We start from the raw sequence: 72,089 nt of genomic DNA, 5'->3' as shown, positions 1-72,089 counted from the left end.
GTTGAAAATTGCAGGTTCCAACCAGGTCATCCACAAGACAATCCTTGAAATGATAAAGCGCTTCACCCTTCCTAGAATTACAAAACCCTAATCTATTCCAGGCTTCGCACTTTAGGGGGCAATCTGTTACACTAAAAAATGTCACCATGACTATTTACAGTTAGTATGGCTCAATCAACAGTCATGCTACCCTCTTAGGCAAGTCTTATGCCTCTGCTATCCATCTCAAACTCAAAAAAGAGAGAAAGTCTTGTAAAAAATGTGTTTATCTCTGGGGACGCAGGTTCTCTCAAGCCTTACCTGCGGGGACGCTCACAATGTTCACAAAGACTGCGTCCTTGGACGCTCTGTATGTTAAGGGACAGGTGCGTCCTTCTGTAAAAGGCAAAATGCGCAAGTTTCATCTTAAAAAAGTTACTTGTGGTTACTTCTAGAACTTTCTAGAGGTCAGTTTGATGAAATGGATGCGCCTCCAGTTGGTTCATGTATCCCTATTAAGGAGGAACTTATCCCATCAATAAGGGAGCTATCCCACCCAAAGAGGGGGATTATCCCATTGATGGTGGACCTGAATAACCTCTTTACAGCACTATAAATAAAGGCATTGAGCCAGAAGGAGAGGAGGTTGAAGCTATACATTTTCTTTGGGTAAATGCTGCAGGAATTAGGACTCCCATTTAGAACCTTGTGAGGAGAGATTGTCTTTGCTTGATTCTACTTGGAAGTGGGTGAGCTTTGTCAAAGTAGAGGAAAACCCTTGATGGACCCTGGGAGGAACTTGCACAACACCAAGGCCAGGTTGTAAGAGTTTCTTTGTTTCGTTATTAATACAAACTGGTTCATTTTTCTCAATAGCTTGTGTTAATGAGTTATTTCATGTGTTCCTTGGTCTGCATGTTGAATATATGTTTTATTATATGAGATGCAAGTGCTTGGTAATTGTTTGATTGTTTGTGGTTGCAGGAATTGATGTGAAGGAGGAGCTCATCCGGATCGGCAAGGACGGACTACAACAACAGCGTTTTGGAATAAGGTAAGCCTAAACACTTGTAGTTTTCATGTTTTAAAAGGTGTATTTAGAGAAAGATCGCTCCATTTTGTCTTGTTTGTCGCTAGAGAGTTTAGACTCCTAGGGAGGTCAGTTGTGTCCGCACAAACGACTTTTTCCGCCACGACAGCACTCATGCCAAGTATCCTGTGAGGACAACGGTTCTGCACATAAACTACTGTATTGCATGCTTCCGGCCACAAGTGAAGGGGTAGGCCCTGATCATGCAACATCGCCCGTGCAGCACCCACGATCGTTTTGTTCTTCTGCTCAGCAACCTCATTCTGCTATGGGTTATGGGGAACTATGAGCTCTCTTTGAATCCCTTCTGCACTTCAAAAGTCCTTGAACTCGCCAGAGATGTATTCACCACCATTATCGCTCCTAAGAGCCTTCACCTTCTTCCCCGACTCCTTCTCGACCAGTGCTTTGAACTCACAGAACTTTGAGTATGTCTCGCTCTTCTTCTGCATGAAGAAGATCCAGCACTTACGAGAGAAATCATCAACAAAAATCACATAATACCTGTGTTTTGCTGTCAAAGCTACTGAGAAAGGTCCACACACGTCTATGTGAATTCTCTCAAGGATCGTCGTGGCACGACTATCCTTCTCGTGAAAGGTGGCTTTCACAAACTTTCCCAAAGAACACCCCTTGCACTGATTTGAATGCGCAAGAGTGCCTTTAGGAAGCCCTGTAGTGATCTGCTGCAGTATCTTCAAGGCTCCATGGTGAAGGTGACCCAATCTCCTGTGCCACAGCTCGCCATCATCTCGGCTCACCAATCCTTCTGCCTTGCATGCCATTGCTGCACATCCATCTACATGCAACTGATAAAGGTTCCTCACTCGAACCCCTATCTTCCGGGTTTCTCCAGTTGTCTTGCTGCGTAGGAAGCCTTTCCCTCGCTAAAAACAACATCATATCCCTTGTCTTCTAACATCGCCACAGAGATAAGATTCTTCTTCAATCCTGGAACATGCATCACTTCCTTCAATATGAAGGGTTTGTCGGACTCCCTCTCAAAGGAAATGGTACCGATACCAGTCACACTGTATCTACCATCATCGCCCATCTCGATGTGCACTCCAAGATCTTTGTCCTCCAGATCAAAAAACAAATCTCGATCTCCTGTCATGTGAAAAGACGCACCACTGTCCAAGAACCACACCGATCCCATCACACTTGAAACCAAGCATGCGATCAATGAAAAATCAAGCTCAAAATGCGAGGCTAGAGCCTCTCCTGCTACAGATCCAACAGCTTGCTTGTTCTTCTCCTTCTGCGGACAATTAGTGGCATAGTGTCCGTGCTGGTGACAGTGAAAACACTTCACCTTGGACATGTCCTGCTTCTTGCCTTTCGCACCGGACTGAGAAGCTTTCTTGTTCTTCGCATTCTTTGCTTTGGCAGCGAAAGCGCAATTTTCTTCATCAGGTCCCTTTGATGAAGATTCGTCCTTGGTATTCCGCCTGATCTCCTCGTGCACAAGATCTGACCAAAGTCTCTCCCATCCTGGCAATTTCTCCCGACCATTGACAGAGTCCCGATAGGAATGCCAACTCTTCAAGACCAAGGAGAGCCAAGCTCACCAAGTCCTCATCATCGACAGTCACCCCCACACTTCCCAGCTCATCCCCGCACTGAGTGAACTTCGTGAGATACTTGGGCATATTGTCTCCCTTCTCACATTTGATGTTTCTGAGTTTATCTTTGAGCGCCAGCTTCCTCTGATCGCTCTTGCTTTGGAATAGATCTGTCAACGCTTTCCACATCAAATATGGAGAAGCCTTTCCATGCAGGCTAGACACAATGTGATCCTTCACGCCCTCCAACAGAATCCTTCAACACTTTGCTGTCTTCTTTTGCCAAGCATCAACCTGCGTAGCATCAATAGGCTTTGGGACATCAGCCTCTATGAAATCCTTCAACCCATTATCATCCAACACTGCCTCCATCTTGTCCTTCCATGCAATATAGTTTGAGCTACCCTCAAGAGCATACTCCAATCGCAATCCGTTGAAAGACATTGCGACGTTGATACCAAGAAAACACTGCTGCAAATTCGAATTCCACCAGCTCCAAACCCAACCACCTCTGATCTAGAATTCGTGAGAACAAAGTATTTCTCGTACAGAGATTGACTGTATGGGCTTTTATCGGATATCTCACCTTCCAAAGGAAGGATGAATCCAGAGGCTACCTGGCCCGATTACAGACTCTGCCTGAAGAAATAAGATGTAAACACTTTCTGAATAATAGGTCTGATGATCAACAACTCCGATACCATGTAGAAATTTTGAATAATAAACACTTATTCATAGAGATTATCCCGATTATACACTATTGCAGAATACATGCACAATACATAATCTCCCCTACGTTGATCATCAATTTAGCAGCATCAAAAACAATGAAACATCAATCGCATGCACACATTAACACAGTATGTAACCCGGGGAAAGCTTACAGTTGAAAACCCCTCACTATCTGTATATTAATGATTGAGAACATGTAACAATACATAGTACAATACTCCTCACAAGTATCCAGCACTATCTCCACCTGTTACACACAAAACTAGCTCAGATCCGAACAAGTCACAGGTTCAAATCTTCTCCACTCCTTTGCCTGCCTCTATTGCACAATACCAAGTGAAAATCACTCACCTTGAAAATCACGTGAGCATAGGCTATTTCACTGGGCATATACTGCGCAATCCTCATGGTCATACTCAATCCATTGATTGTGCAAGATCTCATGCACAACTATAGTCACAACTGATAGCAATCTCAACCTCTAACACCTGTCTCCGCTAAACTGTACATGCATTGAGTTAACTGATGCTGATGTATTCTTCAGTTGCATTATGAGTTAATAATTAGTGAATTAATTTAATCAATTAATTCACATCACTCATCACTAGTCTATTTGCAGTTATACTAATTACAACTAGTTTAACCAAGTCAAACTGAACACAACTCCATCAACTCCACATCCAACTCCACAGAACTCACATGCATGAGTTCTAACTGATGTCCTGCATGCAATAGCTCAACTGACCCACAAGAAAAGCGTATTTCCTTTTGACAGCTGTATGTGCCACATCTGTAGCTCAAACTGAAGTGCTCCAAGAGGATAAGATAAAGTTTATAGTCTAAATATTATTATGAGACAATAATATTTGACTTTTCTATTTTTAGCCTGGCAGTCTAAAAATAGACTCTGATCACTCCACTGTGAACCAGAAATAGAAGTCCATCTATTTTTCCCAACATGACCAATCATCCATAAACAACATCCTGCAACTCATAGACCATGATCCATATGTCTAAAAATAGACTTTGCGCCAAAAATACCCTGCGGGCCCACTTAGTGAAGGCGACTCCTTTCCACTAAGCTCTATCATCTTGTTGTATTCTCAACAGACTGGTTCCTTTGTTGAAGCCTGACAGATTTCGAATCTCAGGCAGAAGCGATGGTGAACCAAGCGCTTTCCAAGCAATTGAGGAAAGGATACTCACAGAAGCCCCTTCATCTATGATAGTACCAACCATGATCATTCTATAAGCTTGCACTATGATTCAGAATGGTACATTAGATGGTAGGCGGGTCTCCCTAGTAGATTCCAATCGAAGGAAATGACTAGATTGCTTGGAGGAGGGACCAAATAAACGGCCGGATGAATCTCTGACGAACTTCCTTCCTGCGGTAAAGGAACGGGTAGATTGCCCCCATGTTCATCGGATTCTGTGTTAACAAAAAGAATTTGAATGGTGTCATTCTCATTCTCTTTGGTGATTGTATCATCTGAAGGTGGACCTTCTAAAGACAAGACTGGGTCGATTGTCGTCTTGACCTGTTGACTTTGGTTCAGTGTGGACTCAGAGGGTTTATCTTCAATGATAGGTGCTTCGACCGACAACAAAGGTGTGTCAGTCAGATTTTCAACTAGCGATGGACTTGGCAAGAGTTTCTTGTATCCAGGAGGAAGTCGCTGCAGTGAAGCAGGACAGTTATCCAAGACTCTTTTAGCTTCGTTTAGAAAAGGACAACGGTGGAGGGCATGATCGCCTTCACACAGTCTACAAGGAAATTTAGATCTTCCTTTATGTCCATTGGCTTCGTTTCCACTAGTTGATGGTGTGCTCTCAACATGTTCGTTAGAGGTTGAAGACACCGGATTGTGCAAGCGGGGAGACTAGTCGCTTAAGATCCGCGGGATGCAAGGACAATCTCGATGATAGTGGTCTCCTTTGCAAATGACACATGGAGATTTAGGTTTGGATGGTGTAGTATGCAGATTTTCGCCAGGCGATGCGTGGTTTCCCCCTTTCACCGTTGGCTTCTTCTTCTTCTTCTCCTTCCCTTTCTTCTTCTTCTCAGTTACTTGGTTTTTAGCATTATTGGCTTCACCAAGCGAAGAGGAAGAAGGAGAGGGAGAAACAACAAAGTAGAAGGTGGGGGAGCAACTTCAATATCATCTGGTTGCTGATTTGATTGCTGAGGATTTACGGTGTTTTGAACGATAGAGGTCGAGAAAAGCCATACTGGCAGGCCAATTGTGAGTCCTAGAAGGGACAATGTAGCCATGTGTGGAGCACCAACATCTCCCTAAGAAAAGAAAGGACTAGGATTCCCCCCCAAGGGGAAATCCTTGAATAGTGGACTCCATTTTCTCAACCTAAGACCAACGAGGGAATAATGGCGTTATTCCGTTTGAAATAAATTTTATGACGCTTTGACACAACTTGCTTTTTCAATTTTTAAGAGTCGAGAAAAATCTAAAGATGACTCTAGTCGCCTTCAATTTTTAATGAGCCTGAAGTGACAAGTGCTCAGATGGACCTTTTCTTTTAAGGAGTCTGAAAAGGAATGAAAGTGACTACTCTGGAAATCTAGACAAAGGGATTATCAAACCAATCACAAAACTGCAGAATACTTTTTAAGGTACGACAATCAATCTTCCCGAATGCTGTGTTCAGTGCATTGCGATCGATAGGGCGACAGACACGGCTTCCTAAGGATAAAGGATATCAACCTATTGTGGTCTCCCAATATATACTCGACGGTACGTGGGAGCACAAGTTCGTACTTGCAATTGTTGTATCAAAGAGGAGGAATCACCCAACCTACGATGAAAATGATAGTTACTAGGCTTTACGATGCCGAAATACGTCTCTAGCCTAGACTTTTAAATGTTGTGCATTAGGTTCTAAAGCGTTTTTATGTTCATTGAGGTTTATTTTATAGTTGATCTTTCTTAAGAAGTTTTCCTTTAAGGTTCACAGCGTGATGTAGATATACAATTCCTAAACATGCAATCTAAGATGATAAACAACCGTTTACTTTCTTTTAGCAATGAAAATCCTAGCTACTAAGGAAAGAGAAATGAAATTCTTTCAACATAGAGCAGAGAGCACACACTAGATGCACTTTTCCTAAATCAATTACCGCATGCAGTCTAAATGCAAATGCACATGCATGTATTTGTTTTTCAGTTTCCTTAATGTGAGAATGACAAAAAGAAAACTAAGTATAGATCTGAACTATTTTCTTTCAAAGCAACAGTACTAACAATTTTCTCTTTTCGAAATGAAATGAAGACTAAGATGACACTTTGCGATTTCGAATTTAAAATTGCTTTTGACACTTGAAATACTAATATTTTTCAAAATCAAGTACAATGGAAAAAGTGTAATCGACTATCTAAAAGAGGAAGACTTTACGACACTATTTTCCTTGACTGAAAACGATAGTTGCGACACTTTCAAATCAAAAGACGATAGTTCGATTAAGCTACTTTTTGCAAAGGAGAACTATAAATGATGAAAAATACACAAAAAACATTCACAATTCTTTATCAATGGAGGCTGAAAAATGTAAAGGAAGAAGGTTTCAATGGTGATATACTGATCATAGACAACAAAACTACTAAATAAAGCTGAAGACAAAGAAGAAGAAACCAAAATCTAGAGGCAAAAACAGTCTTAATCATCGCACTTGTAACACAGGGAAACAGGGATGCATCTCACCTACAACACACGGGAGGTGTGATGCATCCAGATTTCCAATGAGAGACAGTGTGATGGTCGAGGGACGAGACTGAGCTTGGTTTTCACTCACAGTTTGCAGCTAAGTTCAGGGATTTAGGCTGAGCTAATGATAGATAGTAAGCACAAAATATAGGGGTTGATCTAATGAGGTTATTGAGCTACCACCAGGGCACTTAGGATGTTTGCAAGTCAGATGTTCAGTTCATAAACCAACCCGGAGATTGACTGAAGCAGCGTTGATCTACTTTGTAGTTGCATAGCAAAAGCGGTTCGAAGGCTAGCTGGCTTAACTTCAGGTTCCGTCTATAGTTTATAAAGCAAACAACAGTAACAAAACAAACAAACTATTCGCTCCCTAATGGAGTCACCATTTTGTTATCGAGAAAACTAGTGTCCATTCAGAGCTATTAGTGCCACTAAGATGGGTAGCTATCTTAGAAACAAACAAACCAAAGTTATTTTTGTTTTCCTTTATGGGAGATAGATGAGAGGAAAGCTGAGAGTACCAACCTCAGTCTTTTGCTAGTCTCCTTGCTTGTTTCCTCTCTCCCTTGATAGAGCTTTCACCACTCCTTTCTCACTTGTCTTGGTTCGAAGAACACCTGTAGAGTCAAAGCAGCAAATACCATCAAAACATAGAGATCTATAACCATAAACAATGTAGGATCAGATGTACATTAACCATACAAATGCATATACAAATACAAGATTCAGAGATATACAAGTATATGGAGGAAAACTCAAATAGCTTTATTGATAGAAGTAGTAGAAGAGAGGATTACAACCAAGTTGTCTGATCCAGCATCATCCTCCCAGCATGAAAGCCCTCTTCACCTCATAAAAAGAAAGATCACCCAACAATACAATGTCTCAAAGAGAAACCAACAACACTTCCTTACAAATTACAAAATTCCAGCCTTTGGATCTCTAGGATGAGGGATCCATATATAGATGTTTGCAGGAGAGTGAGTTAGCTTCTGGGATTTTGATTAGTGTCATTTCACTGATAGTTCTTGGTTCCACTTGGAGATTTCATGATCTCTTACTCATCCCTGGGCGAATTCAGAGAGGCAAGTGTCATATGAGCAGTTTCTAGAAGATTCTTTGAGTTTCCACCTAGCAAACTGCTTCTGCCATTTGTCTTCTCTCGCTCATCGCACCCTACAGAAGGGCTTTTCAGTATGCATCGCACCCTTTGTGTGTAGCAGGTGAGATGCATCGCACCCTTAGCATGGAGCAATCTGTATGGTCCAGTTTTGACTAGTTATGAGCAGTTTTTCAGGGAGAACTTCTGGGAAATGATTTAATCAGTTGACCTTGATACTTTAGGGTATGAAACAACACTTTTAGGGGTTTGAAAGCCCTTGGTTTATTGACATATGTGATTGGGGTTGCAGTGCCCAAATATGTCTATAACACCTGGATAATTTTAAGATTAAATGTACCTTTCTACCCACGGCATATGGAAAGCTTGGAAGGTTATAAAGCCAAACTCCATATAATTCACCTTGGCATCCCCACAATAAATAACTTTTGATAAATGACTTAAGCTGTGAACACATATATTCTGGTTATACCAATTCCCCAACTCCGCTTGGCAATAGGTATTGACATGTTGTAGTTACTTACTTCACATTTCCATCCCGTAAAAGGAATCCCTTCCTTGGAGATTAATTACCGTAAACTGTGGACTTCCACACAATTTGGCTTATGTGAATTGAAAACTTTTTATTCATTTAGTAAAACAAGAAATAATATATTTTTTAATCAAACTCTGGTCATTAGTGACTTTTGTTGGGTTGCAGATCATTGTCTATACCTAGAATCACCATAGGTGGCCTCATCCTCTAGCCCAACCTCCAAATGATCAGCTAAACAAAGCTCCATCGATAATTTCGAAGGGTGAGAAGCGACAAGAAATTAATCACATCAGGGTCTTTAATTTTGGACTTTCCTTGATTTTGGTTTTGGCATGTCACATGGCACTTTACTAGCTATATTAAGGGTGGGTTTGAAACTTATATGGTTTTCTTCCAAACCAGTTTTGTAGCCCTTAGTAGCACCATTTTTCGGTTGAAAAGCACCATATATGTCTTGTCATCATTAATAATAAAAAGAAGCATTACCCAACAAAAGCAAAAACAAAAAGAGTTCTCAAGCTTCCATTCCTAAACTTGAGCTCAACTTTTTACCAAATAAACACAAGTCTTCAATAACACAGAGAATAATTAACAAGTCCAAAAGGGTTCCTTCACTTGGGGAGAAAACAAATCAAATAAAAAAATATCACCAAAAACTCGCTCGAACTCAGGTAAAAGTCAAAGACTCCCACATAACTCCCAAAATTTTTGGAACTCAACAAAAATTTGGTTGCAAATAAAAAATGCTAAAGAAGCAATAAAAATTTGGTTGCAAATAAAAAATGCTACATAAGCAATAAGTTCCAATTGACTCAAGGGGCACTCATAACAAGACATTTTCACACCAAAATGTGAGTACTGGAAAATAAATTTCGTCAATTTTTGCATAAGTTTCACTCAGAAAGAAGTAGTCTCAGTCAATCCCTACTACTACACAAATAATTGTCATGTTTTTTTATTTTTTAACACAATCAAATCCAGGTAATTTATTTATTTTATCTTTCCATGTCAAAAATTCGATCCACGACCAATTTCATTTTGGAATGTGATGCTTTCAGAAACATTAGGACAATTATGGCAATATGTTCGTATTAGTCTCTTCGCATTGTCTTTTCAGCGAGGGGACTGTTAGAAGGTTGGGTCAGTTCATCATCAATTTGAATGAATAAGAAAAGGGTTGAATTACAAAAATCGAAAAGCATGGAAGTTGGTGATCCCATAAGACTATTTTTAGTGTCATGGACATTAAAATATCATTCATTCATTCATTAAAACAATGAACCATAATCAAATAAATTTAAAAATAACTCCATTACCATCCCCAACTAGAAAAAAAAATCGATCATATGGACCCAATAATTAATGAAAATGACATTGTATCTCGATCGCACGCCTCAAAATTATATATTGATAGAAAGCATATAACATCAACATTATCATTGGTTTTTTATGTCACTATATTTTCCATTGCATCACCGCTGGACACTACGTGTTGTGCAATTGTTTTCAAAACATTATCTATAAACTGAAGGGAATATCCTTTTTTGTGGGTCATTTGGTGGAGAAGTAATCATCAGTTCAGTGGTTCTACCACAGACTTTACTAGTGGATTGTCGAACCTGCAAACTCTTTTATTTGTTTAACAAGATGGTTGAAGGAAGATGCCACAGCAACAGGTGGAAAGGATTTTCCCCATTAGAAAATAGTGACTAGTTTCTCTTCGTGGGATGAAGATAAAAATGAAAAAATATCCCAATTGGTCAATGAATTTAAATTATCTGAGTTGCAACAACTGGTGAATGAAGTTGTCTAGTAGCACCCAGATTCAATTCCAAAGCTCAAGGTAACATGATATTGTCACAAACAACAAAATGAAGTAATGCAGGAGAAGGTAGATAGTGTGAGTTGTTTGCCTGAAATCCAAAGTTCAGGAGTTTTGTTCTGCATCACTCCTTTACCGAGAATTCGACAAGGCACAATGTTGCACTAGCAGCAGATCCAATCCAATATCCTATAGTAGATCCTCAGGATGCAGAGGCAAAGTTCAATGAAAGAAATGGGAAAAAGGTAAATGGAATATCTTGATCCTGAGATCAAATCTCTCTTCCAAGATCTCTCCTTCAAATTAGGCTTTGAACAGTGGCCCTTTACATGCTTCGTTCTCCATTTGTCTTACAACCCTCTCTACAAGGAAAACGCTCATTATAGAGAATTCCATTCCAGAGAATAGGTAGCTAAATGGTACATACAATACCAATGCCAACTTTCATTGAAAGCAAGGCATGTAATATAGATGCAGAAATTCAAACGATCCATAGGATATCTACAATGATAATGCGACCTTTTTGTTTCTTGGAGTTGAAAGTTTGAATCCAAATCACATAACCTTTTTTTCAGAAGAAAAAAACAGGCTTTCATTCCATTAAATAGAGAAATTTACATTATCACAGGTCTTTATCAGATCATGATCATCTGAAAAAAACACAATTGTACTCATGATAGAGCAGTCAGATAGGAGGAACAAAAAAACAAGGGAGTTGCGGGGATCCCCACCCAAACAGGATTCAACAAAAAAACAGTGACCAAAAACCCGCAACAAAGATGGTAGTTAAAATTCAAAGAAACCCAGACCACAACCCCGGTCAGCGGAGAATTTTTCAAAGAACATTAGCCCGGGCAGATGCAAAGGCTAGCTTTGGATAGCGCATCAGCTTCCATGTTTTTCTCCCTAAAAACATGGTGGAAGGAGACATCAGAGAAAGAGGGGAGGATGTTTTGAATCGACTCAATCCAATTGCAAAGTGCAAGAACCTCAAGTGAACAATGACCGCGAATCCAGTTGATTAAGACAAGGGAGTCCTCGGATGTAAGTTTCTCTATCAATGACCAGCCAAGAAGAGCACTTGAGAGACCCCCACAACGCAATCAACTCAGCTCTGCAATTGTCCCCCCAACCACCATACCATGAGAAATGATATCAGACAACAAGGTCTAAATGAAGCGAGACGTCGCATCCATGAGTCCCTTCCAAGGAGGCACCATCAAAGAAGTAGATAGGGTATAATTTAGTCAGATCGACATATGAGACAGTCCGAAGAGAGTGATTCGGAGTCCAGGGACCAATTTCCATGAAATAAGCAGCAATGTCCATGGCAATGTTCAAATTCATTGGCTAAAAGCCTTCGAAAACCAGAGCATTCCTAGCATGTCAGATCCCCCAAAATACGTATAGGGGAAGGGTTCTATAAGCTTTGGCTCTGAAGTTCCATAATCAGAAACATTCGAGAATAGAGGGTGCATCGTTGATCTGTGGGACACCCAAAATTGTGGCAACCCCAACCCAAATGTCAATAGCAAGGGGCAGTGAATAAGCAGGTGGAGGCAGTCCTTAGAGCATTGTCTACACATGCAACACCATCCTGGACCAATGAAGCCTCTTCTAAGAGGATTGTCCCAAGTTAGTATGTGGTTGTGAATGGCAAACCACGAGAAGCACTTTGTCTTAAGGGGGCATCCCACTTCCACTTCCAAAACATAGAGGTAATGTCAGAGAAGAGTAGTGTTTAGGAAGTGGAGGTAGTATGTTCATATGCTTCCTTGACCAAAATCCGGTCATTCCCGTGGTGTCTGCCGCACACCAGTACATTAACTAGTTGTGATATGTTTATGCCTACCCTGCAGAGCATGCTACGATACCTTTCCCATTCATCCATCAATTCTTCTGAAAGTCCAATCTGCCATGCATGTGGCTGAATGGGCATCCACACGCAACCACGGCCATGACCACTCCCAAATTTTGGCAAGAGTGTCTAGCCGCTTTGTGTTAAGGTCGTGATGATTATGAAAGGGAGAAGGTGGAAGCCGTTGAAGCCTTTGATGGCGTCTAATTCCGCCTTTACACAGATTCCATTACCCACCCTCCAACTCAAATTGCTGCAAAACTAGGGGATGGCGAGTTGGAGGCTACTCCAGATTTTTTTGAATGGCTGCGTGCCAAAGGGACCCCCATAGCAATCCACTCCTCCAAGCTTGCCTGCTTGATATATTTCCTGAACATGATTTTTTGCTAAGTGTAGGAAGGCCAGATGCATACGCTAAGTCATATGTTTTAGTCTCCAGTGTTTAATGAAATAGGGGACTTGGTTATGGAAGACTATTATATCTATGCACTATGTGCATCACCTTCATGGTGATTGTCATTTTAATTAAACAAATAGAGAGGAAACACTTAAAAAAAAAACAAAAAAACAAAAACAAAAATATCTCAACAAAAAAATGCAATCTGAATAATGCAGCAACAAAGTTCATCCAGCGCAGCAACAACTTAAAATTAACGGATATCAAATTCAAAAAGGTATGTAACTCCATATTGAACCCTAACAAATGTGGATGGGCTCAAAAATTTTCTCACCTGGAGAAATTGTCGCTGGCTAGGGGCTTAGGTGATGAAAATTATGTTAACCAATTTTTGCCCTATGGTTGACGACGTGCTTCCCATACTTGAGGACTTTTGCCCCGTGCATCGATTGCCAGGTCCATGAAATTCCACTAACGAATGCATCTGGGCATTATTATTATTATTGCTATGATGAGTATTATTACTACTAGCCCCTACTGCCACTGCCCTCCTCCCATAAGACCACGTTTCACTGGATACCTCAAACTATATGAGGCCTCGAGCTTAGCTGCTAGGAACTGTGGATTATTATTAAACCTACTAATTTGTTGGTGTCTATGTAACCTCTCCAGCTTTAAAAGCCTAGTAGTACCTCAGTATCAGAGGAAAATATACCTTGTAGAAAACTTGACGCCAAGGCTTTAACGGTGAACTTGTGGCCAAATCCTACAGAATGAAATCCATGAATAATGGAGGAGGAGGCAAGCTCAAAGCTGTGAATGGATCCAAATCGCTTGAACGGATACCCATAGCAATGAAGCTTTGAAGTCCCTGAATGAAAGTTGAGTAATGATTTAAGAGGCCCATGAGTTTGTTTAGTTGGTTTGTTTAACTTTTTGCAATTTTACCTGATTGAAAATATTTTAACAGGCAAGGCGGAATTAATAATCTCTTTGTTCAAATTTCACGTGAAAAATTAATTTAATTTATGGGTATTTTAATACTATTGAAAATGTCCCCATCACTTATTAGATGATTATGGTGATATTTCCACCGAGGTACTTATTAGATGATTGTGGTGATATTTCTACCGAGACTCAATTCACTTTAAGGTTTGTTTTGTTTTGTTTTTTTGTTTTTTTTTTTATTATTAATTAAATAGTGTTGTTGATGATTTAGTGATTTGTTATGAAGGAGACATATAATAATTGCTTGATTTATGCAATGCCCTACTTAATCTTACCATGCTAATTTTTATTAGTGTTTAATTTACCTGAAAATATTGACTTATAATTATCAAGAAATATTGGTATATACCTACATTTGTGAAACTGCAATTTTATTTTACTGATATAAATTTTATTATTGTTATTATTCAATTCCCAACTTGTCTTTTCAAATTTAATTTTGGATAGGATATGGTCTCCTCCAATTTATTCCAAATTAAATATCCATATCCCAAGGTGTCTTCTCAAATCTACTTGGGAGAAGATATGGTCTTCTCCAATTAATTTCCAAATTAAATATCCATATCCCAAGGTGTCTTTTCAAAATTAGTTTTGAGAAGATATGGTCTCTCCAATTAATTTCCAAACTAAAGATCCATATCCCAAGGTGTCTTCTCAAATCTACTTGGGAGAAAATATGGTCTTCTTTAATTAATTTCCAAATTAAATATCCATATCCCAAGGTGTCTTTTCAAAACTAGTTTTGAAAAGATATGGTCTCTCCAAATAATTTCCAAATTAAATATCCATATTCCAAGGTGTCTTTTCAAATCTAGTTTTGAGAAGATATGGTCTCTCCAATTAATTTCCAAATTAAATATCCATATCCCAAGGTGTCTTCTCAAATCTACTTGGGAGAAGATATGGTCTTCTCTAATTTAATTCTAAATTAAATATCCATATTTTATTTCCAAAATGTCTTCTCAAATCTACTTTGAACAAGATATGGTAAGAAAAGTCAAGGGTACTAAATGAAATGATGAGGGGTTAATCATGACATTAATGATAGGTGGTTGAGGTGGATGGGAGGAAGAGACATACAAGGGGAAGGATGATGAGAGGAGAGGGAGAATCCTTGGTCTTGGTTTTTCTTTTGGAGGATTTGGTTTTGGGAGGAACATGGAGAAAGAGAAAGGAGAGTGTTGGTTTAACTTGGACACACTACAACTGGTTGGATTTGGGCTCGGAGGGCTAGGGAACCTGTGGAGGTTCCATGGGTTAGGAAACCATTCCTAGTTCGCTGGGAGGTAAATTCAGTTGGGTAGTCGAGAAGAGCATCCCAACAGAGTTAGGAGCATATCAACCAAGCTATTGGAACATATATTCTTCCATTTATTGATTACTTATGTAAATGGTTGCAATGAAATTCTTACTTGTTTAATATGTTGTAAATAAATTTTAATTGTATATTATCATAAAATAAATGTTGAGTTATAAAAAAGTTGTTTCCCTTCTTATTATGTTTAAAATAAATAAATTTAGTTTGTAGTTAGAGGACCCTAGGATGGATCCTCACAACTTAGGTTCAGATGAGAAGAGATTTCGATGTTTTACGAGAATCACATCTTTGTGATTGTTCCAAGTTTGAATCATGTCAAGATAAAGGAGGTAAGTGCATGGTGGTGGCTTGAATCACAAGGGTTCCTTAGATGACCATAAGTAGGATGCCAAGAAGGAGAAGACATTGGAACCCGCAACACCACAATCGGTAGTGGCTTGAATCACAAGGGCTCCCCAGACGACCATAAGTAGGATGCCAAGAAGGACAAGGCATTGGAACCCGTGCACCACAATCAGTGGTGGCTTGAATCACAATGGCTCCCCAGACGACCATAAATAGGGCGCCAAGAAGGAGAAGACATTGGAACCCGTGACACCACAATCTCATGTGGGTTGCCTTGAGGCGACCGAGAGGAGCTCAAAGGTTTCCAGTTTTCAAAGCACTGGGTTTGGTGTCACCACCTCTGGTTAGATTATTGGTAGTGGTACCAAGGTGGATCAATATCGTGCAGTGGAATATGGGCGTTGGTGGCCATTGTCTTTTAAGGCCTGAAACTACAGTTCATTAAACGATTTTTTTAAAGATCATTGGTCTCGACCATGGCCTAAGGCATTGGATTGAGTTGGTCGCTCGGGGTATGGGAGCTACTACAATGTAGTTGTCCAATCTACCCAGTTGCTTCCCAAATCTGCAAGTTCTTTGGTTGCTCGCAAAGTGTTTGAAGAAACACTTGAATGAGCTAAGTGGGGCAGCGCTTGGGGCATTTGGGATATGTTTTTCAAAATGTTTCACCATGATGAAGAGGGTAGGCATGAATCTGTCCCTCACTTCCCCTGGGAAAAACTAGTAAAGCATGGATCTTCAAATTCATAACAACCCCTTTCATAATATTTTTAAAACCTCTCTCACAAGGGACTATCTATATCACGATGTCAACAACTAACTTGGTAGCCATGCTTGCTACCAAACTCCAGGAACGTACAAGAATTCCAGTTGCACTTTCGAGACTTATGTACAAAGGCATGGTGCTACAAGAGGAATTATGTCTAAGCGACTACGACATTCAAAATGAGGCTTTAATATCCCTCATTGCAGATCTGAAAGGGGGAGCTAAGGGAGAGGGGCTCCTTCTACCACCAAGTCAAGAAGCCTGCAAGCCTAGTACCAACTCTTCAAATTTTAAGGATTATTCAGGCTTGGGCTTTATGGTTGAGCACTCTCTAGCCACTCCTAACTTGGAACTAACAGAGGTTGGCATCAATTTGAGGGTTGTATAGTATCTCAATCAAGCAATCATATGTCGTTTCAATGGTTTTTTACCCTCATCATCTGCCCTCGGGGACTGGATCTATCAAAACTAGGTTCATAACCTAGAATTGATATTTTGCTCAAAGTTTTTTTTGTGGTGATCTTCAAATGTCTTGAGGATAAGAAAAAAAATCCTTGACCAAGGTCCATGGTTTTGGGGATGATTTGGTCTTCTAGTGAATCCATGGTTTCCCAACTTCAATCCTCTCACTATGTCGCCAATGACTACTCCAGTATGGGTAAGATTGCCCAGTTTTCCCATTCACTTTACCCATCCAGATCTCTTAGAAAAAGTGGGCAATTTAATTGGAAGATTCATCAAAGTAGATAGGGAAAGACTTTTGAAAGGAATTTTCACATGTGTCTGCATATGTGTTTACGTATATCTCAATGAAGGTCTTCCAGATAAAATAGAGCTCAAGTGGATGGGCATTGTGTATTCCCAACCCCTGGACTACGAAAATACAACTTTTCGATGTAGGAATTACCAACAAGCTAGATACCTTCAAAGTATATGTCCCTTTCCGAAAGGGGCTTCCTCCTTATAGTCATCTAAGAACTCTAAAAATTCAACTAGATAGAGAAGAGACAACCCACAACATCCTAATGCATTGAACAATAAATCTTAATGCATTCAGAGCATATTGTTTTGGAATAAAGATTCATCTACACTTTTCACTATAGAAGTAGATATGTCCCTCTAAAGTTGATTGAGTGTCTATTAAAAGAGGACCCAAAGTTGATCATAATTCATGGAATAAGGTACTAATCAACCTTAAGCACAATGCTTAAGGTCAAATGTTAGGAACCACCTTAGACAATATAGCCTAAGTAATTACTTGAATCTCCTTAACCTATAAAGAAAAGACTTAATTTATAAATTGAAATGTATATGAAGTATTTAACAAGTACATAAAATACATACAAAGTTATCATTATTCAAGTCCTCACTCCTTGCTCTAAAATACATACCATTTCTAAATGTATCTCAAATGATCCCTTCACAGGCTTCTTCCCACACTTGTACTTTTTTCTACTATGAATAAAATCTTCTCTTCTACTTTTCTGGGGGGATTTCTTTGATCTTCCATATTCTGTTGTCTCTTTAATTTCCACCATGTTTTGACTTCTTCAAAATTGTATACCTAAAATAAATAATAGCTTTAACAACTCCTAAGCCAGAGTATGTAAATAATAGATCCAAGATCTTCCTTCTATATGGCATCCAATTGGGAGTGGTCTTTGGTGTATGAGAACTATTATGGTGAGATAATATATCTTGGAATTGTATATGGTAGAAAAGTTATTTTTAGAGAAGTTAAGTCTTCTTCCATAATGGTGTAACCAAAAAAAGATGAGAATAAGATAGTTATTTAGCTACTACCCAACATTAAGAAAATTGTACCATAATTTAACATGGTGTTCATGATGGACCTAATGAGGAGGAGGGATCGAATTCGAAGGGGAGGAAGGAAATATACCTTAAACATTACATAGGTACTCTTGAGAAATAAGGAAACTAGACATGTGTAAATATAGTTCATTTGATAGTAGATGCATATTCTCTTTATTATCTGTCATTAACGATCCGAACTGTGAAAGAGGAAATGCATATGGAAGAAAAGGAGTCCTAGAGATTAGTTGTGGATGAGTAGATGGATGCACATAGAGAGAATGATACATGAAACTAGGTATCATTTATTGATAGAAACTCATTGGATGTAAATGGGTGTTCAAAAGTAAGATTGTTGTAAATGGAAATGTTGAACAATATAAGGAAAGTTTAGTTGCTAGAGGATATTACCAAGTTGAGAGGATAGACTTTGGCGAGATTCTTTGCCTAGTTTCTAAATGAAAGTTTAATGGGTTCTTGTAATCTTTAATTTAATGATATAATAAATGGATGTGAAAACGACATTGATACATCGTGACATGAAAGAGGAATTTTATATGACATGGTTGAAGGACCATGTTTAAAAGGGTAAAGATTCATTAATTTCATAAAAAAAAAATTTATATGATTTCAAAGATTTAACTAGAATGTAGTACTAAAATTTTGGTTTTTTGATGTTGGGATTGGGATTTTTGAGATCCACATCAAATCATTGTTTGTATTACAAATAGGATCATGTTAATTTCCTTGTTATCACTTTGTATGTAACAGATATGTCATTTTTAAGTAATAGTAAGGATGTGATTCATGATTAGAATTATCAAATTTTAGCACAAAAGACATGTAAGACTTGGGGCTACAAAATACATTTTAATAATGGAGATCAAGAGAGATAGAGTGAACATAAAATTTTAGTTGAGCAAGAGTAAGCATGTGAACTTTGTGCTATAATGTTTTTATATGTATGGTTGTACACCATTGACTATTTTGATTTTTATCAGAAATAAGTTTTCAATTGAGCAATTGTTTATGCATGCAAAGAGTGTGACTCTAAAGAATGAGCTAGTAGTTGGGTCTGCCTCAAAATTGGTCATCGGTCAATTGTAGGGAAGTCAGCTATCAGTTTTATTGGTAGTCTCACCTAGTAACACATGAGTAGTATGTTGGATCAAGCACACAATGATGGGACGAACTTTGAATGAAAAAATCGTTTGAGGGAACAATGTGACTCTGATCTAGGTGGCTATTGGTGGCCACTTGCCTATTCCACTTGGACTCCCACCATTGTTTCTTTCAGTTTTTCAGTTTCCTTATTTGTAGCACAATTTACTATTTTTTGCAGTTTTCCGGGTCCTGAACTTCCAGAGTCGTTTTGAGGCCCTAAACGATGTTTTTTGGGAAAATTGGGACCAACATGGGCCAGTGATTGATGCTGGTTATTCAAATACTTGTAGTCCTCAAATAGATGTTTCTAATGATGTATTGTGCACATCAAACAAAGATCATATGCCAAAGTTACGACCCCGGGAAGTTGGTGTAGCAATTTACCCAAACGGGGCCCATAGTTTGGCGCTTCATCTCCTAGGGTTAGGTTTTTGGATGTTTAGGGTTTTCCATTGTTTCTCAATAATAAATAGGCCTTTGAGCCTCATTGTAACACAATTCAGAGGCATGTAGCCGCCACATCTCTTCTCATAGATAAGCTACTATCGCCCAAGCTAGTCTTATTTCCATTCTATTTGTAAGCATATTTCAGTATTTTACATTAATGAAATGAAGTATTATTTTTGTTGCATCTCCATATTTATGGTTATCTCTATAATTTGTTGCGTTCCTATTTAAATCTGGATCAGTGGTATCAAAGTGGTCTGTTATTTCTTTGTTTTTCTTTGCATGTCCCCAACGAGGTCGGGATATAAGGAGTTAGGTCTTGAACTGGTCGAACCTTTGCAAGACCAGCCTCACAAATCCCGACGGCCTCCCATGGTAGATGAAAAAAAAGATTAGGGGGTAGGAGATCCTATCAAAATCTTGCTCGAAGAAGCCCTCGAGCGACAAAGGAACGCGATGATGGACAACTTTGCCCAGATCCTTCAGCGACTACCCAGGGGCGACGTATCTACTTCCAGTAGCTACTCTGGAAGCGCTACACCCTTTAAGGTACAAATTAATTTTGATATTCCAATATTTGAGGGTGAGATAGATGCGGATGCCGTAGATAAATGGTTAAATCGGCTAGAAGGATATTTTTTTGTTCATGATTTTTCCAGTCGAGAAAAGATCACTTTTGCACTTCTCAAAGTCACCCCCCACGTCAAGGACTAGTGGGAAACCTACTGCGAGCAGAAGGATGAAAGTACAGCCTCACTGTTTTCAGCCGCACCCACTTGGAACTCATTCCGGGATGCCATCAAGGAGCAGTACTACCCTGTCGGAAGCTATGAGGATAAATACATAAAGTGGACCACGGTGCGGCAGGGAAAGGACCAAGATGTGCTAAAATTTACCAATGTTTTTCATACCCTTCGCACGAAGTTGGGTATCAAGGATTCTGAGTGGCATTTGGTACTCAAATACCGCAACTACCTACACAGGTACATCCAGGACAAGATGGAGTTCCTGGACATCTCCTCGCTTGGAACGACGTACTGATACGTTGTCAAGATCGAGCAGAAGTTTAAACAGAAGAAGCGAGACTTTGGATCTGTGAATTTGAAGCAAGGGAAAGGCCTCCCCAAACCGCAGAACCAAGGACAAAGCCAAGGCAGGGTGACCTAAGACAACCTGTTGGAGCTGCAAGAAAAGAACACCACCTCGAAGTTAAAGGACATAGGAAAGTGGTGTGAGTTCCATAAGAGCCCCACTCACAACACAAGTGAGTGTCGGGCCAAGCAGTCACTAGTGGCCGAGTTGAAGGATTCAGAATCATATGCATGCTCCGACCTTGAGTCAGAACCCGACAAGAGGAATGACAAAGGGAAGCAAATTATTGATGCGGAGCCCAGCGCCACTGTTGCCACTGCCAAGATCCAGAAGAATGAGCCCGAAGATCCAGAGGAGAGGGAGCGTCTCTTCCACTCATAGATGTGGGTGAAGCATTTGTTGCTGCAATTCATTGTCGATAGTGGAGCCAAAGAACCTCATTTCAACAGAGGTCGTGAAGCGACTGGGCCTGCCAACCATACCACACCCATAGTCATACAACATTGGGTGGCTTCACCAAGGACGAGATCTTCGAGTCTGCCAGAAGTGCCACCTTCCCTACAGCATCAAGTCCTTCACAGATGAGGTATTGTGTGATGTTGCACCTCTTGACATTTGTGCTGTATTATTAGGACAACCATACTTATGGAAGTGACATGCTGTAAATGAGTCTAGACCTCGCACTATGATTATTTCTTTGGGTAATTCGTTATACAAGATACCGGAGGTAGCCCCACTTATCACCAACTCTTTGACCTTTGCTAAGAAATGTAGCAAGATCATCTCCCAGACTAGGAAATTTATTTTATTTCTGGTTCGCTCTCAAAAGTAAGGGGAAGATCGTAGCCACATCCATGGCCCTCGGGAAGGGCTCCTACATGCAACAGAATCAGGTGCGTACAGTCATGAAATAATTCATGGACATCTTCTCCTCACCCGTAGGGTACCGTTGCACTATCAGGTCAAGCATTCGTTTGATTTGACTCTTAAAGCACCTCTACCCAAAAGGCTGATATATCGCCACTCCATTCTGGAAAATGCCAAGTACAAGAAGCGACATGATCAACATCGGGTGCCACACAAGTTTCAAGTGGGCGACAAAGTCTGGTTGCATATGCAGAAAGAATGCCTTACAAGAGCCCATCGAAAGCTCAGACCACTTCGATATGGTCCTTATACCATTACCAAGGCTGTGGGAAACCATGCTTTGGAGCACATCATTCTCCCATTCCTTGTCTTGCATCGAATTCTCAATGTGGACTACCCTCGACCATGCTTCCCACCATTACTAGACACACCAGAGATTGCAGAACAACTCACTAGGGACCAAGTTCAGCAGAAGTTTCCCCATCTCATGGAGGAACTCAACGCAATAGGGACCATTGTTTCCTGGGGGGGAGGAATGATCCAGGTGGATATTGGTGGCCACCCGCCTATTCCACTTGGACCCCCACCGTTGTTTCTTTCAGTTTCCTTATTTGTAGCACAATTTACTATTTTTGGCAGTTTTTTCGGGTCCTCGACTTTCGGAGCCGTTTTGAGGCCCTAAACAATGTTTTTTGGGAAAACTGGGACCAACATGGGTTTTTAAATGATATTGGTCATTCAAAAGTTGTAGTCCTCGGATAGATATTTCTAATGAGGTATAGTGTGTTTCAAATGAAGATCATATGCCAAAGTTATGACCCTGGGAAGTTGGTGTACCAATTTACCCAAAACGGGGCCCATAGTTTGGCACTTCATCTCCTAGGGTTGGGTTTTTGGATGTTTAGGGTTTTCCATTGTTTCTCAATAGTAAATAGGCCTTTGAGCCTCATTGTAACACAGTTCAGAGGCATGTAGTCGCCACATCTCTTCTCAGAGATAAGCTACCATCGCCCGAGCTAGTCTTATTTCCATTCTGTTTGTAAGCTTATTTTAGTGTTTTACATTAATGAAGTGAAGTATTATTTATGCTGCATCTCTGTATTTATGGTTATCTCTATAATTTGTTATGTTCCTGCTTAAATCCGGACATACTCCCTCACAGGGGCTTCACCTTTGTGTGGTTTCAAAGATGTTGGATCCATGGTGGATGGGTGGAATTGTCAGTTCATGTGAAGGCTGATGTGGTATAAAATTTGTTTGTCATGTCCATTTGAATATTGTTCGAGAGCCATTTGTAGGGTGGTTGAATCTCATTTTGTCTGAACCGGACCCAAGACCCTTTGAAGGGGGTACCTGGGAGGGTGATAGCTCCACCAAGCCAAGATTGTGTCGCATCACAAGGCATTGTCAACAAGTCAGGTTGTTTGAGAATACAACCCTAATTGGGTGATAAATTTTGTCCAAAGCTAAATATGGACAAGATATCGATCATGAACAAGTATTGTGATGGAAAGATGAAAAGGGCTTTGAAAAGAGAGTTAAAGAGTGCTTGAACTTGCTTGAGAGGGAAGTGGATGGAGGTTGACGATGCATCTCGATAGAATGCATCTTGGTTTGATGGATGCCGACATAGTTACTTAGGTTATATTGTCCAAGGTAATTCCTAACAATTGACCTTAAGCATTTGTGCTTAAGGTTGATTGCTACCTTGTTCCATGAATTAGGATAAACTTTGGGTCCTCTTTTAGTAGACACTCAAGCAACTTTGAAGGGACATATCTGCTTCTATAATGAAATGCAAAGAGAAATCCTTAATCCCAAACAATATAATCCCAATGCATTAGGATTTATTGCTTAATGCATTTATCTATGCTCAATACAATCTTTCTATTCATCGTGGTACTCACAACTTTGAGCCCAAGAACTAGCATGAGGATAGGGGATATCAATTGAGCCATATATAGGGGATATTGACCCACAACGTGGTTAGCATAGGAGGAAGATACCTAGCGATTAGGTCAATTTTGAATAATGGTTTTGACTTGTGACCATTATTAGCTTAGTGAGAATAAATTAGATGATGTGGGAAATGTGTGGGTTAACCCAATGCATTGTGGGCACTAATAAGTCTTGATTATGGTGTGATGATTTGTCATCATGGTTAAGTAGAGATCTATGCTTAAACACAATTGTGGAGCTCAATGCTAGTGTATGAATTATGGTGCATGTACTAAAATAACTCTGGATAGAGAGATATAAAGAGGGAGTGAGAGGGATAAGGATATGTATAGAGGGAGGGAGAGAGATAAAGATAGAAAGAGAGACCGAGCATGAAAGAGTAGGAGATAAAGAGAGAAGCAAAGGAAGAGATAGAGAGGGAGGAAGGGAGAAGGAGAGAGGGAGGAAGGGAGAAGGAGAGAGGGAGAGGGAGAGCTAGAGAGTGGGAAAGAGTGGGAGAGAGGGGGAGAGTAAGAAGGTTAGGGTTCTTAGATATATTTGAGGTCATTAGGTCATATTAGATCTAACATATTCTTTAGGCTACTCACATAAGTGTACCTTCCATCTTTGTTTGGCCACTTTCCATGTTTCTCTCTCTTCATATTTGCCTTTTTTAACAATCCTTGTTGAGATTTTTATTTTGTAGTATGTACTATTCATTCAATTTTATTTTTTATTAATGTAAAGTTATTATTGAAAGAAATTTTTTGTCATAATTTAATACTTTTGTTGCTTTATTTCACAAGTAAAGTATATTTTGTAGGCAAACCCAATAAATTGTGCACACTAGTTGTCTAGATTTATTTGAACTCATGTTTGATATATTTATCGAGGACAAAGAGAAAGGAAGCCCTAGTTTTGGGGGATGAAATAGTTATGGTAAAAAAGAATCTTTTGAATGAAACACAATTTTTTCATGTTATAAAATGCCACCCATGTAACCAAACAACAGATGATGTTCAAACCAAGTTGTAAAATCGAGCATCTATATTTGATGTAAAATCACATTTTTGTTGAGAACTATATAGGCTAGGAATAAAACTCAATCTATATATTGTGTTAAGTCTTTTCTCTGTAGCTTAACGATTTGTTTCACATAGTTACTTAGGGTACCTTGTCCAAGGTGATTCTTAACAATTGAGGTTAAGCATTATGATTAAGGTTGATTACAACTTTATTCCATGAATTAGGATCAACTTTGGAGGGACATATCTACTTATATAGTGAAACATGTAGAGGAATTTTTAATGCGACAATACACTCTGAATGCTCTAGGATTTATTTCTTAGTGCATTTGTCTAGGCTCATTATCATCTTTCTATTTGTCATGGTACTTACAACTTCAATCCCATGAACTAGAATGAGGTTGGGGAATATCGACGCAACCATATAATAGGGGATATTGGCCCATGCATCAACTAGCATAGGAGGAAGACACCTAGCAATCAAGTCAATTTTGAATAACGATTTTGGATTAGGACCATTATTAACTTAGTGAGAATAAATCAGATGATGTGGCACATGTGTGGGTTAACCCAATGCATTCTGGGCACTAATAAGTCTTGATTGTTGGCATGATGATTTGTCATCGTGGTCAAGTAGAGACCTATGATTAAACACAAGTGTGGAGCTCAACTCTAGCATATGAATTATGGTGCATGCACTAAAACAACTTAGGTGTTAATACATATAATTCTTTTTATCTTTTTTTATTATTATAGTTGTTTCTTTAACTATTAATATATATAATATATACACATAGTAAATGGGCCTCGATCATTGGAGAAGTGAGGGTGGTGATATTCTCTCACCAATATTCTATTCCCACTAGTACAAGTTAGTCCTTGTCGCTCGTCATGGATGCACAAAGTTGACATATATAATGATGTACAAAGTTCTTAGCTTGAGTGACAACAAATTTATGCTTTGGTGTTGATTAGGAAACAACATATTACACACACACACACATAGATAAGAAAAATGAGCCATATTGATAAACATCAATACAAAGTTTTATAACTATTTAATAACTTTAATAAAGATTAGAGTGTAAAAAAACAAGCACTATATAAACACACACAACATTGAGTAGTAGAATCATACAATCAAACAATTATGTAATAACATGGATCAAAACAAATGCAAGTGGTAGATATTCTTTATCATTTTTCAATGGCCCACTCCACCTCTCATTCTATAGCTCGATGTTCAGTGCAACGACTTTCCAACCACCATTCTCTAATTGCTTCTTTTCTTTTGAAATGTCAAGTTGAAAAACCAATAACTTATTAGGATTACACGACATCATGGTGAACTTGCTGTGCTCTCCCATAATCCCTTTCTCAAACTTTATCCACTTAAACAAACCATATCCCTTTCAATACAATGTATTGTTTCTTGTCTTGCTCATATTAAAATTGATTCAATACACATATAAAAAGACTATAAAACCTTATTAAAAATAACATGCACATGGTGAGATATACCCTCCTTCGAGATTTGTGAAATATTCCAAACTTTTATTTATTTATTTTTTAATTTTTAATTTTCATATTACTTAATCAATTATATATATATATATATAATACCTGCAACACACAACAATACCTTTTTTCGATCTTCCTTTTCCAAAAGATCGGAGAGAAAATGACCATGAGTAAAAATATCACCATAATCATCCAACCCATGAAGGGTAGATTTTTAATAATATTAAACTATAAAAATAAATAAATAAAAATCAATTGCTCAGATAAACTTTAAACCAAAGCCTTATTAATTCCAGCACAATACCCTTTTCCAAAAGGCCCGAGAGAGAATGACCCTAGGTATAAATATCACCATAGTCATCCAACCCGTGAAGGATAGATTTTTAATAACATTAAACTATAAAAAAATTAAATTAATTGCTCGGATGAACTTTGAACGAAAGCGTTATAATTGCAGCAGGTGAACGCTTAATATCTTTTCATCTGCGAAAATTACAAAATCTTAAAGAAACCACGAAAATAAAATCAAAGGCCTCTATAGATCGCTTACTCGACTTTTCTCAATCGGGTACATTGAAGCTTCATTACTATGGAAATTTGTTCAAGTCTTTGGGATTCGGCCATAGCTTTGAGCTAGCCTCCTTCTCCTCTATCTGTCGATCTTTATTTAGCGGGATTTGTCCACAATTTCACTGTCAAACTCTAGGCGTTAGGGTTTTTACTAAATATATTTTCTTTCAATCCTGAGCTTTACCTGGCTTGTTAAGCTGGAGTGGGTATGCAAAGACCAACAAATTATTAGATTTAGTCGTAAGCCGTTGTTCCCGGGACCCCGTCTAGTTCGAAGTATCCAGTGATGTTTTTTCCTATGGGAGGAGGAGGGCAACCGCAACAGGGGGCTAGTAGCAAATACTCATCGCAGTAATAGAAATCACAATGCGCAGGTGCATTAGTCCTGGGGATTTCATGGACCTGGCTATTGGTCCATCGGGCAGACATCCTCAAATATGGGGAGTGAGTGCATGGCTTAGAATAGGGCAAAAATGGGACAACAACAAATTTTCGGGAATGGGAGGTACTGGAAGCGGCCATAATTTTCATCCCTCACCAAGCGACAGTCTCCAGGTAAGAAAAATTTACAGCCCATTTCAATATCTATTTATTTTCGGTTGTTACTGAATGAATGAAATTTGTTGCCCAATTATTCAGGTTTTGCTATATTGAAAGTTATTTTGATTGCTATATCAGCGAGCATAAGATATCAATTTATACAAAGGCGAGAATCAGTGTAAAACCCCTGAGAGCCAACCGATAGAAGAAGCATAACAGATAGAAGAGACCCAAAAGACGATCTGAACTATGGCTAACCTAAATATTGACCCTGGCCCAGCAAAAGATCTAAACAATAACTGGCCTAGTTTCTAGCGGCCGCATACTGTCAATGCAGCAAACAAGAAATTGTAATAGCGCTCTTTTACATCCCCGCTGACAAGCAAATGTTGTTTATCATTTAATAGGTAATAAATCATCAAGTGGCATCCATCGGTGGAGAATTGCCATCACATGGTAAAACAGTTTCTGTCGCCACATACTGCACATATCTTCAATTATAACATTATTTGCGCACGTTTCTAGTAGCAGCATGGTTTAGATGAAACATAGCTTGGTAAGAAGCTCAAGAGGGAAAAAGCCAAGGGACTTGAGAGGTGCAGGCAAAGGCCACTAAACAGTAAAACTAAACAATTATTATTGCAAAAATCAGTGCATTGCACCTTAACATTACTGTCCAAAGATTAAAAGTTGCAACACTATTGGTAACCGCAAGAAACTTAAGTACACACCAAATTTCAATACTGTCAAACAAGGAAATACCTAACCCAAAAAAACATATGCCAAGAAAACTCAAGCTTGCCGACCAAAACACTATACATCAAAGGGAGAGAAACTAGAATGCAAGGGATCACAACAAGAAGTAGATGCTTAATGTTACCATATCACTTTCCAATCAACTATATCTTGTTATTGGCTTGCATATGATGTTCCATTTTTATATAGCTTGAGTGGGCTTAAAGGTTAAGAGCTTGTGTTTCCTCCTAAGAGCTCCCAAGTTCAAATCCAGGGGTAGAGAATGTGCTGTCCTGTAGACTTTAGTGGTCAAATCGCTGGGGGAGGTGGATCCCTTGTCTCACAAATAGGGGGTCTCATACATCCATTTGTTGGTGTTTACTTTGGTTGTGTCGTACACCAATTTGATGTCTGGCTTGGCCATGACCTTAAAATTAGATAATTATTATTATTATTATTATAAATAATAGCTAATGTAACAGAATTCTCAAATAAATTGATTTTCCTTAACACTCTATGTCAGAAAAAAAAGTAAATCACAAATATCAAGGTTTGATTTCCAAACCTGGTTTCAAACGTTCTTGCATAATCTTAAACCAAAACTCAAAGAAACATGGAAATGAAGGGAGTTGTTTTAAAATTACATAAAAATATGGGGATGATGTATACCAAAAATGCCAACTTCGAGAGCAAAGAACGAAGAAATATTCTTTTCTATGCCCAATCCAAACATTTTGTTCCAATGATCAGGAATAATGGGCGTTCATGTAAAATGAAGGCGACACTCAAGGACAAAATAAAGAAAAGAAATAATGGTATACTAATTCATCTGAATTCTCAAATGTACAATTTTTTTAATAAGATATGGAAATTTTATTGTTGTAGCTAGGTCGATATGCTTCCATACACCATTGTCCTGGTGTGCAATTTCTGTACAATGGCCACTAATAGAAAATGCTTCATAGCCAACTTGTTCCAAAGGACATGAATCCACAACCTCGTTTGTAAGTTGTTATCATTACCAAGGCTATAGAAGTACCTTCATCAACTTCTAGAGCCTTGGATAACTCTTAAAAGGATTAAGAACATCTTGGCCATAGCTTTCTAGTCATGGTTTACATGAAGTTTACCTCTACCTCTTCCCTCATCTGAGGGACAACTCATTATCCACAATTCTAACAAGGCAATAGGATTTTTCAGTACTTATCCTGTCCTCAACATTGTTTCTTTACCACGCCATTTCAATTAGGTCTAGTTCTCAAGTCACGCAGAATGATTTTGAAGTATAATCAAGCTTCCATTTTTTAACAATCTGCTATTCTGGAAAAGAATATGGTAACAATGAATGTAATATTTTTGTATAGATAACTTTATAATGCCAATGGTTCACTTCCCAGAGAACATTGAGATGAGAAAAATCGTTGGAAACCATTTTCCACCAGGTGTTGGATGGAGTTCCAGTGGGATGATTTTAAAAAAGATATCAAGCAACCTATATGTTTAACACACATGAAAGTTATTCAAGGCCTGCACTTTATTGCCAACCATTTTGGTTTAAATGCAAGAAGCTGACCAGCGGAACTTTCCTTCCACAAATACCATTGCTGTTTGAAAAAATAAAATGCAAGAAGTTGACGAGAGGAACTTTCTTTCCACAAATAACACCATTGCTGTTTGGTAAAAACAAAAATCGTTTGTAAGAGGAACACAAATGAAATAAAAAGGAGAAGAAAAATTTAGAATCTTTACATGATCCTTGACTCTTTCTTAAGAAGTGCCTTCTGTGAAATCTGTCGTTGTTTTCTGAGTCTTGTATGGAATCGTTCTGGCATCATGATGTGTTTTTAGTATGATCTGGAAAAGGGAAGAATAATGTAGATGTGCTTTGGTCATCAAAGATTTGTGATTAGAATTTCGAAGTTCAGGCAGGAAGGATGTTATAGATTCTCATGGTATGGATTCATAAGAATTTTCCTTAGCGAAAAGCTTCTGCTATATTCTTGTACTGTGTCATCACATGTATAGGCTTCTTGTATCACACTGTTTGGATTTGTCAAACTGTTAAGGTCTTAAAACATCTAAATGCATGTTCAAAAAGTTTGGTTTGTAAATACTTGTAAATTATTCCATATGTAGCCAATATCGCCAAAATGGTGGGCTAGAGAACAAATTATCCTGCTTATTGTGAAAGAGGAATTATATTGTATTATTTCCCTCTCTTATATCGTCCACTCCTTAGAATGCCCTCGAACAGAAGAGATTTTCTATGGTCTATCAGGTGGAACAATTATGAATGTCAGTTGAAATGTAGCGTCAGTTATTCTATCACTTTTGGAAACACAGGAAGACACTGTTTATTGCAACCGTTACTTGTATGACATTTAAATGGAACCCCTTCCTTGGTGGCATTCAATGCTGGACATTTTGGTGGTAATGATTCATCTAAATTGTTTTATATATTATATTCTGACCGTTATTTTTTCAGATTCGAGGAACAAATTCTGATCTCATTTTCGTTACCTATTTACATTTTGTAAAAAGTCTTCCAACATTGATCTGAAATTTTTAACAATATGTGCATATGTAGTATTTAAAAAAGGGAAGAAAATTACTATTGCCACTGCTATGTGCAAAAAGAATAAAACAGCTCTGGCTAAAACCAAATATCTCATTTAAAATTAGATGGAATATTAAAATAAAATTTTCACTAAAATTAAGAAATTGTCCCACTTTGAAAACCAAGTATCTCATTTAAAATTAGATAGAACATTAAAATAAAAGCAACTGTCCCTCACTTTTTTTCCTAAAATTCACCTCACGTCATTATCAGACAAAAGTGGGTTATATTAATGAAATTATTCTTATTTCTTATTTCTATTTTGTTCTCTACCATATCAATCTTCTTGTCATGCTCCCAACAATCCAGGATCACAAAAGAAAAGTTATATTAACAAGATGAGTTGCAAGCAACAAGTCCCGGTAGATCTAGTTTATCGAATTTCAGTGACGCAGATCTAGTTTATCGAATTTCAGTGAATGTGCCGGTCGTAGCTTTCATGGGAAACTGATAATGTGCCAGTCGTAGACTTCATGGGAAACTGATACAAGTAACAAACAAATTTTACTGGTTGAGTTCTTTTGACTTTACATTTGCTGCCTGTCCAGGAAAATGCATCAGGGCTTTCCATTTGCTGTCTGTCCGGGCAAATGCATCAGCGGAAAAAAGCGTACAAGGTATTCATTTTCGCTGCTTTCTCAAGACCAATTCTGCAAATACAAACACAGTGAAAGGGTGCTTAGTATATAAACAAAACGAAGCATTTCCCAACATTATTAATTTATCATATATGATTGGATTTATAAGGTTCAACTTAACTGAACTTCAGTATTGAAACTATGTATAATTATGTATGTATTTTCAACAACAGTGCAAGACGTGCAACAACAGTATTTCCCGTGGAATACGGAAAAGCATAAGCCTGGATATGGAAACACATAACCAACATTGCAGGATGCTGGTACCCGCTGCTATAAAGTGGAACCGTCGAAGTGAATAGGCTAGTTATCTTTTCAGGTGTTTTTTGCATAATGATGGCATTTATTATATATAATGGTGATTCTTAATAGGAGTGTAGTGGTGCCAGGTGGGAAAACAGTTTGACATAGTTTCCCGTTTTGTTTCTATTTTGCAGACAAGGGGTGCGTTGTTGAATCACTTTAGGTCTCTTGAAGCGGAGTCGGTGTTGACGGGGATAGTGAGAGAGAGGCAGCGCATCCGTTGGGATTTGTTCCTACGCAACCTACGGTAAGGATTTTCGTTGCTCCGGAGAAATAAGTAGTACGGGGAATTTAGGCAGCTTCCATATTTTACCATTATTGGTTATTCTCGTTCAATGGTTAAATTAAATTTGACAACCCGTATTTTGTTTTTTTAAACCGTCGAATACTTGCAACTTTAAAATTTACAGGTCATCATTGATCTTTACTTATATATTGAGTATGTAAAGTGTTCTTTACTTGTATTTTAAAATAGAAAATTTGACAGGTAAAATGAAAAGTTATCTGTATATATTTGTGGGCATGTATATTATACACGCAACCAATATCTGATTGCCGTTTATCCCATGCAGTGTTCGTTGATAGTGAGGTGGAAGTTTCAGTCTCGGTGACCACGTGAAGCTTCACATCAAGCGACACGGGACTGAAAAGTATCATCACGACCATAAGGTTCTTGCCAGTAAAGTCACCACCTGTCACTCTGTCGACACACAAAATACAAAACCCGCACCGATATGGTAGAACACACTACCACAAACCAGCAGACATCTGATGGAAAACAATGAGACAAGTGGCACTCATAAATAAAACGTGTAGTCCATGCAGGTTCGTTTTTAAATTCGTAACTAGTGTATAACTTCCAGTTACTATGAATCTGGATCTGCCTGAACTTCTGCGACTAAAGCTGTCTTGGCCTGCTGCTATGCCTTGTCCTTCCCTGTCATGTGTTTACAGATAAGATGGATATATAGGGGTTCACTCTTTCTTACATTCGCGGTTAAACCTTCTCGGAAGTGCATTAGTCATCTCCTGTAGCCGGTCTTCATTTGCTGTGCGAACAAAAAGCTATGGGTCATAGGCCACAAAGCTGGGCAGGTTTATGGTGCTCTCCGGTCATTGTATGAGCGAAATCCATCAGTAGTTGGAAAAGCAACAGAGTCAACATCCTTTCGATTAGTTACAGCGACACAATTCGCAGTTAGAGGGAGATCATGCTAACCGTTCATATGGCATATACAAGTTATTAAATATTTATGCAGTGAGTCAGGCCGGGATTCTAGCTGCTGCGTCTTCTGCAAGGAGACGCATGGAAGGGAGTCTATTCGTGCTGTCTGGGCTTGTGAGCATAGTAATTATTGCCGTTATCCTACTCAAATTCTCTCAACAGTTCAGAGAACTGCCAAAGGAAGAATACCGCACTTGGATTGCACAAAAGGAAGAATACCGCACTTGGATTGTATCAAACTATTGCATATACTCCATTTTCTGCCAAAACTAAAACGCAGAAAGGGCAGAAACTGCAAGCACTGGCAGTCGAGAAGGATACTCTCGGAACTCCGAGCTTCCTCGCAGTTTTCTGTGGAAAGGAGACAACCCCGTCTGAGATAATACATGTAACTGGAGGAACGTCTGGTTGAGAATGTTTCAACTTAGCAAGCAGAGGCTAAGAAAGGGCAAAGCAGAGCACAATGTTAGCAACATCGCAGTATTTGCAGTTGTTGGTCACCTGGACAAGCACCCCGGGGGCAAGGCTTTTCTTGCAAAACCCAGATCAGGCAGACCGCAGGCCACCTTAACATTGACGAGGGATTACAGAGGAAAAACAAGAAGGTGCAATTCCAAATCCAATTGGAAGAGAAAGGTGCAAAAGGTACAATTTTCTCCTAATATTCTTTTTTTTAATATGTGCAAAACAAGAGGCATTATTTAAACAATTATTTCAGCTTGCCTTAAAAAAAAAATTAAGGGTGTGTGCCTGCATAGAATAATTAAGGGAGTGCGCCTGCATAGAATCACTAGATAGCCAGCCTGCGCATAGAATCACTAGATAGCTACTGATTCCTTAATTCCTTGATAAATTTGTACAATTGCTAAGTATTAATAGAGATCAACACATTTTTGCTCCTAATAACCTTTCTTAAATATTTGTGTTTTAATATTAAACATTGATAAATGAATTTTCGTTTTCTTCCACCTCTGTCATTTTTATGAAACGAATGCCGTGACTGCATGATAAACGAATTCTAGTAACTTCATAGCATGATAAACGAAGTCGTATCATTTTTGAATTTGATGCAAAGCACACTCATTCTATTCATCCCAGATTTTCTGTGCGGAAAAATTAATTCTATGAACCTGGTAAAATTCAACGACACCGATAAGTTTTATACCTTGTCTTCTGTGGTGCAGGGGCAGATGAAAGGAGCCGCACAACTTCATTCTCTAAAACATGGTATAGGAACCAGCGCTCTCTCCATTTCTGCCACTCCTCCGTTGCTCCCACTCCTGCAATTGCATGCTTCGTTTTCTAAAGGTCAGAACTTCAATGGATCAGGACACTTGGAAAAAGCCATAGCAGTTGTCGAAGCCATAGCAGTTGTCGACGAAGCCGTGGCAGCTGTACATGCAGAGACAGCGAGATGCTTGTTCTCTAGTATACTAAAGAAATATACTATGATTGACATTTGATTTTTTGATTTAATGCTAGCATTACTTGCAAGCTAAATTTTTAAATTTCTAAATGTGAAGCGCAAATATGATATAACCGTATGTTTTTAGCCTCCCCGCCTCGGGAAGAGGCTAAATAAGACGATCAAATGGATTGTTGTTCAAAAAGTTTGGTTATTCGTCATAGTAGCTACTTATTCGGGATGATAAGCAGCTTAATTTAATGCTAAAAACAACATTTCGATTGCTATAGTCCCTGGCCATTGCCAGATGGCAGGGACTAATAATGAAAACCATTTATTAATAAAGATGTTGAATTGACAAAGATATTTCAAGAATATCTTATCGGGGAATTAAAGCAACTTGGTTAACGCATCACGCTGGCATTTGGTCTCAATTGTATATGGCTATGACCACCAAACATAATTTATTCCTTTAATGCCATGCCAGTTACACTTATCCTTTCAAATAAGCTTTGACCAGTTAGTGTGGTGACGCTTGTACTTTGTCTCAAACAACCCAGAATTCCCAAAGTACTTGGACTTTAAAAATATCAATTTCGTGAATCACCCGAATCATTCTGTTTGGTTCCTCTTCCTCGCCCCTCACTCGCTCATATCACAATGATCAGCTCATATCACAATGATCAACAACAATGGTTGGATTTTAGTTCCCTCATCACCATTGATCATTCTGTGTCCATGAAGATTGGAATGTGGCCATGTATCATGGGCGCAATTTGAGGACCAAGTAGAAGAAAGTGAACCCTACAAATTCATTAATGTGAGTTAACAACTCTGTTTGTTAGATCTCTACAACGAATTTTATAAGAGATCAGGAGAAAAAATTCTTCTAATGGCTTGGAAGGCCATTAACCATGCCTTTCTTCTCATAGGTAGATCACTGATTTGGAAAATTGGGAATGGCTCTCGAGTTTTCATAGGTAATGACTCTTGGATTGGGTGTCATAACTGACATCTTCTCCCTCCTGTTCTTATTTAGAGACTTAATAAAGATGGATTCTTCTTTCTAAATCAAGTTATGAGACATGATTGTGTTTCATGACACACACTCTGGCTCCAAAATAGGAACTTAAAGCTAAATCATGACTTTGTGCATGTTTGGGATTTTTCTATCAAACCCCTTCAAATTCTTTTATCTTCCCATTGGATCATGCAAACCAGTTTATATGGTCCCCTATCCTCTCTAGTGGTTATGCTCCAAAAGTTGGATACATTACTTTTGCATAATATTTGATCCCTAAACTAGCTCCATGGTGGGGCAAAAAGTTGTGGAAATTGAGTTTCCCTACCAAATAATTCGTACTAGTAAGCTCAATGTTGAAAAACCTAGTGTAAAACCTCCATCAACAACATAATCAATACATGATGAAAATGGAGAAGCATCCAAGGTTCTTAAGCAATGATGTAATGAATGAGGTGGAGAAGCATCCAAATTTATTGAGCGATGATGTAATGAATGAGGTAGCGGAAGTAATATATGTTAGCTATACGAGGAAACATGCAATGTCATCTTCCTCTCATTTTCATGGATATAGCGTAGTATAACTTCCCTATGTAGAAAACATGGCTTATCATAGGCTTAACCAGGCATATAAAATACCACCTATCACCTTCATTGAAAAAAATTGGTGTCTCTGTTCATAAATATCAGTGATTAATTGTAGGAATGGCTATCGTTCTCTATCAAACAAAATAAAGGACTAAGTAATGAAGATCTTGGTCGACAACAGAACTTATGATTATTAACTTCACATTAAAATTCACTTCATCTCTGCCACCTTCAAGGAAATCTTTGTTATCCATGACCATATTGATGTTGTGACTTGGTCCTTGAAAAACATTTAGCATGTCTGATTCATGGAAACCTTCAAGTCAGACAGTATATGTCATGCTAACCTGTAAGAGATTGGTGTGAGGCACACTGAGGTTTGCAGGGCCTGCCTTGCAGTTTTCCCTCATGAAAGCATAGAAGTGGTTTATAACCAATTTCTTAAGAAACCATGAATCCTTTCTAGCCTTGACATCTACCTGACCAACAAGATATACAACTCCTGATTCTTTAGCTTTGCGCAGATATGAAAGATCATACTCAAGACTTGGATCTTCATCTGCAGACATAACACTTTTGGGTAGTCCTAATGATGTGCTAGCTCCAGATAGACGCCTTGATGGGGCACAATATTGTGTGTGTCTTTGGTCTTTCATCAGGGGTGTCCTAAGGGAGTCAGCGAAACCATTTGAAGGTCCTGCTCCTTTAGAATCGACTGATTCATCGTTCGAGTCTATGTTGATTCTCTCATTCTCAAGGGCAAGCTCTAAAGCCTCCTTTCGAAGAAACTTATCAAGGCTTTCAATAGGTAATTGTTCAAAGGCCTCATAATGTTCCTTGCGAATGTATTTGTACCCATATCTAGCCACACATCGAAACATGTTATAGTCCCTTAGACAAATTCTCCTAGAGAGAAATATCTCATCTTGTGGCACAATAGGAATTGGTATATACTTTATACAAACAAATATGATGATCGAATGTATCGCTAGAAGGCTTGTAAAAACTGCCCAAAAACTGCAGGTACTCCACGAACAAGTTCACTATAAACTAACCCAATTCCTGGGACTCTGAGTGTCCCAAGTTTGGATCCTAATTCTAACATCAAATCCATTGACACCTTTTTCCTCACTTCACTTTGATACTTTAGAACACTTCCATAGTTCCAAATGTACATCACAAGAAGGAAGGAGGTGGGAAAAAACATTGGAAGCCAACCATTTTCCCCCACTTTCATCAAAACTGCAGAAAAATAAGTTAGTTCAATTGATCCAAATAGAACAGGAAAGCCAATCGCAAGGAATATATTTTTTGCCCATATAAGAACCATGACAAGAGTCACTAGGCTTGTAGTCACCATCATCATCCCTACCTCTGCAATGCGATATGCATTTGATATCTCGGTGGTGCTCCTAAAACAAGCACATACCAAGACACACATTATCATTAAGAACCGGTTGATGACAAGAATGTAGATATGACCCATGAACCGTCAGGATGTGTGAATAATTTTCAATCTGGGAAAGCATCCTAGGGCCATGGACGTTTTAATACATGAAAATGTTGCCGAGATCATTGCGTGGCTTGCAATCACGTCAACAACAGTAACTGTCACGAAGACTGGCCAAAAAAGACCATTTGGAATTGAAGCATAGAATACCTTCTCCACCACAGAGGGATGCTTCATAAGATATGCAACTTGACCCATGTAAGCCAATAGTAGGCATGGGAATACTACACATGTGAAGCTATCTGGATGGATCTTACTGAGAAGCGATCCAAATCAACAAACATAGCTTCAGCTCCTGTTATGCACAACATGCAACCTCCTAGGGACATCCATGCTTTGATGGTGTTCCTCTTGAAAAAATAATAGATATAAACCAGATTGAATGCCCTTAAAACTGTCACGTCATGTGAAATAATATTGTAAGGTCTAATAGAACCAAGATAGAAAAACCATATCACGAGTGCCAGAGAAAATGTCATGCCTACTTTGCTTGTACCAAACTGTTGTATGCTGAACAAGATCACCAGGAATATGATTGAGACAATGACCACTGTGTCTTCCGTAAAGCTAGATATTTCATCTTGCATGCCACTCACTGTAGACATGACTGATATTGCAGGTGTAAATATGCCATCCTCAATTACCATGGAAGTACTCATGAGAACCAAGAGTAGTAGGGTCTTCAATTTTGTACTTATCTGAAGGATTTCTTTGATTCTTAATGATCTTTCCAGTTTCGGGGTGGGAAACTTGAGCTTGAAACCAGAAATTTTTTCATTCGATGGTTGTTGGTTGGGGAGAAGATTGACCTTTGCATATCTGCAAATCAAAGAGTACAAGGAAAATGTCCCCCCTTCACCATTGTTCATTGGATTTGAGCACAATGAACACATATTTAGCCAAAGGGATGAGGGCTATTGTGTACGTCACTAAAGATAATGCACCCAAAACATCTTCATCTCCTTTGATACGAGCTTGGATGAATACACTGGTGAAAACATACAAGGAGTTGGTACCCATATCACCATAGACCACTCCAAGTGTTTGGAATGCCAAGCCGAGCGTCTGTCCTAATGAAAGGTCCTTATCATGGCCCTTGTGAACACGAGGCACCTCAATGGCCTCCACATTAAAGGAATCCACTCTCTTGGTCTTCCGAACGAGCCTGCGCCTCATTTTGTGTCCAGTCTGATCATCGTCAACAAACCACCTTGGGGATTCCTCTTCCATTTCATTGCCATCAACCCACCCAGATTCTGATGACAACAAAGACAGTGGGCCCTCACTGATCCCATCCCTATCTTGCTCATCCATCCCAAACATTGATATGATAATGGGGTTGACAATGATAAGAATGATATGCAAAAGAGCAATCAATAAAAACTTAGGAGAATCCCCACAACTTTTTATAAAAAACACAAGTTTATCATCCATAGAAGCAATTTCTTGTAGATTTTAACCTTGTACATAAATTACCTGCATACGAATTTTAAAACACAGAAAATAAACAATGCGAGAGCATAACACATAAAACACATATATACAGAGATTTTCCCCTGGATCCCAAAACCGGGACTACCAGCTTGATTTTTCATTATATTCATTTCAATGTTATAATACATATTTATACATGCCGAAGCATCCAATACCATGGCCCGAAAACCATCGTGTCCAAAACTATGGATCGAAAACCATCGCGTCTAAAATCATGTGCGAAAAACATGCACAAAACCATAGGTGGGTCCGCCCAACCTAACATAGGGTCCAAAACCAAAATTTTCTGGAGTGCTGCCCCAGACCCCATAAAGTGGGGTTACGGGTACCCCTCAAACCCCCTGAGACCTCCCTCCTTCTAACCCCTGGTTAACTACGTGGGTTAGTCGCGGAAAGAATATAACACAACCCAACATTCTCCCACTTCTTGTTTTCTTTCCACAGGGGGCCACATGAGAGCTTAGTCATTTATCCAGCCCTACAACGCCCATTGTTTCTCTACACCAAGAGAATCTCTCAGAGCTCACAGATTTTGTCAATGCATCTGTAGTATTCTTCAAAATGTCCACCTTTACCAGCAACACCTTTTTGTCTTCTATCATATCCCTCACAAAGTGATACTGAACATCAATGTGCTTTGTCTTTGAATGATATGTGGGGTTCTTTGCCAAGAAAATTGCACTTTGGCTGTCACAGTCTATCCTTATAGCTTCTTGTACTAACCCCATACTTGAACACAATCTCTGCAACCAAACTGCTTCCTTACTTGCATGAGTGGCTGCCATGTATTCTGCCTCTGTAGTTGATAGTGCCACTACAGATTGTTTCTTACTCATCCAACTGTCTACCCCTCCAAATAGGTTAAACACATACCCATTTGTAGATTTTCTCTGATCCAAATCTCCAGCCCAATCTGCATCAACAAAGCCACGAATATCCAACACTCTGTCCAATCCTGGTCTTTTTTGGTAGCACAAACCATAATCACTAGTGCCACACAAATACCTGAAAACCCGCTTCACTGCTGTCCAATGCTCCTTTCCTGGTTTTGACATAAACTTGCTCAATACTCCCACTGCATGTGCAATGTCTGGTCTAGTACAGACCATTGCATACATCAGGCTACCGACTTCACTTGCATATGGAACACGGGACATGTCCTCTTCCTCTTCTTGTGTCTTGGGACACTGTTCAGCAGATAACCTCACACCTACAGAAATAGGAACCCTTGCCGGTTTACTATTCTGCATATTAAACCTCTGCAGTGTTGTCTCGACATACTTCCTCTAGTTTAACCAGAGCTTCCTCTTTGCCCGATTTCTTTTAATTTCCATGCTTAAAATATAGTTTGCAGCACCAAGATCTTTTATTTCGAATTTGGAGGACAATTGGGTCTTCAAATCCTGCATAATTTCTTTGTCATTTCCAACCAGCAACATATCATCCACATACAAGACCAGATAAATAACACGGTCACCGATTAATTTAAAATACACACAGTGATCTGCTTTGCTTCTGGTGAAGTTAAGTCTCGGTATAAATGTATCAAATTTATGATACCACATCCTTGGTGACTGTTTTAACCCATAGAGAGACTTTTTCAACATGCATACAAGTTCTTTCTTACCCTTCACCGCAAAGCCTTCAGGTTGCTTTATGTAGATTTCCTCTTCCAGATCCCCATGAAGAAATGTTGTCCTCACATTTATTTGTTCTACCTCAAAATCAGAAGCAACAGCAACAGATAAAAGTAATTTAATAGAAGTTAACTCGGCAATAGGAGAAAAAATATCACCAAAATCAATTCCTGGCACCTGGGAATAACCTTTTGCTACCAACCGAGCTTTGTATTTCTCCATTTTTCCTTCTGCATTTGTCTTTTTTTTGAACACCCATTTGCTGCCAATGGGTTTCCTTCCAGCCGGCAACTCCACTAGATCCCAAGCCTCATTTTTGTGCAAAGACGCCATTTTATCAACCATGGCCTCTTTCTAGAGTTTTCCATCCTCTGAATCCACTGCTTCCTTCACAGTTCTGGGATCATCATCAGTAACAGACAAAGCAAAATTTGAACAAAAAGCAGATGGACTATACCTTTCTGGTTGCCTTCTTTTTCGAACTGATCTTCTCACAGCTGGAGTTTGTGGCTCTTCATCTTCTGATTCCTCCTCTGCTGTAGAGTATGATTCTTCCTTCTTTAGCTCAAACTTTATCTTCTCAAGTTCTTTTAGTAGGATTTCATGTTTAATAACATCTTTCACCTCTTTGAACACCACATTTCGGCTGTGCACAACCTTCTTTGTTACTGGGTTCCAAAGCTTATAACCCTTTAAACCATCCTTATACCCAATAAAGATACACTTTTCAGATTTACAATTCAACTTGGTTCATTTCTATTTTGGAACATGTACATATGCATCACATCCAAATACCCTCAGATGTGAAAGAGAGGGTTTCTTACCAGTCCATACCTCTTGTGGAGTCTTATCCTCCAACGCTGATGAAGGTGACCTGTTGACCAAGTAACATGCAATATTCACCGCCTCTGCCCAGAATTCCTGTGCTAACCCGGCACCACTGAGCATACTTCTTGCCCTTTCCACCCTTTAAACCATCCTTATACCCAATAAAGATACACTTTTCAGATTTACAATTCAACTTGGTTCATTTCTATTTTGGAACATGTACATATGCATCACATCCAAATACCCTCAGATGTGAAAGAGAGGGTTTCTTACCAGTCCATACCTCTTGTGGAGTCTTATCCTCCAACGCTGATGAAGGTGACCTGTTGACCAAGTAACATGCAATATTCACCGCCTCTGCCCAGAATTCCTGTGCTAACCCGGCACCACTGAGCATACTTCTTGCCCTTTCCATCAACGTCTTATTTATTCTTTTTGCAACTCCATTTTGCTGAGGTGTATATGGAGTAGTCTTTTGTGGTGCTATACCACACTTCTTACAGAATTCTTCAAATTCCTTGCTGCAAAACTCTCCACCATTATTTGTCCTCAGCACCTTTATCTTCTTCTTTGTCTGATTTTCCATGAGACCCTTAAATTCTTTAAACCTGTCAAAGGCTTCAGATTTATTCTTAAGGAAATATATCCATGTATTCCTTGAGAAGTCATATATAAATGATACATAGTACACAGACTTACTCAATGATGGAACCTTCACAGGTCCAAACACATCACTGTGCACAAGTTCTAATATTTGTTTTGCCCTCTTACCACCAGAGGGGAAACTCACTCAATTCTGCTTCCCATATACACAATTTTCACAGAAATCAAAATCCAGAGAGCTATTAGTCATACCTTTACCATGAAGTATTCGAAGGCCCTTCTCTTCAGTATGTCCAAGCCTTTGATGCCACAACATGGTCTTCTCTTCAGAGACCACTAGATTTTCTGCTCCACTTTCAGGAACCATAGAACTGTTGCACCCATCAATAACACTGCTACCTTGTAGCTTGTACAGAGTTCCAATTCGAACTACCCGCATCAATACCTGTGCTCCTTGAACCATTTTGTAGGTATCTTTCTTGAACACTGGTTTTACACCTGCATCATCCAGCTTGCTTACAAAAATCAGATTTCTGGCCAATGCAGGAATATGCAGAACACGCGGAAGTGTTCTAACCCTTCCACCTTGCAACTTCAACTTTACTTTTCCGCGACCAATGATTCTAGCCTTCCTATCATCCCCTAAGAAGACATTACCACCATTGTATTTCTCATACTAACAGAACCACTCTCTATGGGGAGTGAAGTGAAAGGATGCACCTGAGTCAATCAACCATGCCTCATGATCTACATGTGTACTTGAAAAAGCCAAGTACACATCCCCACCTTCATCTGAGGTGGTTTTTGCTTCTGTAGAAGGAGCATCATCAGATCCCTTTCCTTTATCAGGAGCTTTAGATTTACAGTCCCTTTTGTAGTGCCCTTCCTTTTCGCATTTCCAGCACACCACCTTCACAGGTTTTCCTGGAAATTTAGATATCCCTCTAGATTTAGATCTCCCACTCGATGACTTATTTTTGTTTCTGTTCTGGGACCGTCCTCGCACAGACAATGCATCACCATTCAGGCTCTCCATATTTTTCCGTTTCATCTCCTCCGTCAGCAAGGATGAGACTATTTCATCAAACTGCAAGGCAGTTGCATTGCTACTTATTGCAATAACCAGAGTATCCCACGAATCTGGTAGAGAACACAACAAACTGATGCACTTATCTTCATCTGAAATTTTAATATCAACAGATGCTAACTGACTTACGACAGTGTTAAATGCGTTCAGATGCTCTGTCACTGAGTCTCCATCTTTCATCCTCAGATTATACAGTTTTTTTCCGCAGGAACAGTTTATTCACCAGAAACTTAGATTGGTACAAAGTCCCTAACTTGTCCCACAAAGCCTTCGCCATAGCTTCCCCTGATACATTCAGCGATACTGAATTTGAGACACACAATCGTATTGTGCTCTTTGCCTTCTGATCCAACTTCTTCCATTCTTCATCGGACACTCCCGTTGGTTTATTTCTCGGATCTACTGCGATCCACTAATCTTTATCCACCAACAGATCCTCTATCTTGAGTTTCCATAACTCAAAACTCTGACCATTAAATTTTTCGATCTCTATCTTTCCACTGCTCGCCATCTTCTTTCACCACCAGAATCGATCCCGCAGATCTCCCACTGAATAGGGTCTACCATAGGCCCGAGTGAAACCCCTCAGCGACAAAGGCGTCCCCTTTAAGCCAAAACTTGGCTTTGATACCAAATGTAGGTTTTAACCTCGTACAGAACTTCCCTGCATACGAATTCTGAAACACAGAAAATAAACAATGCGAGAGCATAACACATAAAACGCATATACATAGAGATTTTTCTCTGGATCCCAAATCCGGGACTACCAGCTTGATTTTTCATTATATTCATTTCAATGTTATAATACATATTTATACATGCCGAAGCGTCCAATACCATGGACCGAAAACCATCGCGGCCAAAACCATGTGCGAAAAACATGCACAAAACCATAGGTGGGTCCGCCCAACCTAACATAGGGTCCAAAACCAAAATTTTCCGGGTCGCTGCCCTGGACTCCATAAAGTGGGGTTACAGGGACCCCTGAAACTCCCTGTGACCTCCCTCCCTCTAACCCTCAGTTAACTACGTGGGCTAGTCGTGGAAAGAATATAACACAACCCAACATTTCTGCATTCAAAGACCATAATCCAGCAAAAGCAGGGGCTCAATCTCATAATTTTATCATCCACAAAAATAACTCCTGCATTCAAATACCACAATCCAGCAAAAGAAAGAGCTCAATCTCTTCGACCCACTTCGTAACAATTTATCCAACATCCAGATTTCCATTGAAATCTTGAAAATCCTTATACCCAAATGATTTTTTCCAATGGTTTCTATGAATATGTTACCATCCTTTGATCAGAGCGGTTTTCCCATTCTTCCATCAAAAAAATTCTCTGAGATCACGTTAATACGAATACAATTATACAAAGCGATAACGAGTAGTTATGAAACAAAATCGACACACTTGAATCTTAGCAGGAGCAATATATGTTATAAAGATGATAAACTTGTGGAAGATGTTCATTGTAGTTTTGTTGGATTATTGAATATTATATCATAAATAGTTTAAATTGATTTAGGTGATAATGGCTTCATCGTAGACCATCTTAAAACATTAATGCTAAATCATAGATAAAAGTTTAGCCCTTTTTATATAACATTAATTGTGTTAATTGTGTAGCAATTTACAAGTTAAAGTGTTACTTGTTTATCTATTTATAAATTAATAAAATATAAGTGATGGCTTTAGAGACTAGGAAATATCTGCAAAGAAATTAGCCATTCCTCTTGGAGTGTTTTTATTTTTTTTCTAGTTAAATTACAAATAAAAATCTAAAAGTATATAACATTTGCATTATGAATTTTTCCCACAAATTTTGTCAATCATATAACATTTGTTTTATGTTTTTTTCTCACAAATTTTGTTAATATTTTCATTTATATTCTCGACATTTAGTTTTTTTTTCTAACAATTTTTTCAATACTCTAATTTATGTTCTCTGTGATTTTTTCTCACTAGTTAACAAACATGGTATTAAAAACTCACAATGATGGGATAGCGTGTGCTACCATATCTCAAACTATTCCCTTGCCTTTTAGATTTAAACACTCTTAAAATTATCATTTTGAAATTTCCTATAAATATGAACCTTTTTTAACTATATGAATAAACCATTAACATGTTATGAATAAGATTATATATGAAATAAAATTTCTTAGTTTTTTATTATGCAAAGCCAAATTATGTTGAATTGTCAAAATTAGACTTTAAAATTGTTGAGATTTTTTTTTAAAGCTAACCTCTCCCAACCCAAAACATCACTTAAATCAATCTCCTATATCATAGAATATGTTGGGCATGGGATCCCCCAATGAATGTTTTGGGGCTTAAAGCTCAGATTTTGACTAAATCCGATGTAAAGACTCCACATTTTGTGGGCGCGGAGCGCGAACTTGTAAATGAGTTATAGGGTTGTCCGCCCTCATTCTTGCAATATAATGTCGGCTTTAGAGATCTACCCATGGTTCGCGGACCATGGGATTGTATAAATAGAGGGAGGCTCTAAGTTGTAAGTGAGTAATAGAAATAGAAAAAAAAATGATGAAGAACTGAGTCTTGGCTGAAGTGTAGAGTCGAGTTTTTGGGTCGTAGAGTAGGGGAAGGCTCTGTAACTGAGTGCGCAGAGGTCTAGTAGTCCGCAGTTGAGTGCGCAGAACCCTGCAACTGAGTGCACAGGGCATGATGAGTCTGTAACCGATTGAAGTATTAATAAAGAGAAGTTTTATACCATCCCTGTGTATTTATTTGCTGTTTTTTGCATTGTGTATATTGGGTATAAATTACATTCCTACTGTTTATATGATGCGCGAACATATATGATTGTGTTGATTAAGTGAATATAAGATAAAGTATCTGTTTATGCGAAATTAACTAACAGTTATAAGAAGATAAGTAAGATCCGTGGTATAACTTAGGGAAATAGCGCAGATCGCTGCCTTAGCAATGCGAAAGCTTCTTAGCCCCTGGTTAGGGTTGCGCGAAGGTGATTATAACAGATCGCGAAGGCCTCGGAGGTCAGGGTAATGCGCGAAGCGACCTGTGCAAAGCCATTCACATTTGGACTAAATCGACCCCTCAAAGATCTCAAGAGTGCGGAAACCTGGTTCCAACATCCCCCCATATTGCTCCGGGTGAGACTTCAATCCGCGCTCTGCAGGCTGTTTCCAAAAGTGCCAGTAGTGTAGGGATTTGTTTATCTAATTAACTCCGAACTTGGGTCAGGTCCCCTCAAGCCAACAAATGGTTCTGTTGCCGGGACCAGAATCTGCATAGAGATGTCTGATGTCGTATCATTGGAATCCAACTAAGAAGGAAATTGAAGGTTGGTTGGACAAGAGGATTCACGAGTTCTCGACGCAAGAGAACATAGATCCGCCATTGACAAAAGAAGAGTGGTTAGATTGCTACCTGTACACAGAAATCCACGAGATCTTTTTTGCATATTTCCCTACTGAGTTGTACGAGTGGATCGCGAAGCTAGCAAATAACCAAGGAAGGTGGAAGCTCAACGATTTTATTGTGTGGACCTCAGAGTTGGTGCGTAGATTGGAAGCATTGGAGGATAAGATTGCGCGCGCTGTTGATCACTGATTCGATAAGATTATAGGAGGATTCATTATTGAGTTCGCGGTAGATACTTCAGTCATCTATAGCGAGGCAGAGCTATGCTTTCTCAAATGACCGCGAGGTAAGTACGTAAAGTCTCTGAATACTTGGATTAAAATGCTACTGTGTGAAAAGAGGGTTATGCAATTACCTTGATGTTCGGAGCTACGTGAAGTGAAAAAACCTACAGAAACAAAGGAAGTAAGGGACCAGAGAATAACCCTTTGATTTTACCTCCGCGAGGGGACGAGGACGAGCTCGCAAAGGTCTCTCCATGAAGTGCGATCGGCGGGGTACGGGGCTATATATATAAAAGCGCACCTGTCTTCTGGACCCGAAACTTTATCAACTGCAATATATATATTATCGGGTTTGGAACCCAATTGCATATCGCAATCGATGGAACCCAAGAGCTATGTATATAGCGATTTGCGATACGGCGGACCCGTCGATAATTATGGGCCCGGGTATATAATATTTCAAGTCCGGCTGTACGGCCGAACGCGGGTTTTCCTGTATATCCTTGTGTTTTTCGAAAAACATTGAAGTCAGGGTTTTTCAAATAGAAGGCTTATGTTGCAGATCCGAAAGGATTATTAACCATAGCTCATATGCATATCGGGTCTGCCTCCCCGATCGCTTATCGCAATTGGCAAAGTTTGTTGTTTATACATATAGCGATTAGCGATACGGCGGACCCGCCGATAATTATGGGCTCTGGTATATAATTTTTTACGTCCGGCTGTACGGCCCGACTGTGGGTTTTCACGTATAATCCTGTGTATTCGATAAAATGCTGTGGTCGTGATTTTTAGTGGAAAATCCTAATCGATGGACCCGATAAGGCATAGGTTCCCATCTATAATTTTTCAAGTTCGAATTTCGGATCCAGTTCGGTGTTATGCAATGATTTTCAGTGTAAGTCGGATTTTCGCCTGCGGGACTTGATCAATGCATGGGTTAAAAACCAGGGGGCGATTCTTTCACGCTTATCCCTTTAGATGTTATAAACGCTTCTTGAAGGCAAGATTAGTGTTTTTAAGCATTTTTATCATATTTGTATGAACATGACTGACGTCGTTTATCTCTACAGGCGAATACCGAGAGAAGGCAAGCGAGGTCGAAGGACAGGTGCTTAGGCATCAAGTATGGCTCCAGATGAAAGATGCATGAGCGGATGCGTTCCATTTAAAGAGGCAGCCTTTGGCATTCTTAGTCGGTTTATGCGCGTTTCCTGTATATTCCGAAAGAGAGGTTGTCTTAGTTTTCATCATGAAGAGATGATACACAGTCATCCTCTTCTGATCAACATCTATTCATTTCCCCAGGAAATGAAGCGCTCCAATGACAGGAAACGCCTTCTACGTGTTAGCAGTGACAACGATGGCTCTACATCTGTGTATTCGGATCGATATATTGAAAAGAACAGGGGAAGACGAAGGGTCATGGCCTGAGGCATAAATATTACTTCCAGATAGGAGAGGAGGGCTTTTTGTTTGGCAGGAAACAACTTTGATTTATTATGAATAAAGGAGACTATTTGGTTCAATGAGGAGCCTTTTGGTTCAATTTTAAGATCCTTTGCTTTTATGTGTTTTGAGACAGGGTGTTGTTGCTGGCATAAGTACAAATGTGTTTTGTTTTTGTGCATATTGATAACGATACAACTTATAATTAACCTTGGTTGTTTGAATGTAATTCTTCATCATAGTTAATTCATAAGTAGTCCATGATTTGAAACTATGTTAGACGTCAGTTGCAAGCTTTACTTCTATAAAGGGAATGTGTATTCCTGTATGAATGATTGGATTGCAATTAAGAATTGATGCAGCCTTGTTCTTATGTGAACCAGTAATTGATTCATTTAGACTTGGAATTCATATATGATGTTTAACCTCGCTTTTGTACATAGGCTAGAGTAGTTAGAAGAAGTGTAAATAGGATTCAATACATAGTGGTTAGCTATTTTATTTTGTTGATGTAATTGAAGCGTTTTTCCCAGAAACAATCTTTCAATTCATTTAACAGTTTACGGGGTCCCTTAAAACCCGTTGGAACTAGCCATTCCAAACGAAAGCAGGTCTAATTGGGGCTTGCGATCGGGTTAGTTCCCTTTGTTGGTATAGCAAAATTTTGCCATGTCAACACTTGGGCCGCCCCACCTTGGCTTTGTCCTTTGTTCTGCAGTTTGGGGGCACTTTCCCTTGCTTTGGATTCACAGATCCAAAGTCTCACTTCTTCTGTTTAAACTTCTACTCGATCTTGATGGCGTATTGATACGTCGTGCTAAGCGAGGAGATGTCTAGGAACTCCATCTCGTCCTGGATGTACCTGTGTAGGCAGCTGTTGTACTTGAGTACTAAATGTTTCTCAGAATCCTTGATACCCAACTTCGTGCGAAGGGTATGAAAAACATTGGTAAACTCTGGCACATCTTGGTCCCTTCCCTGCCGCAGTGTTGTCCACTTTATGAATTTATCCTCATAGCTCTCGACAGGGTAGTACTGCTCCTTGATGACATCCTGGAACAAATTCCAAATGGGTGTGGCTAAAAAAAGTGAGGTCGTACTTTCATCCTTCTACTCACAGTAGGTTTCCCACCAATCCTTGACGTGGTGGGCGGCTTTCAGAAGAGAAAAAGTAATATTTTCTCAGCTGAAAAAATCTTGAACAAAAAAATGTCCTTGTAGCTGATTTAACCATTTATCTACGGCGTCTGCATTTATTTGGCCCTAAAATATGGGAATGTCAAAGTTTACTTGTACCTTAAAAGGAGTGGAGCCTCCATAGTAGTTGTTGGATGTGGATGCGTTGCTGGTGGGCAACTGTTGAAGGATCTGGGCAAAGTTATCCATGATCGTGTTCCTTTGTTTCTCGAGGGCCGCCTCGAGTAATATTTTGATAGGATCTCCTGCCACCTCATCTTTATTTTCTTCCCCCATGGGTGGTCGTCGGGGTTTGCGAGCCTGATCTTGCAAAGGTTCAGCCAGATCGAGCCCTAACTCCTTATATCTAGAACTCGTTGGGGACATGCAAAGGAAAATAGAGAAAGAGCAGACTGCTTTGAGACCACTAATCCGGATTTAAACAGCAACGAAACAAATTAAAAATATAACCATCAATACAAAGATGAAGTAGAAATAACACTTTATTAATATCAAACACTAAAATATGCTTATAAACATAATGGAAATAAGAATAGCTCGGGCGATAGTAGCTTATCTCTGAGAAGAGATGTGGCGGATAGATGCCTTTGAACTGTGTTAAAATGAGGTTGAAAGGCCTACTTATTATTGAGAAACAATGGAAAACCGTTAACATCCAAAAACCTAACCCTAGGAGATGAAGCACCAAACTATGGGCCCCGTTTAGGTAAATTGGTACATCAAATTCTCAGGGCCGTAACTTTGGCATATGATCTTTGTTTGATGCACACAATATCTCGTTAGAAAGATCTATCCGAGGACTACAACTCTATAATGAATAACATAGGTCAACGTCCCATTTTGGTCCCATGTTTCTCAAAAAATGGTGTTTAAGGCCTCAAAACGGCTCCAAAAGTTCAGGACCCGAAAAACTGCCAAAAATAGTAAATTGTGTTACAAATAAGGAAATTAAAAAAATGAAAGAAACAATGGTGGGGGTCCAAGTGAAATAGGTAGGTGGCCACCAATATCCACTTGGATAGAAACAATGGTGGGGGTTCAAGTGGAATAGGTAGGTGGCCACCAATATCCACTTGGATAGAAACAATGTTGGGGGTCCAAGTGGAATAGGCGGGGGGCCACCAATATCCACCTGGATGAATTTGACTATTTCATCAATAGCCTAAAGCAATGTCAGTTTAACATCAAAATCTTGACCAATGGTTGTTAGGCACAAAGAAATGATTGTGGAAACCCATTATACAAATGGGTCTTGGACTTGGATGATAATCAATCCTCTGGAATTTTTTCCTGACTCTTCACTAGTGAGTTGTGTAAGCCAAGTAGTGCCATCTATTGTGGTTAGTACTTTTTCCCCTTTGTATTGGAGGCCTATTACTAAGTGAATGGAAGTTGAAAAAATAGATTATGGTTGTGCAAGCCAGAGCTTGCATGTGTGGTATATACTAATTAAATACTTCACGGCCTCCTCCTTCATTCCCTACAGGTCTGCAACTAGCGATGCACCAAGGATGTCATGAATTCCTACTTTCTATAGCAATTCATTCTGCAGGTTCCATTCATCTCCTTCTTTGGCCCATTTCAAGAAATATTCATAGTGTTTTTCCCAGGATGGTTCCTCAATTTTCGATTGCTAAATGTTTTTCATGCACCTCTCTAACTCTATTTTTCCAGAAAGATTGAATCTTACCTTGGTGCGTGGTTCTACCATAATTTCTTCATCTTCCAAATGAGCTTTTAGTTTATCCATAGCGAAGTCATCCTGAAATTCTTCAATTCACAAGCAGGCTAGGAGCTCAGAGTTAGAAATTATTGGGTTTGGTATATCTGGAATGTATTTATGGTCATGGGGAATGTTAGTTGATACTTTTTATAGTATTTTGATCGTTCAGATCCTTAATTGATTTTTATAGAGGGAGAAATAATTATACCATAATTATCGCTTGGTTGCACATCAATGAAATGTCTCGTCAAATTTTGATTTGATCCTCGATCATCACTTGGCACATGCATGCCCTCTGATCGCCACCTTCTTTATGTGGTGGTCAATAATTGCAAAGTACTTTGAGATGATTTATTCTGTATAATTGTTGTTGATGGGATGTATGGAGCTTGTGACTTGTCAAGAAAAGACAATCGTACTCAAGTGCTTTGGTTTTTTAATTCTATTTTTTTTCTTTTATGTGGTATTATGTCAAGGTCGCATGTCGGACATTTATTGCTAGTTGGCTTCCTAGAATTGCTTTCAAATGGGTGGTTGGAGGTCCTTTCTTGGATCATTGGTCTATTGAATCTCACCTGAGGACCTGCCTTGGATCATTATTCTATTGAATCTCACCTTATGGGTTGGTTCCATCAGGTGTTTCCTTTTCGTTTCAGATCCACTTTTTTCTCTGTGCTTTTTTGTCATTCTTTTGTACGCTGATGTCGTTCCATGCTTTTCTTTGCTCGAAACAAATTACGGAGGTCGAGTTCTCTTTCCTTTTCATTTTACCTGCTTAATTCATTATTTTTCTAGCTTTATTTAGGTAACTAACTGTTATGTCGATTATTATTTTGTTACTTAATTTATAACTACTTTTTTAAATATCTTGCTAAATAGGGAATAAGAAGAAAATATAATAATTAATAATTTTAATAATTTAATTTAGAAAGTTAATGTTTTTACATCTAGTGAGTTAGCCTGTTTACTACCAATCCTATGGCTAACCTATGCTAAATATTACTAAGAAATGTATCTTTTAAGTCGGACACCATTAACAAGTGATTTGAAAAGGTGTCCCTATAAAGTCTTCAGTTGTATAGCTCCATAAGGTCGGATGTCTTCAATAATGAATGGTCCTAGACATGCAATTTTGAGTTTCTTCTACTTTCATTTTACTTTATTGTCATATAATAAGACTAAAATACTGTCTTGGAAATGTTTAGCTTGCAAGTTCATGTCGTGCCATGTTTTTTCTTGTTGTTTGTTGATTTTTTGATGATACAGGGCATGAAGTCGATCTTCCTCTAATTGATGTAGTTTTCTGAATCATTGCGCTTGTAACTTTGTATTGTATTGTAATACATTCAACATAGTTTGTGAGTTCACTGAATAATAGAAAAAAAACCCGCTTCTTGTTCATAAACAAGTTTAAATGGAGTTGATGTCGTCGATTGCTTATACGTTGTACGATATGCATAGAAAATTTTAGGGGTGAATCTTAGCCCAATGGAAAAATTTAAGGGGTTTTATATTTTGGAGGAAGAATTTTTTATATTACGCCCATTTTCTATAGTTAGCCAAAAATTTAGTCAAAAAAAATATTTATTACATTTTAGCCGAAAAAAACAAGGCGGATAAACAATGCAAAGCTTGATTCGCTTGGTTTGGGAGGTTGGATTTGCTTGCTATCGCCTGATTTCTTGGGTTGGAGGTTGGATTTGGTTACAATCGCCCTGATTTCTTGGTTTACAAATCTAGGGCAAGGTTAAATTAAGAAGAGTCACCTGAATAAATTACACAGTCTCCATTCATGCAGGTTGTGACTCGTTTTCGAGAAAGAGACTCAATCTCCATTCATTCAGTTCGGAACTAATTTTCGAGCAAGAGACTCAGTGTCCATTCGTGCAGGTCATGGCTTGTTTTCGAGCAAGAGACTTTGGTTTATAGAAAATATGTTAGAGAATAGAAACGAATTCGTGAGTTTTACACAGGTCATGACTCGTTTTCAAGCAAGACTTTATTTTATTACAATATATTAGAGTAGAGCAGCACCAAGGAGACCATACAAGAAATCCATATAAACCTCACCCCTATATTCAATCAAATTCATCTTCATTGTTGTGTTATGCTATGCAGGTCCTCTTAGTGATAAAATTCCTTCAGTGGGAAGGGGGTGTATTTTCTTTGTAATTCGCACCCAATACTTCATGGAAGGGGTGTCTGTAATTTCATGAGAATGTTATTGTTATATCTCACAGAAACATATAAATTTACACGTGGAGAGAACTCTAAGAGCGGTGAACACCCGGAAGTGTTCTAACCCTTCCACCTTGCAACTTCAACTTTACTTTTCCGCGACCAATGATTCTAGCCTTCCTATCATCCCCTAAGAAGACATCACCACCATTGTATTTCTCATACTAACAGAACCACTCTCTATGGGGAGTGAAGTGAAAGGATGCACCTGAGTCAATCAACCATGCCTCATGATCTACATGTGTACTTGAAAAAGCCAAGTACACATCCCCACCTTCATCTGAGGTGGTTTTTGCTTCTGTAGAAGGAGCATCATTAGATCCCTTTCCTTTATCAGGAGCTTTAGATTTACAGTCCCTTTTGTAGTGCCCTTCCTTTTCGCATTTCCAGCACACCACCTTTACAGGTTTTCCTGGAAATTTAGATATCCCTCTAGATTTAGATCTCCCACTCGATGACTTATTTTTGTTTCTGTTCTGGGACCGTCCTCGCACAGACAATGCATCACCATTCAGGCTCTCCATATTTTTCCGTTTCATCTCCTCCGTCAGCAAGGATGAGACTATTTCATCAAACTGCAAGGCAGTTGCATTGCTACTTATTGCAATAACCAGACTATCCCACGAATCTGGTAGAGAACACAACAAACTGATGCACTTATCTTCATCTGAAATTTTAATATCAACAGATGCTAACTGACTTACCACAGTGTTAAATGCGTTCAGATGCTCTGTCACTGAGTCTCCATCTTTCATCCTCAGATTATACAGTTTTTTTTCCGCAGGAACAGTTTATTCACCAGAAACTTAGATTGGTACAAAGTCCCTAACTTGTCTCACAAAGCCTTCGCCATAGCTTCCCCTGATACATTCAACAATACTGAATTTGAGACACACAATCGTATTGTGCTCTTTGCCTTCTGATCCAACTTCTTCCATTCTTCATCGGACACTCCCGTAGGTTTATTTCCTGGATCTACCGCGATCCACTAATCTTTATCCACCAACAGATCCTCTATCTTGAGTTTCCATAACTCAAAACTCTGACCATTAAATTTTTCGATCTCTATCTTTCCACTGCTCGCCATCTTCTTTCACCACCAGAATCGATCCCGCAGATCTCCCACTGAATAGGGTCTACCATAGGCCCGAGTGAAACCCCTCAGCGACAAAGGCGTCCCCTTTAAGCCAAAACTTGGCTTTGATACCAAATGTAGGTTTTAACCTCGTATAGAACTTCCCTGCATACGAATTCTGAAACACAGAAAATAAACAATGCGAGAGCATAACACATAAAACACATATACATAGAGATTTTTCTCTGGATCCCAAATCCGGGACTACCAGCTTGATTTTTCATTATATTCATTTCAATGTTATAATACATATTTATACATGCCGAAGCATCCAATACCATGGACCGAAAACCATCGCGTCCAAAACCATGTGCGAAAAACATGCACAAAACCATAGGTGGGTCCGCCCAACCTAACATAGGGTCCAAAACCAAAATTTTCCGGGTCGCTGCCCTGGACTCCATAAAGTGGGGTTACAGGGACCCCTGAAACCCCCTGTGACCTTCCTCCCTCTAACCCTCAATTAACTACGTGGGCTAGTCGTGGAAAGAATATAACACAACCCAACATTTCTGCATTCAAAGACCACAATCCAGCAAAAGGAGGAGCTCAATCTCATAATTTTATCATCCACAAAAATAACTCCTGCATTCAAATACCACAATCCAGCAAAAGAAAGAGCTCAATCTCTTCGACCCACTTCGTAACAATTTATCAAACATCCAGATTTCCATTGAAATCTTGAAAATCCTTATACCCAAATGATTTTTTCCAATGGTTTCTATGAATATGTTACCATCCTTTGATCAGAGCGGTTTTCCCATTCCTCCAACAAAAAATTCTCTGAGATCACGTTAATACGAATACAATTATACAAAGCGATAACGAGTAGTTATGAAACAAAATCGACACACTTGAATCTTAGCAGGAGCAATATATGTTATAAAGATGATAAACTTGTGGAAGATGTTCATTGTAGTTTTGTTGGATTATTGAATATTATATCATAAATAGTTTAAATTGATTTAGGTGATAATGGCTTCATCGTAGACCATCTTAAAACATTAATGCTAAATCATAGATAAAAGTTTAGCCCTTTTTATATAACATTAATTGTGTTAATTGTGTAGCAATTTACAAGTTAAAGTGTTACTTGTTTATCTATTTATAAATTAATAAAATATAAGTGATGGCTTTAGAGACTAGGAAATATCTGCAAAGAAATTAGCCATTCCTCTTGGAGTGTTTTTATTTTTTTTCTAGTTAAATTACGAATACAAAATCTAAAAGTATATAACATTTGCATTATGAATTTTTCCCACAAATTTTGTCAATCATATAACATTTGTTTTATGTTTTTTTCTCACAAATTTTGTTAATATTTTCATTTATATTCTCTACATTTAGTTTTTTTTCTAACAATTTTTTCAATACTCTAATTTATGTTCTCTCCATGTGATTTTTTCTCACTAGTTAACAAACATGGTATTAAAAACTCACAATGATGGGATAGCGTGTGCTACCATATCTCAAACTATTCCCTTGCCTTTTAGATTTAAACACTCTTAAAATTATCATTTTGAAATTTCCTATAAATATGAACCTTTTTTAACTATATGAATAAACCATTAACATGTTATGAATAAGATTATATATGAAATAAAATTTCTTAAATTTTTTTTTTTTTTTATTATGCAAAGCCAAATTATGTTGAATTGTCAAAATTAGACTTTAAAATTGTTAAGATTTTTTTTTAAAGCTAACCTCTCCCAACCCAAAACATCACTTAAATCGATCTCCTATATCATAGAATACGTTGGGCATGGGATCCCCCAATGAATGTTTTGGGGCTTAAAGCTCAGATTTTGACTAAATCCGATGTAAAGACTCCACATTTTGTGGGCGCGGAGCGCGAACTTGTAAATGAGTTATAGGGTTGTCCGCCCTCATTCTTGCAATATAATGTCGGCTTTAGAGATCTACCCATGGTTCGCGGACCATGGGATTGTATAATTAGAGCGAGGCTCTAAGTTGTAAGTGAGCAATAGAAATAGAAAAAAAAATGATGAAGAACTGAGTCTTGGCTGAAGTGTAGAGTCGAGTTTTTGGGTCGTAGAGTAGGGGAAGGCTCTGTAGCTGAGTGCGCAGAGGTCTAGTAGTCCGCAGTTGAGTGCGCAGAACCCTGCAACTGGGTGCACAGGGCATGATGAGTCTGTAACCGATTGAAGTATTAATAAAGAGAAGTTTTATACCATCCCTGTGTATTTATTTGCTGTTTTTTGCATTGTGTATATTGGGTATAAATTTCATTCCTACTGTTTATATGATGCGCGAACATATATGATTGTGTTGATTAAGTGAATATAAGATAAAGTATCTGTTTATGCGAAATTAACTAACAGTTATAAGAAGATAAGTAAGATCCGTGGTATAACTTAGGGAAATAGCGCAGATCGCTGCCTTAGCAATGCGAAAGCTTCTTAGCCCCTGGTTAGGGTTGCGCGAAGGTGATTATAACAGATCGCGAAGGCCTCGGAGGTCAGGGTAATGCGCGAAGTGACCTGTGCAAAGCCATTCACATTTGGACTAAATCGACCCGTCAGAGATCTCAAGAGTGCGGAAACCTGGTTCCAACATCCCCCCATATTGCTCCGGGTGAGACTTCAATCCGCGCTCTGCAGGCTGTTTCCAAAAGTGCCAGTAGTGTAGGGATTTGTTTATCTAATTAACTCCGAACTTGGGTCAGGTCCCCTCAAGCCAACAAATGGTTCTGTTGCCGAGACCAGAATCTGCATAGAGATGTCTGATGTCGTATCATTGGAATCCAACTAAGAAGGAAATTGAAGGTTGGTTGGACAAGAGGATTCACGAGTTCTCGGCGCAAGAGAACATAGATCCGCCATTGACAAAAGAAGAGTGGTTAGATTGCTACCTGTACACAGAAATCCACGAGATCTTTTTTGCATATTTCCCTACTGAGTTGTACGAGTGGATCGCGAAGCTAGCAAATAACCAAGGAAGGTGGAAGCTCAACGATTTTATTGTGTGGACCTCAGAGTTGGTGCGTAGATTGGAAGCATTGGAGGATAAGATTGCGCGCGCTGTTGATCACTGGTTCGATCAGATTATAGGAGGATTCATTATTGAGTTCGCGGTAGATACTTCATTCATCTATAGCGAGGCAGAGCGATGCTTTCTCAAAAGACCGCGAGGTAAGTACGTAAAGTCTCTGAATACTTGGATTAAAATGCTATTGTGTGAAAAGAGGGTTATGCAATTACCTTTATGTTCGGAGCTACGTGAAGTGAAAAAACCTACAGAAACAAAGGAAGTAAGGGACCAGAGAATAACCCTTTGATTTTACCTCCGCGAGGGGACGAGGACGAGCTCGCAAAGGTCTCTCCATGAAGTGCGATCGGCGGGGTCCGGGGCTATATATATAAAAGCGCACCTGTCTTCTGGACCCGAAACTTTATCAACTGCAATATATATATTATCGGGTTTGGAACCCAATTGCATATCGCAATCGATGGAACCCAAGAGCTATGTATATAGCGATTTGCGATACGGCGGACCCGCCGATAATTATGGGCCCGGGTATATAATATTTCAAGTCCGGATGTATGGCCGAACGCGGGTTTTCTTGTATATCCTTGTGTTTTTCGAAAAACATCGAAGTCAGGGTTTTTCAAATAGAAGGCTTATGTTGCAGATCCGAAAGGATTATTAACCATAGCTCATATACATATCGGGTCCGCCTCCCCGATCGCTTATCGCAATTGGCAAAGTTTGTTGTTTACACATATAGCGATTAGCGATACGGCGGACCCGCCGATAATTATGGGCTCTGGTATATAATTTTTTACGTCCGACTGTACGGCCCGACTGTGGGTTTTCACGTATAATCCTGTGTATTCGATAAAACGCTGTGGTCGTGATTTTTAGTGGAAAATCCCAATCGACGGACCCGATAAGGCATAGGTTCCCATCTATAATTTTTCAAGTTCGAATTTCGGATCCAGTTCGTCGTGTTATGCAATGATTTTCAGTGTAAGTCGGATTTTCGCCTGCGGGACTTGATCAATGCATGGGTTAAAAACCAGGGGGCGATTCTTTCACGCTTATCCCTTTTGATGTTATAAACGCTTCATGAAGGCAAGATTGGTGTTTTTAAGCATTTTTATCATATTTGTATGAACATGACTGATGTCGTTTATCTCTACAGGCGAATACCGAGAGAAGGCAAGCGAGGTCGAAGGACAGGTGCTTAGGCATCAAGTTTGGCTCCAGATGAAAGATGCATGAGCGGATGCGTTCCATTTAAAGAGGCAGCCTTTGGCATTCTCAGTCGGTTTATGCGCGTTTCCTGTATATTCCGAAAGAGAGGTTGTCTTAGGTTTCATCATGAAGAGATGATACACAGTCATCCTCTTCTGATCAACATCTATTCATTTCCCCAGGAAATGAAGCGCTCCAGTGACAGGAAACGCCTTCTACGTGTTAGCAGTAACAACGATGGCTCTACATCTGTGTATTCGGATCGATATATTGAAAAGAACAGGGGAAGACGAAGGGTCATGGCCTGAGGCATAAATATTACTTCCAGATAGGAGAGGAGGGCTTTTTGTTTGGCAGGAAACAACTTTGATTTATTATGAATAAAGGAGACTATTTGGTTCAATGAGGAGCCTTTTGGTTCAATTTTAAGATCCTTTGCTTTTATGTGTTTTGAGACAGGGTGTTGTTGCTGGCATAAGTACAAATGTGTTTTGTTTTTGTGCATATTGATAACGATACAACTTATAATTAACATTGGTTGTTTGAATGTAATTCTTCATCATAGTTAATTCATAAGTAGTCCATGATTTGAAACTATGTTAGACGTCAGTTGCAAGCTTTACTTCTATAAAGGGAATGTGTATCCCTGTATGAATGATTGGATTGCAATTAAGAATTGATGCAGCCTTGTTCTTATGTGAACCAGTAATTGATTCATTTAGACTTGGAATTCAGATATGATGTTTAACCTCGCTTTTGTACATAGGCTAGAGTAGTTAGAAGAAGTGTAAATAGGATTCAATACATAGTGGTTAGCTATTTTATTTTGTTGATGTAATTGAAGCGTTTTTCCCAGAAACAATCTTTCAATTCATTTAACAGTTTACGGGGTCCCTTAAAACACGTTGGAACTAGCCATTCCAAACGAAAGCAGGTCTAATTGGGGCTTGTGATCGGGTTAGTTCCCTTTGTTGGTATAGCAAAATTTTGCCATGTCAACACTTGGGCCGCCCCACCTTGGCTTTGTCCTTTGTTCTGCAGTTTGGGGGCACTTTCCCTTGCTTTGGATTCACAGATCCAAAGTCTCACTTCTTCTGTTTAAACTTCTACTCGATCTTGATGGCGTATTGATACGTCGTGCTAAGCGAGGAGATGTCTAGGAACTCCATCTCGTCCTAGATGTACCTGTGTAGGCAGCTGTTGTACTTGAGTACTAAATGTTTCTCAGAATCCTTGATACCCAACTTCGTGCGAAGGGTATGAAAAACATTGGTAAACTCAGGCACATCTTGGTCCCTTCCCTGCCGCAGTGTTGTCCACTTTATGAATTTATTCTCATAGCTCTCGACAGGGTAGTACTGCTCCTTGATGACATCCTGGAACAAATTCCAAATGGGTGTGGCTAAAAAAAGTGAGGTCGTACTTTCATCCTTCTACTCACAGTAGGTTTCCCACCAATCCTTGACGTGGTGGGCGGCTTTCAGAAGAGAAAAAGTAATATTTTCTCAGCTGAAAAAATCTTGAACAAAAAAATATCCTTGTAGCTGATTTAACCATTTATCTACGGCGTCTGCATTTATTTGGCCCTAAAATATGGGAATGTCAAAGTTTACTTGTACCTTAAAAGGAGTGGAGCCTCCATAGTAGTTGTTGGATGTGGATGCGTTGCTGGTGGGCAACTGTTGAAGGATCTGGGAAAAGTTATCCATGATCGTGTTCCTTTGTTTCTCGAGGGCCGCCTCGAGTAATATTTTGATAGGATCTCCTGCCACCTCATCTTTATTTTCTTCCCCCATGGGTGGTCGTCGGGGTTTGCGAGCCTGATCTTGCAAAGGTTCAGCCAGATCGAGCCCTAACTCCTTATATCTAGAACTCGTTGGGGACATGCAAAGGAAAATAGAGAAAGAGCAGACTGCTTTGAGACCACTAATCCGGATTTAAACAGCAACGAAACAAATTAAAAATATAACCATCAATACAAAGATGAAGTAGAAATAACACTTTATTAATATCAAACACTAAAATATGCTTATAAACATAATGGAAATAAGAATAGCTCGGGCGATAGTAGCTTATCTCTGAGAAGAGATGTGGCGGATAGATGCCTTTGAACTGTGTTAAAATGAGGTTGAAAGGCCTACTTATTATTGAGAAACAATGGAAAATCGTTAACATCCAAAAACCTAACCCTAGGAGATGAAGCACCAAACTATGGGCACCGTTTAGGTAAATTGGTACATCAAATTCTCAGGGCCGTAACTTTGGCATATGATCTTTGTTTGATGCACACAATATCTCGTTAGAAAGATCTATCTGAGGACTACAACTCTATAATGAATAACATAGGTCAACGTCCCATTTTGGTCCCATGTTTCTCAAAAAATGGTGTTTAAGGCCTCAAAACGGCTCCAAAAGTTCAGGACCCGAAAAACTGCCAAAAATAGTAAATTGTGTTACAAATAAGGAAACTAAAAAAATGAAAGAAACAATGGTGGGGGTCCAAGTGAAATAGGTAGGTGGCCACCAATATCCACTTGGATAGAAACAATGGTGGGGGTTCAAGTGGAATAGGTAGGTGGCCACCAATATCCACTTGGATAGAAACAATGTTGGGGGTCCAAGTGGAATAGGCAGGGGGCCACCAATATCCACCTGGATGAATTTGACTATTTCATCAATAGCCTAAAGCAATGTCAGTTTAACATCAAAATCTTGACCAATGGTTGTTAGGCACAAATAAATGATTGTGCAAACCCATTATACAAATGGGTCTTGGACTTGGATGATAATCAATCCTCTGGAATTTTTTCCTGACTCTTCACTAGTGAGTTGTGTAAGCAAAGTAGTGCCATCTATTGTGGTTAGTACTTTTTCCCCTTTGTATTGGAGGCCTATTACTAAGTGAATGGAAGTTGAAAAAATAGATTATGGTTGTGCAAGCCAGAGCTTGCATGTGTGGTATATACTAATTAAATACTTCACGGCCTCCTCCTTCATCCCCTACAGGTCTGCAACTAGCGATGCACCAAGGATGTCGTGAATTCCTACTTTCTATAGCAATTCATTCTGCAGGTTCCATTCATCTCCTTCTTTGGCCGGTTCCTCAATTTTCGATTGCTAAATGTTTTTCATGCACCTCTCTAACTCTATTTTTCCAGAAAGATTGAATCTTACCTTGGTGCGTGGTTCTACCATAATTTCTTCATCTTCCAAATGAGCTTTTAGTTTATCCATAGCGAAGTCATCCTGAAATTCTTCAATTCACAAGCAGGCTAGGAGCTCAGAGTTAGAAATTATTGGGTTTGGTATATCTGGGATGTATTTATGGTCATGGGGAATGTTAGTTGATACTTTTTATAGTATTTTGATCATTCAGATCCTTAATTGATTTTTATAGAGGGAGAAATAATTATACCATAATTATCGCTCGGTTGCACATCAATGAAATGTCTCGTCAAATTTTGATTTGATCCTCGATCATCACTTGGCACATGCATGCCCTCTGATTGCCACCTTCTTTATGTGGTGGTCAATAATTGCAAAGTACTTTGAGATGATTTATTCTGTATAATTGTTGTTGATGGGATGTATGGAGCTTGTGACTTGTCAAGAAAAGACAATCGTACTCAAGTGCTTTGGTTTTTTAATTCTATTTTTTTTCTTTTATGTGGTATTATGTCAAGGTCGCATGTCGGACATTTATTGCTAGTTGGCTTCCTAGAATTGCTTTCAATGGGTGGTTGGAGGTCCTTTCTTGGATCATTGGTCTATTGAATCTCACCTGAGGACCTGCCTTGGATCATTATTCTATTGGATCTCACCTTATGGGTTGGTTCCATCAGGTGTTTCCTTTTCGTTTCAGATCCACTTTTTTCTCTGTGCTTTTTTGTCATTCTTTTGTACGCTGATGTCGTTCCATGCTTTTCTTTGCTCGAAACAAATTACGGAGGTCAAGTTCTCTTTCCTTTTCATTTTACCTGCTTAATTCATTATTTTTCTAGCTTTATTTAGGTAACTAACTGTTATGTCGATTATTATTTTGTTACTTAATTTATAACTACTTTTTTAAATATCTTGCTAAATAGGGAATAAGAAGAAAATATAATAATTAATAATTTTAATAATTTAATTTAGAAAGTTAATGTTTTTACATCTAGTGAGTTAGCCTGTTTACGACCAATCCTATGGCTAACCCATTGCTAAATATTACTAAGAAATGTATCTTTTAAGTCGGACACCATTAACAATTGATTTGAAAAGGTGTCCCTATAAAGTCTTCAGTTGTATAGCTCCATAAGGTCGGATGTCTTCAATAATGAATGGTCCTAGACATGCAATTTTGAGTTTCTTCTACTTTCATTTTACTTTATTGTCATATAATAAGACTAAAATACTGACTTGGAAATGTTTAGCTTGCAAGTTCATGTCGTGCCATGTTTTTTCTTGTTGTTTGTTGATTTTTTGATGATACAGGGCATGAAGTCGATCTTCCTCTAATTGATGTAGTTTTCTGAATCATTGCGCTTGTAACTTTGTATTTTATTGTAATACATTCAACATAGTTTGTGAGTTCACTGAATAATAGAAAAAAAACCCGCTTCTTGTTCATAAACAAGTTTAAATGGAGTTGATGTCGTCGATTGCTTATACGTTGTACGATATGCATAGAAAATTTTAGGGGTGAATCTTAGCCCAATGGAAAAATTTAAGGGGTTTTATATTTTGGAGGAAGAATTTTTTATATTACGCCCATTTTCTATAGTTAGCCAAAAATTTAGTCAAAAAAAATATTTATTACATTTTAGCCGAAAAAAAACAAGGCGGATAAACAATGCAAAGCTTGATTCGCTTGGTTTGGGAGGTTGGATTTGCTTGCTATCCCCTGATTTCTTGGGTTGGAGGTTGGATTTGGTTACAATCGCCCTGATTTCTTGGTTTACAAATCTAGGGCAAGGTTAAATTAAGAAGAGTCACCTGAATAAATTACACAGTCTCCATTCATGCAGGTTGTGACTCGTTTTCGAGAAAGAGACTCAATCCCCATTCATTCAGTTCGGAACTAATTTTCGAGCAAGAGACTCAGTGTCCATTCGTGCAGGTCATGGCTTGTTTTCGAGCAAGAGACTTTGGTTTATAGAAAATATATTAGAGAATAGAAACGCATTCGTGAGTTTTACACAGGTCATGACTCGTTTTCAAGCAAGAGACTTTGTTTTATATACAATATATTAGAGTAGAGCAGCACCAAGGAGACCATACAAGAAATCCATATAAACCTCACCCCTATATTCAATCAAATTCATCTGCATTGTTGTGTTATGCTCTGCAGGTCCTCTTAGTGATAAAATTCCTTCAGTAGGAAGGGGGTGTATTTTCTTTGCAATTCGCACCCAATACTTCATTGAAGGGGTGTCTGTAATTTCATGAGAATTTCATTGTTATATCTCACAGAAACATATAAATTTACACGTAGAGAGAACTCTAAGAGCGGTGAAAATGATTGTGACTCCTAGTATTTCTATCATGGACGGGAAGTTGATGGTGTTGGGGAAATGTGTTTTGTCCAACGTTCATGGGAATATCACCTTGACCCCTGCATCAGGGGTGGGAATGGTTAACGGTGCGTTTTTGGGAGCCACGTCAGATTAGAGTAAGAGTCATCATATTTTTCCTATTGGGCAGCTCGAGTGAGTTTTGCAAATCTTTCCTTCAAGATTTGGCATTTTTTATTTTAATATGAATGTGTATTTATTTTTTGGGGTTTATATACATTTCTTAGCAATGGTATGATATTTTTATTTTATTTTGGGTTGGGATTCCCTCTATTTTTGTGAATTTGATACTGTATGTTTTGTTTGTGTTTCTGATCAGCTTGTGGGGTGGTCAACCTTTTGAAGTTGGGTTTGTTTTCAATGCCAATGAGAATAATTCTTTCTTTCTTTGTTTTTTGTGATTTGGGAGGTAATATTGGGGGAGGGTTTGTGGATTGGTTTTTTATTTCGAGTAGGCAGACAGATCATGGTTCAAATCCTATCCAATGTTTATTAGGATCCACATTATCACCCTGGAAAACAGTTCATATTGATCACTTATGAATTTTCGATGATTATAGCCTGAATGATGGAGGTGAGGCACTCTTTGAATCTTCTTGATCAAAAGGATTTTGGAAGTTGTTCAGGCAGGTCTGGTGCTGCCTTTGCCTACCGTGAAGAGAGTGCAGATTAGCTTTTGTGTCTTTTATCTGGTTCATTTTAGTTTTTGAGTTTTCATTTTGATACAACCTTATTCACAAGGGTTTCAATATAATTTGTGCTTGTTTTTATTGTCATTCTTGTGGTTTATTATTCTTTATAACTTTCAGAAAGTTGAGTATTGGTAATTCCTGGCAGTTGTGAGAATTGGGTAGGTGAAAATTGAAATTCTAACAGGTATATGTGAATTGAGCACTCATATTTTCACTCTGTGTTGGTTGGTTTTCTCTGACCTCCTCATAAGGAATCTACAATGATCCAACATCGCTGGTAATGTTTTCCTCTGCATGCAACAATTTTTTTGTTGCGACTAATGAGAATGGGAAATCCTCAGCAATAAAACATATATTGTCTATCTGATGTCCATTCTAAATTCTAATGCTTTTCATGGTTCCATTTTATTTTTTTTTTGTTTTTCTTGTGGGAGGTGGGTGAAGGTTTGATTATCTGTTGAATGTGATAGTCATCAAGTTGTTTTACTTTTTAGTTTGAGTTTTTCTGTTTATTGATTTTATCAGGGTTATTGATTTTTATGGAGCTTCTCCTTGCAATCTTTTTATAATTGTTATTACAAGTTTTTGATTGGTTGTTTGTGTGCATAAATGTTGAAGGTTTGATTATCTTTTGAGTGATATAGTCATCAAGTTGTTTTACTTTTTGGTTTGAGGTTTATTGATTTTATCAGGGGTACTAATTTTGATTTGCTCCTTGAATTTTTTTATTATAATTGTTATTGCAAGTTTTTGATTGGTTGTTTTTGCCCATAAATGTCTTAGTGATGCATACCACTTTTCATTTGCTTTTCAAGGAAGCTTGATATTCTTTTGAGTAGCCTATTTTGCAAGATGTTTTTGATGCCTTTTTCCCATTGAGGCTACTAAAATATATGGTTTTGCAGTTTTTATGGTTTTTTGGGGGGTGGGAGTTTTATCTTCTTTTCAGTAGTGTAATTTGTAGTTTTGTAGGCTATGTTTGGTGTTTTATTGGGACTAGAAAATTCAAGATTCTCCAATTCGTAGAACAGTTTTTCCCTGCAACTAAATTGTTCATGGAAAATTGTTGTTTCTGAAGATTAGGGGTTCGAAATCAAGCTTAATTTGAAGGTTCTTTGTGCTATTAACTTTTTTTATGTGGCTTTCTCTACGGTAACGATCTGATTCATTTTACTAGTTGTTTTTGTGACAACTAAATGTATTTAGGTTCTATACAATCTTAAGCAACAAAATGCTGCATTTTCTTTTATGCTTTACACCTTTTTGGGGGAACATGATCTTGTATTCATAAGCATAGTTGCATTTGCTTTTATGTTCTACACATTTGCTTTGGGAGAATTTGATCTTGTATTCAGAAGCCTAGCTGCATTTGCTTTTGTGTTTTACACTTTTTTTGGGGGAAACTTGGTCTTATATTCAGAAGCCTAATTTGAAGGTCATTTTGACTATTATTTTTTTTCAGTAGTATGATAGTTTACATGACCTACTTATGTAAAAACCGAAGTAGTAGAATGTTGGGTATTGGAATCTATCGTTTTATGTTTTTTTAGTTGCAACATGATTTGGTCAAGAATGAGTTTCATTAATTTCTGAAGAAACTACATGTTGATTTTTTTTTCCCGTAGAAAAAAATCGTAATTTTATTCATATTGATAAAATTACATTTTGTAGATGCTTGAAGCATATGCAGATGGCTGTTCCTGTGTAATGACAGGCAGCATACAGTAAAATCAACACAAAATTAGCTGTTCCTATAATGACAGGAAGGCAACAGAAATAACAAAAAAGTAGTGTTGTGCCAGCAGGCCTATGTTTTCCTACCTTTTTTCTTCTCTACTTTGCGCCAGACTCCAGTGTTGGGAGTGGGAACAATTATAGCAAGTTGGTTTTCCTCTGTGTACATTGGTTGTTCTTTATCAGATTCCGATCCTTCGGAGCTATGTGCTCGTTTGGCGCCGCTTATTTCCAGCTGTAATTCTTGCTGCCATACCCAGTGATTTGGCTCCAAATTGGGCCCCTCGGTGCTCTCTTCCTGTGTTTTTTCTTGTCTCCTACGTGCGTTTGTGGGTTCTGTGTTCAGTGCCTCTTCCTCCAGTGGTTCGGTATGCTGCCAACCTTTGGGTTTTTTCTGTTGTTTCTTGTTCCCTTTTGGCTCCTTACTAGCCAGTGGACATGCATATTGAAGGTGCCCTGTCTGCAAGCAGCCACGGCATCTGAATGCTGTGTTCTCGTAGTCAAGTTGTTGCGTCCACAGTGAATTATTAAAATTCAATGTGATGTGATCTGGGAGTCCTTGACTTAGATCCACTTCAACACATATTCTGGCATATGTGAAGATTCCTCGGATAGCTCTGTCTTCATATGTTTTAAGATGTTTTCCTAGGGAGTTCCCAATGGCTGTTAAAGCTTTTCGGTGCCAAAAATGCAGTGGGAGGTTATGCAGCTTTACCCAAACTGGCATCTTTGAAACTACCATGGTGTTGGCATCAAAATCCGGGAACCAGGGGGTGATAAAGAGGCCAGCACTGCCCAAAACCAAGGTCCCTCATTAATGATATTGTCTCATTCCAGTTCTGTGCTAAATCTGACTATGAAAAAACCTTTAGGGCATAGATATATTTCACATTTAGGTGACCAAGATGTAAAAACCCATTGATGCAGAGCATCCGCTTTGGGCCAATAACCATTAAATCTGCATATAATAGCATTGTGGATTAAATCTGTGTATAGATTTGTTACCTCCGGCAGCGATACAATAAGCATGGGTGATTCTGGCTTCTGTTCCACTATGTAGGGGCCTGGAAGCTCTGATGTGGGTGTTGAATTGTGTTGTAATGGTTCCTTTCCTTTGACTGCATCTCGGAAGGAACTTGTAGTTTTTGAACTGGTTCCTTTGCACCCGTCTCACAGTCTCAGATTGAGGATGATGGTTGAATCTTTAACAACTCCATAGTGCTGGAGTGTGTGCTGGTCCTGGAAACTACATGTTGATGTATGATAATAAACACCAAAATGATATTTGGATCTCTTTTTTTTGTTTTGAACTTTTGATGAGGACTCAGTTTTAATAATTTATGAGAATTTTGAAGGACATACTAAAGCTTACATGCTTTATAATGCAAGGAGACTACTATATTAGGATATTGTTTGTCTTCAATTTGGATGTTTTATTTATTGTCAAGACTTGGTTTCATTAATTTATTGAAAGTGCATGATTAAGTGTATGAAATCCTTATTACCAACGTCTTGTATTCACAAAATGTCAACTTGAATGTATAGGAATAAAATGCATTATGATAGCTGCAAGAAGTGCATTTTGGGGGACTTTTTTGGTTATTCTGATCACAATTATTTTCTATGGGTTATGATGGATGATTAAAAATGTATTTTTACAGAGGCCTTCGTTTTATGTCTTTGTTTCGCTTCAAGCTTTGGTGGATGACACAGAGGATGGGCTCCTATGGTAGATATGTCCCATTTGAGACTAAATTTTTGCTAGTTGAGGGTATTGAAGGTTCACCTCTGAGAACTGGTGTTGGCGATGGCATTGGAGAGCCAACAATCTATATTGTTTTCTTACCACTGTTGGAAGGATCTTTCAGAGCAGTTTTGCAAGGAAATGAAAACAATGAGTTTGAAATTTGTTTGGAAAGCAATAAGAATTGTAGGGATTATGAATGGTACAAAATTCTTAATGTGACTCAAATTTTCAATTCCTTGGAGTAAAATAGGCATTTTGATTTTCTCTTGAATTTACTTCGTATTTGGCAGGAGATCTTGTTGTTGAGACAACTCAAGGAGTTTATTCAGGTTTTTTTTTTGTGTGTTGGAACCGATCCATATGAAGTTATTTTTAGTGCAGTAAAGTGAGAACCTTTCCATGTTTCAACTTTCTTATTTAATTTCATCTCTTTTGGAACATTTTAGATTTCAGTATCAATGTTATATGATTAACATCAATTATTGATAGTGCAGGGTGTTGAGAGGCATTCTAAAACCTTTCTTATTTAATTTACTCTCTTTTGGAACTTCTCAGATTTCAGAATCAATGTTATATGATTAACATCAATTATTGATAGTGCAGGGTTGTTGAGAGGCATTATAAAACCTTTTCCCATCTTGAAAGAAAGACGGTAATTTCTCATAGAATGGAATCTTGGTTCTTTCCAATGGTGTCTGAATTTGTTCTATGTGCTAAAACGTTTAGCTCGCCTTAACTTTTAATTGAGAATGACACATCCATGTATTGTTTTACTAAGTCATTATAAGTTCTTGTTGGTTCTATGTAGCCTTATGATTTGAATATTTCTCTTGCAATTACCTAATATACTCAATTTGTTTGGGTGGTATACATGGGAAGAATTTTACACATATGTCACAGCTGAGGGTGTAAAACAAGGTTTAGAAAGCTATATTATTTTGCCTGCCCCACTTTTATGTTTTGTAATCATACATCAACTCTTTTCGAGATGTAGTTACATGGTGACCTTATCCTAAGGGTTCAAATCCAAATGTTTGTGATTTTTTGTATTTCTTTAGCAATCTAGAGAAAGGGGGCACCCCTCCAAAGTTTTTGCTTCTTGATGATGGTTGGAGATATGTTGAAATGGACCCTAACGGAAAAGTAGGTTTGACCACCATTTTTCTTCAAATATGACATATGAAGACAATAATTCGTCTCTCTATGAAATCTGAGGATAATTTCCTTTTGATTCTCAATATTCTTGCAATATGAAGATAATTTCCCTTTTATTCTCATAGTTCTTATAATCTAAAGATAATTTCATTTTGATTCTCAATTTTCTAGTGGAACTCTAAACGTTCTATGGGCTCATAATTCAATTTTGCAAATTGGCTAACACATATAAAAGAGAATTATAAGTTTCAAAAAGATGGAAAGACTAGTCACAGACAAGAGGATCCTGCTTTGGGCCTCAAACACATTGGTACATAAGCAAAGAAGACCCGCAATTTAAACTAATTTGCCTTAGTTGTCCATTAGGAATTACTCATTTGTACTCCTTATTTATCTATATGCTCCAAACCCTGCATTCTAGCACTTGCCTCATGAATTCATAAGCTACATTCTTTGTTTAGTGACTAGTCAATATATTTAAACTATCATTTGTATATGCAGACTACTTACTGCCATAGTTGATTTGGCATGCTACTTTGTTCTGAATTTATATTAAATTTGTATTATTCCAGGTACATTTATGTTTGGCACGCTATCACTGGTTACTAGGGAGGAGTGAAGCTTGATGTTTCTGGAATGGAGCATTATAATTCAAAATTGTCATTCCCTATTGAGCCTCATGGGATTCTTCATCACCAACCAGATGAGGCATTAGAATGCATAAAATTAAATGGATTGGGCTTAGTCCATCCCAAAAATTTGTTTCAATTTTATGACAATCTCCGCTTGTATCTAGCAAGTGTTGGCATTGATGGTGTCAAAGAGGACGTCTAGAATATTATCGAGACATTAGGTGTAGGACATGGTGATTGTGTTAAATTGGTCAGCCAGTATCATCAAGAAATGGAGGCTTTTATTGCTCGAAATTTCCCTATGTATATGTTGATCCACAATTATGTATGTACATGTTGATCCAAAATTATGGATGTATATGCTGATCCGCAATTATATGTTGCATTTACAAAATCGCCTTCATTTACTCATCTCACTATAAATTCATTGTGTCAATAATAGAAAGTGATAAAATCTATAATGGATCACTTTTGGAACTCCAATGTTTAGCTTAGAAATATCAACGTCTTTTGATAGCAACATGTTAATTTAAAGAAAACATCACGCTAGCCTTTAATTTAATACTAAAATATGTTCTACAATTTTCTGTAGCGAGGCATTCACTAAGATAATACGCTATCCAAACAGGAGATACAATATACTGGGTAAAATTTATCAATCAACTAGAATAGGGTAACAAACACCTTGCAACAAAGGTTCTTCAGTCCTGTAGTTGCCAAGAAGAGGACTTGCATTCTGCTGTAATACGTTTCAAAAGCTTGAAATGTATGTTATAAAGTTGCATAGCTATAGAGATGCACTCCATGGGAATAGATATTCCTGATTTCTGAGTTTTTCGGAGCATGCCTTAGATGTAACTATTGTACTCACCAGTGGAAAAAGACAATTCAGAAGAGTAGAAAAAAAGGGAATAGAATCTCACTTAAACATAATGCACACAAACCAATCAGGATTCTATTCCCTTTTGTGCACTATGTTTAAGTGAGATTATATTCCCTTTTTTTCTACTCTTCTGAATTACCTTTTTCCACTGGTGAGTACAGTAGTTACATCTGAGGCATGCTCAGGAAAACTCAGAAATTAGGAATATCTATTCACATGGAGTGCATCTCTATATCTATGCAACTTGACAACATACATTTCACGATTTTGAAACATGTTCTAGTAGAATGTAAGTCCTCTGCTTTGCAGCCGCAGGACTGTAGAACATTTGTTGCAAGGTGTTTATTACCCTATTCCATTTTATTGATAAATTTTACCCAGTATATTGGATCTCCTATTTGGATAGTGTGATATCTTAGTGAATACCTCGCTATAGTCAATTGCATAAGATATTTTCAGTATTAAATTAAAGGCTAGCGTGATGTTTTCTTTAAACTAACATGTTTCTATCATAATATGTTGATATTTCTGAGCTAAACATTGGAGTTCCAAAAGTGATCCATTATAGATTTTAGCACTTTCTATCCTTGACACAATGAATTTATAGCGATATGAGTAAATGAAAGTGGTTTTGTAAATGAAACATATAATTTTGGATCAGCATATATGTCCATATTGGAGTCTTTATAGGTCAGTGCCATAAAATTGTGTATGTTTTCTTGTAGTAAACAAACAATCTGACCAATCTTTTCTCTCCCTTGAATGTAACAGTAACAAATTTGTATTGAATAGTTTATACAATTCCAAATATATTGTTGTTATAAGAGCCGCTGATGATTTATGGCCAAGTGATCCTGCATCACATGCCATTCATATTGCTTTTGTAGCCTACAACAACATTTTCTTGGGAGAGTTTATGCAACCTGATTGGGATATGTTCCATGTAATTCCCCTTATAATATATCTATTGTTTGTACTTCCAAGTTTATTTTCCAAGCTTCAAGTCTACGAACAATAGATCATTATTATATATTTATAATATAGAGTCTTCATCCAATGGGTGAATACCATGCTGTTGCCCGAGCTGTTGAGGGGTGCTCAATTTATGTCAGGTAAATTTTTTTATTGGTTTTAGTCCTAATGGCTGCAAGAGGTATATTCTACAACCTATAT

General features: G+C 38.4%; 1 protein-coding gene and 1 pseudogene across 11 annotated transcripts; one reads left to right on the top strand and one right to left on the bottom strand.

The window, feature by feature from the left end:
• The first annotated feature begins 26,566 nt into the window (after positions 1-26,566).
• On the top strand, positions 26,567-71,682 carry LOC149180745 (uncharacterized). Of its 11 annotated transcripts, none has more exons than XM_089416272.1 (6): positions 26,567-27,249; positions 31,135-31,203; positions 31,398-31,526; positions 31,662-31,774; positions 32,100-33,397; positions 68,161-68,654. In XM_089416272.1, exons 1-3 carry the CDS (start codon positions 27,061-27,063, stop codon positions 31,524-31,526), a joined length of 387 nt encoding a protein of 128 aa, XP_089272398.1. In that variant the 5' UTR covers positions 26,567-27,060; the 3' UTR covers positions 31,662-31,774; positions 32,100-33,397; positions 68,161-68,654. The 11 variants fall into 11 exon arrangements, with proteins under 11 accessions (XP_089272398.1, XP_089272399.1, XP_089272400.1 ...); XM_089416267.1 differs by lacking the exon at positions 68,161-68,654 and adding an exon at positions 69,974-71,682 and having other exon boundaries at positions 26,573-27,249; positions 31,398-31,543; XM_089416269.1 differs by having other exon boundaries at positions 26,573-27,249; positions 31,398-31,543; positions 32,100-32,196.
• LOC149180746 (putative potassium transporter 12 pseudogene) lies at positions 35,497-39,286 on the bottom strand (annotated as a pseudogene).
• Positions 71,683-72,089: the final 407 nt, after the last annotated feature.

The sequence above is a fragment of the Pinus tabuliformis genome, chromosome 3_2 (assembly GCF_031772625.1).
Source record: "Pinus tabuliformis cultivar Carrire ecotype Pingquan chromosome 3_2, CPIR1, whole genome shotgun sequence".
NCBI classification, from domain to species: domain Eukaryota; kingdom Viridiplantae; phylum Streptophyta; class Pinopsida; order Pinales; family Pinaceae; genus Pinus; species Pinus tabuliformis.
This window is presented reverse-complemented; position numbering and strand designations above follow the sequence as displayed.

Bases quoted from the DNA above. Each gene is read 5' to 3' on its own strand.
- LOC149180745 (XM_089416267.1), top strand. From the start codon at position 27,061: ATGCGCAGGTGCATTAGTCCTGGGGATTTCATGGACCTGGCTATTGGT. The intron at 27,250-31,134 runs GTAAGAAAAATT...CTGCCTGTCCAG, and splicing joins CACCAAGCGACAGTCTCCAG to GAAAATGCATCAGGGCTTTC. The intron at 31,204-31,397 runs GTATTCATTTTC...TTTCAACAACAG, and splicing joins AGCGGAAAAAAGCGTACAAG to TGCAAGACGTGCAACAACAG.